The sequence below is a fragment of the Lactuca serriola genome, chromosome 2 (genome assembly GCF_051521515.1).
Source record: "Lactuca serriola cultivar US96UC23 chromosome 2, Lser_US96UC23_V15, whole genome shotgun sequence".
NCBI lineage: Eukaryota > Viridiplantae > Streptophyta > Magnoliopsida > Asterales > Asteraceae > Lactuca > Lactuca serriola.
The window spans coordinates 145,911,610-145,983,698 of NC_136409.1; the positions used below are offsets into that span (position 1 = coordinate 145,911,610).

General features: G+C 38.8%; 1 non-coding gene across 1 annotated transcript; it reads right to left on the minus strand.

The window, feature by feature from the left end:
- Positions 1-38,094: 38,094 nt before the first annotated feature.
- On the minus strand, positions 38,095-38,201 carry LOC145090912 (small nucleolar RNA R71). Its single transcript, XR_013701834.1, has one exon. It is a non-coding gene; the product is annotated as a small nucleolar RNA R71 (small nucleolar RNA).
- Positions 38,202-72,089: the final 33,888 nt, after the last annotated feature.

Below are 72,089 nucleotides of genomic sequence, written 5' to 3' on the forward strand. Positions count from 1 at the left end.
ATTTCTGTTGCTTGTTTTACACAGAACAGGTCATATCTCAACAAGCGCTTCACTCTCACTTCTTATGAGATCATCAACAACAGGAAGCCAAATGTGAAGTTTTTCCATGTGTTCGGTTCACGGTGTTTTATCTTCAATTCTAAAGAACACCACAACAAGTTCGATGTCAAAGCCGACAAAGGAATATTTCTGGGCTATTCTCTCACTTCTAAAGCATACAGGGTTTTAAACAAGCGTTCGAGGAGAATAAAAGAAACTTACTACGTGACTTTTGATGATAGCTATGTCAAAAAGCTAAAGGCCAACGAAGACACAGCTGGGAAAATCTTTCCTCAAACTGGCCAAGTCACAGCCTCGATCGCTAATCTATTCGAGCAGTTCATGGAGCTATTCGATGAACCAGAGAAGGCCATTCTCTCTGAAGCCAGTGCTGCAGACAACAAGGTAGGTCACATGAAACAAATTGTTGAAGACGCTGCAAGGAGAATGAATGAAGGAGGATCAAGCTCTGACGAGCCTCAATCACCCAATGCTTCAGTCGAGGGGGAGGATTCACCATCATCATCCCAACTGAGCTCACAAGTTGAGGGGGAGCTAAGGTCTCAAACTACAACCGAAAGCACTTCGCCAACCGAAAATGCCTCACCATCCGAAGGTGCATCAACGCCTGAAAGCTCAACACCACAAGAAACCCTTGTAGCTCAAGATTCTCAAGACATTCCTGTAAGATCATCTATCGAGGGGGAGCATGCTGATATGTCTTACGACTATGAAAGCCAGTACGAACCAGAAGAAATGATAAACGCTGAATTAGATCCAACCTTTGATCCTAACTACCCTCCTCTCACCAAATGGACAAGAGATCATCCTGTCTCTCAAGTTGTTGGTGATGTATCTGAAAAGGTTCTGACTCGATCACAACTTAAGGCAAAACAGACTTCCTTGTTCTCTAAAGTCGAATTCTGCATGTTTAACTCATTCGTATCAAAAGTTAAACCAAAGACAGTTAACAGTGCTCTTGATCACTCCGATTGGGTTCAAGCTATGCAAGACGAACTGAATGAATTTGAAAGGAACAAAGTTTGGCGACTTATTCCAACTCCTCCAGATGCCTCGGTTGTTGGTCTCAAATGGGTCTTTACGAACAAAATGGACAAGGAAGGGAACGTTATAAGGAACAAAGCACGTCTGGTAGTGAAAGGATACTGTCAGGAGGAAGGCATTGACTATGAAGAAACTTTCGCTCCTGTAGCTAGGCTGGAATCAGTAAGAATATTTCTAGCCTATGCTGCCCACAAAAACTTTGAGGTCTACCAAATGGACGTCAAGTGTGCATTTCTCAATGGAGAACTCGAAGAAACTGTGTATGTGGAGCAACCTCCTGAATTCGTGAATGAAAAATATCCTAATCATTGTTACATTTTGGATAAAGCCGTGTATGGACTGAAACAAGCTCCGAGAGCCTAGTATGAAACGTTGACTAAATTCTTAAAGATGTCCAAATTCAAACAAGGTTTGGTTGATCCAACCTTCTTTCGCAAGAAGGAAGGTAACCACCTTATGATCGTTCAAATTTATGTCGATGATATTATCTTTGGCTCAACGAATCCTAGCCTAACATCTGAATTCAGAAAGCTGATGGAGACTAAATTTGAAATGAGCTCAATGGGTCCTATTAACTTTTTCCTTGGTTTAAATATTAGACAGGGACCCGAAGGCATCTTTATTAATCAGGAAGCTTACACAAAGACTCTCCTAGCAAAATTTGGCATGATGGGAGATTCCAAAGTCAAAGTTCCAATGGCGTTCGGCACCAAGCTCACCCCATCCCTGGACAAACCGGCTGTTGATATTACATTTTATCGTCAGATGATAGGCTCACTGATGTATCTCACTACTAGCAGGCCTGGTATAATGTTTTCTGTTTGTTACTGTGCTAGATTTCAGGCAAACCCACGCGGACCTCACATGCTTGCAGTGAATAACATTCTACGATATCTCAAGCGAACTACCTCTTTAGGTCTATGGTATCCTTCCAACTCAGGCTTCTTTGTTCAAACCTACTCAGATGCAGACCTTGGAGGTTGTGGACTCGACAGAAAAAGCACCACTGGTGGCTGCCAATTCCTTGACGGGAAGTTGGTTAGCTGGCAGTCAAAGAAACAAACGTGCGTGTCTTTGTCTACAGCTGAAGCAGAATATATTGCAGCTGCATCCTGCACCTCTCAAGTGATTTGGATCCAGAGTCATCTCCGAGACTATGGACTCAATATGAAAAATATCCCACTATATTGTGACTCTGAAAGTGCAATTAGGATCTGTCATAACCCAGTGCAACACTCGAAGACCAAGCACATAGCACTGAGGTATGACTTCATCAAAGATCATGTGGAAGATGGAAACGTTGAAATTCACTTTGTTAGAACCACTGATCAACTGGCTGATGTCTTTACCAAAACTCTTCCTGAAGCCTCATTCAACAAAATTCTACAAGGGCTAGGTATGATGGAATCAGATTCAGTACCACAAACTACCTCTCAAACTCAAACGTCAGAAGCGAAATAGACCGAACGTTCGGGTTCGGTTGAATCATCTGCACTCGCTCATCATTTCAAAGGTAGTTTTCTTGGTTGTAAATTTCATGTACAAAGTTGTTTATCTTATTGTCAAAAATATTTCCTTTTTGAAAGTCTAAAATTCCTTGGTTTTCCAAAATTTTTCAAAACCGAAATCAACCGAAGGTTCGGGTTCGGTTTTTCAAAATTTTTCAAAACCGAAACCAACCGAACGCTCGGGTTCGGTTTTTTAAAATTTTTCAAAACCGAAACCAACCGAACGCTCGGGTTCGGTTTCTAAAATTTTTCAAAACCGAAACCAACCGAACGCTCGGGTTCGGTTTCTAAAATTTTTCAAAACCGAAATCAACCGAAGGTTCGGGTTCGGTTTTTCAAAATTTTTCAAAACCGAAACCAATCGAACGCTCGGGTTCGGTTTCTAAAATTTTTCAAAACCGAAACCAACCGAACGCTCGGGTTCGGTTTTTCAAAATTTTTCAAAACCGAAACCAACCGAACACTCGGGTTCGGTTTTTCAAAATTTTCTCAACCGAAACCAACCGAACGCTCAGGTTCGGTTCCAAAATTTCCAAATTTTTTTTTTCTCTTCATGTTTTTCTTCTCTTTTCCAAAGTTTTTTTTTTACTCTTTTTATTTTCTTTCTGAGTCTTATTTTTTTTACTTTCTTATTTTTATTTATTTTTTTTATATATCAAAAACTCCAAAAATATTTTTTTATTTGCTTTTTGTCTTTCATTTTATTTGTGTGTTCGTTCGTTTATGGGGAAATTGTTGAATTAGTTAAGTGTCCCTAGAAGCATGCTGCTGTATGTGCCCAAAGCCTCATCAGATTCTGAATAATAGCCTTAATAACTTGGTATACACAAACCTTGTCTTCCCAATTAGGCTATCACATTTATTCTAATCGAGAGCTACCTAACTCTCTTCTCACATGAGATAAGAGTTTTCTGCTTGGTCCCACTTTTCATAGCAGAGGTACTTTTCTTTCTTACAACATCTCCATTACATTCGTTTCATCAACGTAACCCTTGAGACTCTCAGAAATTACCACTGAGGTTTATGGTTACTCAAAAATTGTGTTTATGATCTTAGTTTCGTGCCACTACGAGCTGAGTGAAACCCAAAATTCAATACCAAATCTGAATTGACGGTGAACAATTAATTTGCTCAAGTTTTCACTAATGAACTGACGGACGTATCCTCATTAAATCTCAAGTTTTTCTTTCGTGTGATTCCTATGAAATTGTTAAACACCAAAACATTTCTTCCCTTGGGATCCAGTTTCATTTTTTGGACATTTTATAATTTCCAAGCCACTTTAAAATCATTTTCTACCTACTTGTTCAACAGACTACACCGGTCTCACAAGTACTTTGTTCACTTTCTATCTTATTTCAAGATTAGGACTGTTGAATCAAAGCTAAAGCCACCCTAAGGAGCCTAATTAAAAGAAGCCTTTCAACACATCTTAATAAGTGTTTGCTCGTTATTCAACGGGAAACCACACTAACACTTTAAGGTCTCTCTTGACTTTGAAGGAAGAGATTCATGCCCGGGATCATTTGTTTCATGTCTTTATTCACATCACATTTATTCCTAAAAAGATTTGCTTTATTTCTTTTCTTTTTACACTCTTAGCACGAAAATCTTTGATTTTCCAAAATTCTGGTACTAATAATTACAGGCTTTTTCTTTGGATCGGTGATTAATTATAAAGATGTGGTCAAAAATTAATCCACGTGGGTGTGTTATTCAAAAGATGTCGTTACACATTAAAGGGATAAGATGAAGCGTTGCTGACTCAGGCGGGAGTTTTATTGATTTGATTTCAAACGGCGGAACAGGGAAAGCGTGCGAATTTCAAGCGTCAAATCTCTAACTGACGTCGCAGACGCGTGTGCGAATTTGAAACGGTTCCTCTCTGGCAAAGAAAGGCGCGTGTGAATTTGAAACGGGTTATCAGAAACAGCGCTTGATGGGAGGCGTGTACCAGGGAATCTGACACTCTCTCTCATGCGTGATCATCGCTTACCTTAACTGTCACGCATCAGTCAAATTCCGGGAAAACTCTTCGTATTTCGATAGAAGATTTGGGCAGATTTTTCTCTCTCCTTAAACCCACTATAAAAAGCGACATCCTCTCCCATTTACCTCTTTACTGCATCAAAATTCCCAAGAGAGCAAAAATTCCCTGAAACCCTTACTTTTCATCATCTTCTTCCCAACTTCAACAATGGCAGAATCATCCTCCGTTCACGCTACTTCCCACATCCTTCCTATTCGCCCTCAACAGTGTCTGGTAATCGATTTAACCCCTCAGACATACAACTCCTACATGTTCCCAATCATCGAGTGCCTGAATTATTCGCCAATAGCACCTGCACTTTCAAGGGTGGAATTAGTGCCCATGCAGCTCTTATCGCAGATTTATGCGACTGCATATTATGATAAAGCGGTCGATTGGATCTTCTTCGAGGTTTCTGATCACAAAGCCTCTATTTCCGAGCAACGATTTGGCTCATTGCTAGGGTTTGCAGCTGACCCTTCAAGGGTTAATCCGGAGACAATTCCGTTGGGGCATCTCTTCAACATGTTCTATAATATGGGGTACACGGAGGTGCTAACTTCCGTCGCAAAGTTCAAAAAGTCATGTTTGCCGCCATAGTGGAACAGAATGTTCACTGTACTTTTCAAGGGTCTTTCAGAACGGAGCTCAGGTTCAGATGGCTCCAGTCGACTCTTCCTGTCCATTCTGTATGGAGTTTACAACGGCGTCAACGTCGACTATGGGTTGGTTCTCTGGCAACAACTCATCCAGAGTTTATCTTCTTCTTCACGACATTCTGAGGTGTCGTATGCAAGGTTTTGGACCCTCATCACTAAGTAGGTGATGGATAAGAACGATGTCCCCACTGTTGCCGGTGCATCGATGTCTTCGATTGGTACATTCCATACCACGAAGATCATCCTCTCAGATGCATCGAAATTCCCTTTCAATGGTTCCATTCCGGAGACCATGTACGCTGATGTTCCAGCTGACAGCAGGATCATCTGGACCTACAAGGAGTTCAAGTAGTCTGGTCCGAGGGATCTCACGCCGGAGATGCTCAAGTCTATTCATGATGCCGATAAGCCTGTTTCGAGAGGCAAAAAGGCAGACAAAGGGAAGAAAGTGGCGAAAAGGGCTAAAGGCCCTTCTCCTAAAAAGAGGAAAGATACTAAAGCTACTCAGTCCCCGCAGCAGAAGAGGCGAAAGACTCAACCAAAGCGAAAGCTCATTATCGCTTCCTCTTCAGGTGAGTCGGAGGGTGAGAGTTCGGATTCGGACGACTCTCCAAGAGGCAACACACCTCCAAGGGGCAACACACCACCCAGATCACCTACCCCTGACATGCAAATCCATACCTCTCCCCTTCCCTCTCCTACTCAAACAATTCCGACTTCCATTCCCACCATAAACCCCACTACCCATATTCCCAAAACCTCATTCCCTATACCACCACCATTTTCACCGATGCAACAACAACAGCTACTGCAAGGGTTACAACCAACGTATCTGATACGGGGGTTCATACCGATGCAACCAAACCACCGCCAGCAACCGAACCCATACACACAACCGAAACCCAACAACCACCCGAACCTACCCCCACTCAAACACCACCCGAACCTACCCCAACTCAAACTCAACCTGAACCTACCCATACCACAACACCACCAGCTTCTCCACCACCACCATCTCCCGGTCATGCCTCTGACCGAGATAACCCTTTCCTTGGCGGAGAGAACATGACATTTGATTCGGTCTATTACAGTCCGTTTCAGGTGCAAAGCGACGATGATGAGGATGCTCCGGTAACAAAGAAGCACCTTAAGGAGCTGCATGAGAAGGTCGACTTGCTCATTGCTTCCTCCTCCAACTCTCAATCATCTCTCTCTGAAGCTGCTCTTCAGAAGATTGTTGATGCCTTCTCCAGGGCTCAGCAAGATTCAGTCGCTTCTGCCACCGCCGCCATAGAAGTCTCGACGAAAGCTTGTGAGGCTGCGACCGAAAAAGTCGATAAACTATTCTCAGACACCTCTACCCTGTTACAATCTTTACAGGAGAGTGCCCATGCTACCAAGACAACGTTGGAACCAATTGTTCAACAGTTGGCCACGTTTGTCTCCACGGAGCTGAAGTCATTTGCTACACTTCGCCAATCGCTCAGTGATGACAATTCAGCCCTCCGTACTTCCATTGACGAGCGCCTATCTAAACTCCAAGAGGATCTGGCCGCCAAAAACTCGTTGATGGATGTTCTAGCAAGGAAGACCACTGCCCTCAAGGTCAAGAGTGCTCAGCTTTCCAACTCTCAGCAACAAATTGACGCTCTTCGATCCAAACGGGAGGTCATCAAGACGTGTGTTTCGGATGTACACTCAGCTATATCCAACATCCTTGAAGCGCACGATCCGATCCTGAACCACTCTGTGAGGCATACCCTTGCAGAGAAACTTGCTCCTGCCCTGGATCTGCTAAGTAAAATCGAAGGGCTACCCAGTTTCGTGTCCAATCCGAAACAAGGGGGAGAAAAGGAGTCCGGATCGCAACCACCTCATTCCTCAAAAGCTGCTCACACAACCGAACCTCCTCCTACAGGTCAAGCCTCTGGTTCGGGTGTGACGGATAAAGGAAAGAAGATAGCTGAGGAAGAAGAGGAAGATGATCAAGAAACCATTGCCGACTTGCTTAAACGCAAAAGTCGTCGCAATGTTGAAGATGATAACGTTCGTGTGGCGAGAGAAGCTGATGAAGCTGAACGTAAAAAGAAAGAAGCCCACGACCTCCTCGAGAGTAGGAAAACTCTTTTTCCTGCCTTGACTCGAGAGAGAATGATAAAGGAGGCAATCGATAATCCGAGCATCTTATGGCTTGAACCGGTAATCTCCTTTGACTGCTACAACTCTGTCGACTCTCAGTTCGACATGCCCTTAACCCGAAAGGCGTTCATCTTTCACGCCTTCGCCAACGTTGCCGAGGTCCCTCATCCTCATCCGGAGGTTGATCGGGAATTGATTGAGTTCTATCTGAAGGCCGCTCAACCCCAGTACCAAACCTGGAGCGCTCAGAAGATCATCAACGTTCGGGTTCTGAAGCCATATACTGAAGGGAGATTTATCAACGTTCGGTTCAAAGTGCTCAGGGGATCTGCAAAAACCGAACATGCCATATCCTTAGCAGATTTACCGAACCTCAACCCCCATGAATGGATTGTTCTGCACAACATCCTTCTGACAAATGAAGCTGAATATGGTCCGATCATTGACCATCTCAAAAGGATGTTGGTGTGCTATATCATGGAGGTCGCCCTGATGGATCAGGAGATTGCAACTGTCTTCAAGAAGAAACCGAAGATCTCTCCTGTTGGCTCGGCCAATGATCTAAACCAGATGAAGATGGGAAAGATTGACCCAAGGCGAAACTCGGTCATGTTCACTAGGAGTGAAGGACAGAAATGTCTCTTTGCCTTAGCGGATAAACATCTTTATACCACTGCTTGTCTTGAGCATGTGCTGGGGATCATCCACAGGTGTAAAGAAAATATAGCGAATGATATCAAATACTTTGACGACATGATTCAGTGGGACATCCGATTCAGACAGACGATCCTCGCCCTTATCTCGTGTCTGTTTGAGACTATAAAGAAAAAGGTTCCTGCTGCTGCTAGCCCAAGTAAGAAGACAAAGTGATCTCGCTCCAATTTGACGCAAAGGGGGAGATTGTTGGGTCGCGTAGCATTTTTGAAGTATTGCGTCTATTGGGCTCGGTTTATAGTCCAAGTTTTGTACTCCGGTTTGGGCCTGTCCAACCGTGAGCTGATAGGGTTTAGTATATAATAATGTGCTTGCATGCATATTAGGTTAACGATCTAGAAGACGACAGCGATTACAATTGATCTTAGTATATTTTCTTCATCGTTCTTGTAAACCCTTTAATCCTCTACAGTACAAGTTCTTTATCGAGCTCTTCTGAGGATTGTTTATTAATCATTCGACATCTTTGATCCATTATTGTGTTCTTGCTGTTTACTCGTTTATTTCTTTACCTGTTTTATAGATCTAATCGATCTTCAAGTTAGTTTTTAACTTATCACATAAATCGCCTTAACGAGATCTCACGTCAACACTGATTAACCCGCTCGAAAGAAACTCAATCTTCATCTAACCACTCCTCAGAAAGCAGACGCTACCCGACCTTCAAACCAATGCCAGGTTCCCACTAATAACTCTCATGGAAGATAACCAATGAAATTCCCAAAACAATAACCCATAACCAAACCACAACCCGCAAAACGATGAATACCGCATTGAAAACCACCCAAAGATACCAGCACATAAACAATACACCACAATAAACACAAGATAACAAGACATCAAGAAAGAAACATACCCGCAGCTGCATCTGGTACTGCCCTGACCTCCTCTGCTACAAGCTGAAAAGCACGACCCTGAGCCCTTGGGGGCTCCGCTCCACCCTGACCTCCACCTGTGTTCCTCAAAGTGGCCGATGCTGGAGCCTGCACCGGTCCTGCAACAAGATGTGGACAGTTGACCGTCAAATGTCCAATCTGATGACAATGATAACAAATCCTCAAATCCCGAACCGGCGCTGACTGCCGACAATCCCTCGCATAGTGCCCCTCCTTTCCGCACTTGCGGCATGCACCACCGGACCTACAAACTCCGGTGTGACCCCTCCCATACTTCCCACAAGTGTGGCTGCTCAGATCTCCCAGTCTAGAATCAACGGTCTTGGACCGTTTCGGCGCCGGCTGCGACTGCACCGGAGCCTGCCTCAGCTCATGCAACTGCAACTCAATCTCTAACTCGCGCCGCCTGGCGGCCTCCTGCAACTCCAACAATGTCCCGCACCTCTGCACAGACACAAACTATCTGATGTCCCTCTTGAGCATACTCAGATATCAGGACATCTGAGCCTGCTCTGAAGCGAACTCATGTCAAAACATCGCCCTCTCAGTGAACATCCTGGTGATCTCAGTCACCGTCTCCGAACCCTGCTTCAGCTCAAGGAACTCCTGAGCCAATCTCTCCCTCTCCACTTGTGGAACATAACGAGTGCTGAACATTTCTCTGAACTGATCCCATGAAACCGCAGCCCTCGGCGCATCCGAATATGACCCCGTGGTGAATCTCCACCAATCCTTCGCCCCGAGCCTCAACAGGTTCAGAGCACACCTCACCCTCTGATAAGCAGGGCATGAACACGTGAAGAAACACCCCTCCACGTTTGATAACCATCTCATAGCGACGATCGGGTCCTGAACTCCATCGAAGGTTGGAGGCTTCGTATTATCGAAGTCCCGATATTGAAAACCCCGACCAGCTCCTCCCCCTGCCGCTGCTACAGCCGCTGTAGCCGCCGCGACAGCCGTCTCTGCGAGAGCCGCATAGCGCTCATCAAAATACTCAACCATGGCAGTCTTGATCGACCCAAACAACTCCGACAACTCAGCCCAGAACAACTCAGCAATCTCATCATGCAGGATCTCACGAATCCTCGCATCCAACTCGCTCGTGCTCATCTGACCGATAACCTCGGGTGGCACCGATCCGCCTGGAACTCTCTCTCCAGCTCCCGATCCTGATCCGGATCCACTCTCATCATGCCTCAGAATCTCCATACTGAAAAACACCACACAAAACCTACCCATATTTGTATGAAGTACTACCACAACACCCTAGAGATACATGAATAACAACGCTCAACCCTCACCACTAGAGGAACACTGAAAATCTCCCATATGGAACCCTAGGCTACAGGCATCACAAATCAGGCAACATTATCATGAAATCCTGAAGATCCCTAGCCTATCACTAGCATGCTGTTCCATCAAAGCTCAAAAAAACAAATAGCATGCATGGTATTTTGGGGTTACCTACTGGCTCCGGCTGATCGTACCTCCCTGTCCTCCCTTACTCATTTTGAAAACCACTTTAAATACTCTTTTGAAAACTCTCCTCGATTTGAGACTGGAGTCACACGAATGTTCCTCCAATTCACTCACACCAAGGCTCTGATACCAACTTGTAACGACCGAAAAATACAACCAATTTTAAATTTTTCAAAAACAGCTCGATTCCATTAAATCTTTACAAAAAGGTTTTCATTACAAAACATTTAACGTATTCCCAGAATCACATTACTACAAAATCATGAGGAGCGGTACGATCACGCCTTCGCCTTGCCACAGTCTCCTGAATAACCTGAAAAACATAAAACCACAACTGTAAGCCCGAAAGCTTAGTGAGATATCCCCAAAATACCAACCACTTATACCATACACGCATAACATGCCACAACATATCTGATCACAGAACAGCCATGCACTTCGGGTCTACTGTGTGATTGGTCCGCCGCACCGGCCTACAGTCCACCTGGTCCACCCTCTAAGTCTATCCACATACATCGAGTCTACAGTGTGATTGGTCTGCCCGCTCCCAGGCCTTCAATCCACCTGGTCCACTCTCTGAGTCTACAGTATGACTGGTCCGCCCACACCGGGCCTTCAGTCTGTCTGGTCCATTCTCCGAGCCTTCGGCACGTCTGGTCCGCCCTCTTGGGGCCTACAGCCTATCCGGACCGCTCGCTGGGCCTTCGGAACAACCGGTCTGCCCTGGGTATCTTGGCCTACAACACAAAGCAGGACCCGCCTCAACCCAACTCTAGTCCAAACAACCATGTGCACATATACATACAATCATATAGAAATTCACAGTCAACTAGTAGATCAAACAGATCACATAACATATCATCATCCTAACTAGGATACCGACCTAACAGGTCACTAGCATAGCATCTCCCTATCTCTCAGGATACCGATCTCAATCAGGTCTCTAACATATACCATCCTAACTCTCAGGATGCAAACATATCACAACAACAACATAACAACAACTACCCAGATCTCATTCCGATAAGGGCCGCCATTGGTGCCATAGACCCTGTTGATATAGTGAGGATAACTCACCTCGAAACTGTCGGCTGAAAGGATAAGATCCCGCTACTCCAACCTCCGACACAAACTCCTCCACTGAACACCAACACACTCAACTCAATAAGTACCCTTAATTACCAAAATACCCATGAACGACAATTGGTCAACCCTTGGACAAGGTCAAAGTAAACCCCTGACTGACCCTACTCGCCGATTCAACCCGATGACTCGCCGAGTCCCCATACTCAAAACCTTCCTCAATCCGTGACCTAACTGGCCGAGTCACCCCGAGACTCGTCGAGTCCAACAACTCTGAGTCAACTCGCTCACAACTCACCGAGTCATCCCTTGACTCGCCGATTCTCGAATCAACCAGAAAATATTGGGACTCTTCGACAAGACTCGCCGAGTCCAAGAACAGACTCGCCCAGTCTAAGGCTGTCTTTAACCTACTCACCGAGTTGTTCATACAACTCGCCGAGTTCTAGGCCATCTTCATCCAACTCGCCGAGTTATTCTTCCAACTCGTCGAGTTCCAGCTCATCTTCAAGTAACTCATCGAGTCTACCCATGTGACTCGCCGAGTACCACCGGTCTGAATCCATACAGAAGCATTCCAGGCCATGCAATTGATCCAAAACATAGATCTAGCCTCCTACAACCCATCCATCACGTAAAGTGGCAAAATTTACGTGAATCTAAAGAGATCTAGGCCCTTTACACTTTAGGGCTAGCGTTTGGGACATGATAGCTTCACTACACACTCAAACACAAGGACATTCAGGCATTCCAACCCTTCTCCATTCCAGATCTAAGGTAGCAACCTCAGATCTAACCTGTAAACTCCAAAACATACCAAGATAAGCTCCACACAGACCCTAAAATGAAGAATCTAGACAATAGCAGCTCAAACAATGGAATAATACCTCAAAAGGAAGCTCCAAGAGGAGATTATCCCGAATCCTTGCAAGGCCCTTTGATCCAAGCGTCTTCTTCTCTAAGATCTCTTCAACAACCACCTCTCCAAGCTCCAATTTGCTCAACAATGGGGTTTCTCCACGAAATTAGGGTTTCTGGAACTCAAGGGATGATAAGGAGGCTGGGGAGGAAACATAATGTTCTTTATATGGGGCTCAACCCTGAGAATTAGGGTTTTCTCCAATCAGCGCCTACTCGCCGAGTCCATCTCACTGACTCGCCGAGTCGGCTACTTAACACGCGACCAAGTCGCGACTCTACTCGCCGAGTCCACCCATGGACTCGCCGAGTCGCTCTTTCCCAATTTACTCTTTTAGCCCTTCAACTCTACTCTTGATATTTCGGGATGTTACATGTGCTTTCGTTAGCAAGAAAATGACTGGTTTCCCTCGAATTGGATTGAGATTTAGAGGGTACATTTCTCCCTTTCGTTTCGATATCAGCAGAATATTATTGAATTCTTTTCAACAGTTTCTGAGCCTTCATCATCAAAGGAGACCTTCGATCTGGTGCCAACCAACAGCTGTGAGACACTGATGAGGTTGTTCTGCAATCCTTCAATGTATGCTACCTTTCTTATCGATAATTCACCATTTGTAATGATACCATAGCCTTTGATTATATCAAACGAATTATTGCCATATTTCACCGTTCCACCATCCTAGAGGGACCGAAACTCCCTCAGTTTTTCCCTTCTTCCTGTCATGTGACGCGAGCAGCCACTGTCAAATGTACCATTCTTCGTCGAACAGCTCATCAAGAATAACCTGCAAAATATCAAGCAGATTTAGGAACCCAAAGCTTCTTGGGTCCTTGTGAGCTTTTTACAAGACAGGGAATAGTAAGAGAAACATCAACCAGATAAGTTATTTTTATTAGTGTTGTTTCATTTTTTCTTTTTATGGTAAACACTTTGATTTTATTTGACTTGGACTCATTTGATTTAGACATAGGATTTGTGGTTTTGACGTCTGCATGCTTTTGGGTCTCTTTCGGGCGTCTTTTGTCTTCTGGAAGGAGATTTCCTTTCCCTTTTGAATCTTTTGTTGAGTGAGAACGAGAATAAGAAGAAGGATATTTAGAAGCAAAGTTAGACCTTTGGTTATTGCTCTTCCTTGGTTGAGAATGGAAACTGCTTTCCCTTCGGTTCTTCTAACAAGTGGACTTGGGACTGAACCCATCATTTCGGTTGCTTATATGTTGAGGACCGAAAACTTCCTTTCGCCTATCATTGCCACGGGGACCAAAATTATCCTTTCGGTCTGTTTTACTTTGTGGACCTAACATATTCGTTCCGTTGTTTATCTTCTGATGTCCGAAACTTTCCTTTCGGTTGTTGTGACTTTGTGAACCGAACCTATGCTTTTGGTTGTTTTCATGGTATTAGCCAAAATCCTTGTTTCGGTTGTTCTTGCCATGTAACGGAGACTGATTTCATGAAGTGGAATTGGTTCTTGTTTCTCCTTGCAACTGATTTGTCTTTTCACACCCAACATAATGAGGATTCTGGGATCGCCAAAATAGTTTCCTCTTTGTGAGATTCTTCTTGTTTCTCAAGTTATGTTTGTGCTTTCGTTCTGCCACTTGTTTTAAATTTTTGTGAATGTTGGCCTTTTTCTTCGGTACTTGAGCATGACTTTCACTCTTTATCGAACATGTCTCACTTGATGACATTACCAATTTGCCTGAAGATGTTTTGGTACCACTTGTGCTTGGCACACCAAATCATGTAGGTTCATTAAGTGGTTCTGCCACATACCTACTCTTCATTCTCCATGATGTTTTCTGAGATAAACCTTCTGTTTCATCGGCGTTATCAATCGGTGTTGACCAGAAAAAGTCATCACATCCATCAATATTATCTTCGTTAACTAACGCTGTGAGTTCGGCTGTTTGATGTCCAGTTACTCCAGTAACTTTATAGAATTGATTAGGAGTAGTTTGGACCTTTTGAAATACAACTGCTTTTTCTTTAAGAACTTTGGTATTTTCTTTTGATATACGAACTAACTCAACTGAATTTTCAGAGATGAGATTTTTGTGGTTTTCAGGTTCACTCTTGACAAATTCTGAGCAGTCAACCTCATCTTGTATAGAGATTTCACTCATGTCATCGTTCTCATTAAGTTCAGACACATTTTCAACATCAATTTTATTTTCTGAACTCAACTTGGCATTCAACAAATCAAATTTCTGTACAGTTTCGGTTCTCAGTTTTAGTTTGTAGTTTTCATCTAAAAGATTTTTGAGCATGTCCTTTTGGTATTTTGACTTTATGTAGGACTCTATTTTATCAAGACTAATTTTGTAGGTAGAAGATATTTTATCAGAAGATACAACATTTTCACAGTTGTAAGCATCGGCATCGACTTCATCCTCCTTTAGGTCAAGGAAGGCTAAAAGCATGCGATGTATCTTCTTTCCTATTTCACAATCAAGATGTAACTGAGTGATATTAAAATATAGTCTTTTAGCAATCAAACAAAAAACATTTCGTTGTTTTAAAAGCTTAATATTGTCTCGTTGCAAATAGATAGATTCATCCTTAGATCTTATTAATTCCTTTTCCTTTTTCTCAATCGAGATTCGCCTCTCCTCACTCTTCAACGATACCCTGCTAATTTGATCAGTCTGGTTAGAGTTTGTGACACGAGTTTGGGCAAGCCAACTACTTAAACTAAAAAAATTAGATTTTAATCCATTTACTTCCTTTTCATAGTTTGTAATGGGTATTTTCAGAGAAATTAGAATACTTTGTACCTTCTTGATCAACTCATCACATTCGTTGATCTGTGCACTAACAGGTTTCACAGTGAAACATCTGTCCTCTGACTCCTTCTTGTTATCCAGTCCATCATCTGTTATGTATCCTCACATCTGTGACACACCAGCCGTCACCATCAAACAGCTTCCCTCAACGATTTCTTCTTTCAGCAGCAGAGCCTTGCCATGAGTGGGTTGATGGGTTTTGGTCATAAGACATCCTATGTGCTCATACAAACCCTAATGCTTGGATCTAGGTTTCTCTATTGTACATGCTTGATTGTTATGTAGTAATAACAATCCCAATTCCTCCTTGAATTGACTTTGGAAGGCTTAGAGTCACAAGTGTCACTCCTCTAATGGCTTACAAACACCAAGAGCAAATGGAGAAGGTATAAAGAGAGAGGAGAACTGTTAGAATTCGTCCCTAGGACTTCTTGAGAAGGGTTAGCCGAATTCATAAGCCTTAGGGGTTTATATAGGTGTAAAGATTAGGGTTTTAGTCCTTATCCTTATCTAGTTGCTTACCCACCAAGCAACCATAAGATAAGTCTTAGAAACCCTTATCCTAGTCGAATTCTAAGGGATTTACACCTCAAATTCGTTCACCATATATATAAGATAATCCTTACCTTATTTTGTAACTATCACATAATTACAATTCAGCCCCTCTAGTTTAATTAATTACACTTGATCACAAAATTAATTCTTAATTAATTATTGACCAATATTAATTAAACAAAGATGATTTCTCCTTTAATATATTATTCTTATAACATATTAATAAATCATAATAACCTCTCTCTCTTTATTTATTTCTCCAATCAAGTTGCTTTGGTGAAGGCAACCCAAAAGGACCATGCACCATCGGGTCAAGTACATACCAAAATAGTTATGGATTTAGACACTAATCCAACAGTCTCCCACTTGGATAAGTCTAATAACTATTCTGCGTATGACTTCGGATCCCGATCTGCAATCGTAGCTTTCCAAAGCCGCTGTCAACTCTAATCATATGAAATACGCGTGTCCTTATATAAGGGATCATATATTCCTCCATTCTAGATATCATATGAGATATGATTTCAAATCATTCTCTTTGTACTATATCTCGATTCCCGATTTATGACGACTGACTAATTGAACAAATCAAATTAGCCCTAGCCCGGCCGAGCATTTATGTTTGTCATCACTAAACCATCGAGGGGCCCAAAGATATCGCTTTTATCGTACTTTGAATAAAAGGAACGGATAAACTTTGATACAATGCTCGCTTGCACTCACGCACCGAATCACACACAACAATATGTTTTATAACACCAAGTTACTAGTGCGTTTACATATTATCAATGTGCAACCGATTCGCAAGATACAACTCACACATCTCGGTTTCAAGAATATAAGATGTTATCGTCTCACTAATCACTCGTGATACAATTTCATGGAGTGATCCAAGTGAGCATGAGTTTAATCCAATGCTCAAATCATATTCATAAGCACTCATGAACGTTGCAGCAAACATTTTCTTATGTCTAATACTTTTCTAGACAATCCACACACCAATTCACGACAGTCTTCATTCATATCTACTTCCAACATATGAACGACTGTGGCCCGTTTGAATAATTCGATTATTCTTAATAAACTCAATTATTCTGGAAGTCAAAACATGCAAATGTGAAACACAAGAATAATACTAATCCCATATGGCCTCAAACCTTTGAGTATAAATAAAACGCCTTTTATTTATCACCATATTGATTACTCATTATTTGTCGTTCCGGGTAATCAACTTCTTACTTGAATTACAACACTTGTCCCATGCTCCTAGCATGCACACAATGTTTACCTATGGTTCTTACTTTGTGAAATAGATCACATTGAACACATTTCAAATCATTCTCATTTCACAACTCCAAATCCTTTTCATAAGTGAAAGAATATCAAATTCTTGCTACTTATAGAATATGCTATATTCTAACATTTTATGCAATGATCTCTTTTGTAATGTCACTACACCAAAGTCACAAAGACTATTGCCAATGATATTACAAAGTCTTCTATCGGAGATTGTTACAAGACAATTCCATAGATGTGATGTCTCTCACTTAAAGTACTTTCTTTGAACATCCTTTTGCATAGAAGTTTCTAATCTAGTCATAGATTTCTCAATAATCAATTCCTAATATGGACACACTTCCATATGTTCCATATGACAACTCATTCTTAATAGAATCTTATCTGTTCGTAATGATGTCGATATGGTCCATCCAATATGGAAACATTTCCATATTTTCCAATACTATACTTCCAACTACTCACAAGCGACCAATCCTCGTCGAACTTGGATTGTCCTTTGATAGTTGTTTAATTATTTTAGTCTAAACCGATTCTAGTCCTTTTTCCCTCTAAATGTGCTCGACATTTGGAAAATTTTAGAATGGTCAAACATTAAAGCATTTGCAATCGATCCTATACCTGAAGCGTATGGGACACGACGCATAATGTTTTATTTGCTATGTTCTCAAAATTCGAATTGTGAAGAGGGATGTCGTAATCATAATCGAAATTTGAAGAACACACTTTGTACCTTTGACTAAATTTTATTAACATTTCTCAACCTAAACCTTTAGATTTGAAATGAAGCATAATATTCTCTCCCTTAATTATAGCAAAACAATTCTTCAACTATTGCGACTTTGCAAAGTATGACTCTTGTTTTCTATAATTAATATTGCTAACCTTGCAATAATTTCCTTAATAATCATACAATCATAACTTTTATGCTCCCACTATCTTGATGATTATTATAAAACATAACACTTATGCTCCCACTAGCTTCGACATGTATTCATAAACATCTCAACTTCCAGAAAGACAATACTTATTGAATTTCTTAAGTTCATGTTTCTAATACTTAGTGCTTTGATAATCCTTTATCAATGCTTCTTGAACTTATACACCTTTGCCTTCGATAGTTCATATGTGTGTCTAAACAATTAAGACTAATTGCCAAACCTCACAATTCAAATTATGGAAAGGGATGCCGTAACCATGATTGAATTTGAGAATGCAATTTTACAATCACTATCTTCTTAAAATCTCTCTTAGTGAAAGTATTTCTTCACAATCATTTTCATGAAGGAGGAAATCTTATGACACTTAGATTTGAGCGGTGTATGTGTTCCTATCCATGTGAATTTGTTAAAACTAAAGTTTACGACAAATTCAAACTCATATGGACCGAACTTTCTTAATCTTGATTTCTTGCCTTATGGTAGCACAGCTGCCCACCATGTCTTCCAATTAGTTAAGCAGCTCACCTTTTCTTATCAATGTACCTTTCATTGATTAAGGTGCTTTGCCTTTTATGCGTTCAAAATGAGAACTCATAGAACTCTCATGCATAATTAACTCGATTGGATTGGCACAGAATCAAAATAATGTCATCATGATAGGTTGTAAACCTTAACTCGTGTGCTAGTGATGATCGATAAGATTTATTTGATTTGTTCTTGAGACCTTTCAAGACCATTAAGACTCCCGACTCCTTGACATATAAGGTTCTCTTGTCAATAACCATTTCTTGACAAACAAATATTCAAGAGTTAGTGTAGTTTTTATCAAAACTCCTCATAAATTGGTCCTAGTTGATCTTTGTCTTATCTAAGACATCACAACTTACCACATTTAATGAATGTTTTAAACCTTCTTAATAATTTTCACTCATTGTCGCAATCTTAACTCTAAGACTTGTTTTGGAACGAAGTATGATTGACTTCTTGATTTGACCATTTCTTCAATCTTTGATTCCTCTTCTTGGACATACAATTGTACCAAGACTCACTTAGAGGATCAATTGAGATATGGTTCTTAATCATTAAGACCTATCATAAAGCATAAAAGGTACTCTCCCTACTTCTTAGAATGGAGAAACTTTTATCTTTCTGCCTACTTGATTCTTGTTATTTGTTCTACTATTGATTTAAACCTTTTCAATCAATTCAGAATTACACTTAATCTTATAAGTATAATCATATTTACTAAACCTTTAGTAAATCATGATGAATATCTCGTTACTCTTATGGTGGACTTTGATCACACAACTTTGTGTACTCGATCTCCTAGTCCTTCACTTGACACTTTGTCAATGAATTAGTCTAATTTCCAAATACGAAATTTCTCATTCATCGTGCATCCACGTTGCATGATTCCAAGTTTCTGTCCAATTGAAACTTTGGCGATGAGAAACTCTCCCTATTTGGTAAATTCTCGACTTTCCATAACATAATAAGAACCAAATCCATTATTGCTAATAATAGAAACATTTTAACATAAATTTTTCATACTCGCCAATGCAAGGATAAATAAATAAAATTTAAAGTCAAAATTTATTTTATTGCGGAAAAATTTGTCCTTACAATGCAACTCATTGAAAAACTTATGCTAATACATCTTTCTTAGCAATCTAATTCTAACTCTAAGTAGTAGCTCAAGAATCTAATCTTCGAGAATTGCGATCGAAATCCATTCCTTCACGGTTAGATTCTGCTCACTTCTTCCCTTAAGCTTCCTTTCTTTTCTTCGATCCTACAAAACATCAATTGTAATCTTATCGCATTATGTATTGAGAATCTAGAATAGGAGCTTAAAAGAGTTAGTCATTGGATTTTACATATATTAGAGCCATACATTTCGACTCTCCCATCTCTTAGATCTCTTAGGTAAATAGGGCAGCTTCGTCTCCAATGCCCCTTCTCTTGGCAATAAAAGCAAATCGACTCTTTTGGAACAGGACATGCAACTACTTCAGACATCGCCTTTCTCTTATGATCAAACTTTTTGATCATAGCATGTCTTTTGTTGCCATTGTCTATATCCATAGAGGTCTCCAAGGCAGATTCACAAATCAACTTTGCTTTTCTATTGCGCCAAATCATTGCAGATTCAGCAGCAATAAGCATATAGGTGAGATCTATAAGGGTTACGTCGTAGTTCATCATATAGTACTCTCTTACGAACTCACTATATGAGTTGGGAAGTGACTGAATAACTCAATCAACAGCCATTTCTTCACTGACAACGGAGCCCAACATTCTTAACTTATCAATGTGTGACTTCATCCCTAGGACGTGTGCACACACGGACTTTCCTTCTTTATGTTTACTTGCCAAAAGGGCTTGAGTGATCTTGAACTTTTCAAGCCTTTGAACTTGTGGGTTAGGGAGAATAATTGGAGGAGGAGGAGGAAGTGAAGCATGATCTCTTGTTCCTCGATCGAATCGTGGAATATCATCTTCATGTTGAATGCTTGTTCCACGGGATTTGAGAAGACCATAGTTGTCAAACTTTGACGTCTACAATACGGGAGAAAACGAATTCAAGTTAGTTGATTGATTGAGTCCTTAGTAAATCACCCAAATGAGATACTAAGGCTAGGACCCAACACAATATTCTACAACTCGGGAGACGGATGTCGTAACCCTAATTGCAGAATATTTGAAGGTAAGTGAATGACAATTCACTAATTTCCACCATGAAAAATGAAAAAGAAATTTAAGTTTTAAATCTATGAAAACTCCTAGATCCTTTGAGATACATTGAACTTTCAATGGCATGTTTATATCTCGATATGCCCCTCTTGTTTGTGACTGGGATGCCGAGGATCACAAAGCGGGTGTGAATAACCATGCAAACTACATGGTGCCCTCACATGTTATAGTCACCTATTCGATGTGCCGGTAAACCACACACGCTCCACCGAACTATGACAAACATTGAGTCACCCTTCGCTACCTTTGCTTAGAACCATTTAGTGTGCGGGTAAACCACACACGCTCCACTAACGTCTTCGCAAGGGCACAAAGTGTAATTTCATGGAATTGCATCAATTCACTTTGCCTAAGTAACTAAGATTGGGAATTTGAAAAACATTTAGTTACTTTTGTACTTCATTATACTTATAATGGAAGGTTTCGTTCTATCCTACCCGTTCGGCTAACGACCCTCCACTAGTCAAGAGTGCGGTGGGTAAGAGTGGATACCCATTCAATCGCCATTTTATAGGCAATTTCCTTAAACACCCCTTATAGACCAGCTTCGTGAATGAGGCCTACTAACGGCAAGACTGACTTTTAGTTATACATATATATAATGTTAGACTTTTAATGTTATATATAGTATAGGGTGTATTTTATAACTTTTAAAATACTATGTGGTCTAATTTAACAATTATACTTTTAATTCAATTAAATTGTAAACCTAAACTTTTATGGATTTATTAAATCTCTATTAATTTTACACCTTAATTAATTAATAAACCATAAGGGTGTGATTTGAACTTTTTCAAAGCTATACTAGTTTTAGAATTTAACATTCCTAATTAAACTTTTAATCAACTTTTAAATTCCAAAACTTGAGGGCAAGTTTTGAAACATTTCAACACATTAGGGTTTAGAATTTAAATATACATCAAAATTAAACAATTAATCAAAATTTAAATTCCAAAACATGAGGGCAAATTTTGAAACCTTTTTCAAAACATTAGGGTTTTAACTATTTAAATTTCAAAACAACAAAACTTTTGGGTTCAAATTTAAAATATAAAACCTAAAGGGATTAATTTGAAACTATTCCAAACTTTGTCAAGAATATTCTAGATCACATAATTCAAATAAGGCAATTAACTATAATTGGTGGTTATCTAATTAGATCTAGTTCAAATTCTTGCAAGATAATGATCAAATAATTTCCATATATCAAATAAGGTAACAATTATCTAATTAGATGACCAAAATCTTTTATTTTGACAAGGATAATCATAAGGGATCAACAAAATTCGAATTTTATTAAGTTTAAACAATTATGGCAATTATCCTAAGTCATAATAGGTAAAAATCCCGAAAATACGCCTATCTGACGAGTTGACTCGTCGAGTCAGCCTTGGACTCGTCGAGTCTGCATGGACTCGGCGAGTTCAGCCATGGACTCGGCGAGTCCAACCTCCAGAATCCAAAAAATCGAATTTTCCAATTATATCAAGCATCAATACAATAGAAACCAATCTAGGCTCTGATACCACTGATGGGTTTTGGTCATAAGACATCCTATGTGCTCATACAAACCCTAATGCTTGGATCTAGGTTTCTCTATTGTACATGCTTGATTCTTATGTAGTAATAACAATCCCAATTCCTCCTTGAATTGACTTTGGAAGGCTTAGAGTCACAAGTGTCACTCCTCTAATGGCTTACAAACACCAAGAGCAAATGGAGAAGGTATAAAGAGAGAGGAGAGGTGTTAGAATTCGTCCCTAGGACTTCTTGGGAAGGGTTAGCCAAATTCATAAGCCTTAGGGGGTTTATATAGGTGTAAAGATTAGGGTTTTAGTCCTTATCCTTATCGAGTTGCTTGCCCACCAAGCAACCATAAGATAAGTCTTAGAAACCCTTATCCTAGTCGAATTCTAAGGGATTTACACCTCAAATTCGTTCACCATATATATAAGATAATCCTTACCTTATTTTGTAACTATCACATAATTACAATTCAGCCCCTCTAGTTTAATTAAGTACAATTGATCACAAAATTAATTCTTAATTAATTATTGACCAATATTGATTAAACAAATATGATTTCTCCTTTAATATATTATTCTTATAACATATTAATAAATCATAATAACCTCTCTCTCTTTATTTATTTCTCCAATCAAGTTGCTTTGGTGAAGGCAACCCAAAAGGACCATGCACCATCAGGTCAAGTACATACCAAAATAGTTATGGACTTAGACACTAATCCAACATGGGTTTCCTTACTTCTTCGTCCTCTAAATCCATGGACCACACCTGAACTCCACCAAACTCATCATTATCACCTGTACCCTGCACAAATAAGCATTCATGGTATTATTGTTAGTTGTTTACTTCTTTTTCTTGATCTCCTCCAATCGTCTCAGGAGGTCCGCTTCTTCATCGTCTTCATGAACCCTTTCTGATGTCTTCTTCAGCATGCAATCTTTGGCAAAATGATTATTTCCTCCACAATAATGGCAATCAAAACTTGAGTCACCTCCCATCATTGTTTCCTTCTTCGATTCATCAATCTTAGAAACCATATTCGGTTCCCCCTTCATCTTTTCAGAACTATAACTTCCCTGCTAGTTTCGGTTCCTATTCGCGGGGAACTTTCTTTAGATAAACTTTCATGGATTTGACACCATCAAAGTGTATTCTTCACCAGTTAGATCTTAGTCAGCAAGATCCAACTCTTCTTCTTCTTCAACTGCACTTTTTCCTTTGGAGATTAGAGCTAACGAACCCAAGTTGGAAACCACATTTGTTTCCTTTGATACAACACTCTCATGAGACTTCAGAATTCCCACCAGCTTCGCCAGAGAATACGATTTGAATTGTTCATGTGCCTTCACAGTAGACACAACTGCCATCCACACGGGTCAAAGACCATTCCTGAAGGTAACCTACTGCTCAATAACTTTCCTTTCAATCCCATGCTTTATCATCTTACTAAGAAGATGATTAAATCGATCAAAAGCCTGAATAAGTTTCTCTCCGGGCTTCTATTTTGTCACAACCTAGAAATTTTTGTGCCTTGTAGACTACAACAATTAAGCCAAAGTGTGAATCAAAGACTCAAGAGCATGTATGATGCATACTCTATGACAATAAAATTTCAATCAAACACATCATACAAGCACTACAAATAGTCAACAAACAATTGGAAACCCTAGAAGTCCTTGTTTAAGTCCATTTTGGACTAGGACTTCCTTATTGGGCCCAATGGACCAATAAGCTTCCAATTTGACCATATTGGGCTTAGAACTCTTAAATGGGCTCTAATTGGACCCACTTTCATTCATTTTACCATTTTGGGCCATATTGGGCCTAGAATGAAGTAAATCATTTAAATGAACCAAATTGGGCCATGAGGCACCCTAGAAGTCCAATGGGCCAAAAAAACAATCAACATGGGCCCATGATTTGGATTTAAGCACCAAATGCCCAAGTCTCCATCTCTCCACTCTATCTCTTGTGGGATAACCAAGCATATATCACATGTATCCATGCATAACCCTTAACTTCTCTCTCTCTCTCTTCTTCTATTACTCTCGGCCAAGAGTATCACACACACACATAATCATTCACTTAAGCACTCTCAAGAACACCCCACAAATCCCTACACCTTCCTTCAAAAATTTCGAGATTCAAGGGCTTTGCAAGGAGGATTCTTCACAAAAATCATCATCTTAGGTAAGTTGATGCTTGGATCCACACTCTAGACTCCTTGTTCTATCAAAAATCTCTTCTTAACTCATGTGGAATCGTGATCTTACATCTTAGAACCCCCTAAATTCGAAGATCTTCCAAGAAAGGTTGCTAGGGCCGAAAAAGCAACAAACTCTTCTCTTTTCTTCCTCAAATCGAAACCACAACTCAAGGTGAACTTCATACCCCTATTTTTCTGTTTTATAAGTTTTTTGTGAGGGAGAATACAAGCAAATGTGTAAGATCTATGAGTTTCATATATGTCTTATGTGATTTTATCCATGTATGTATGGTTTTTATGTGTTATGTGATGATTATACTAGGTAATAATAGCTAAAAACCGAGATATACAACATGAAGAATGAAATAAACATAGCTTATACCATTCTACACTAATCAAGTCAATAAAAATGACTTATTTAGTTAGAATGAACATTTTTGGACACAAAACCCATATTTTGGCCCAAAATGTCAAAAATACAAAACTAAGGGGCCCAAAACGAAAAAACAGAATTTATGGAGGTTGAAACAAGTACAAACAGTCTTTATGATAATTTTCTGAATAAAACCACTTTGGAGAGGCTTAAAATGTAAATTTTAAACCTAATGGGCTAAAATTGGGCTTTTCGGCCCAATAAGCCCTAAATTGCGAAAATCCGAAAAATAGAGGGGCTGAAACTGCACGTTTACGAAAAATAGAGGATTACTAGTGCAATAAAACTATTTCAAGGATCTAAAATGTTTTCAAATTAAAAAGGGACTAAAAATGTAAACATTTTTCCTTTTTGGGCCAAAAATTGTAAAAAGTGTGAAGACGGGGGTTTCAACCGAGAAAATGTCATTTTGAGGGACCTAATCTGTTTTTCTAGTAAATTGGTGCTAAAAATGTCTTTCCAATAAGTTTTGATTACTAATGTGTCAAGAAAAATAGTTAAGGACTAAACTGGAAATTCTTTTATACACAAAGGGTTAAAAGTGTAAATTATATCCTAGGAAGGGCTTCAGAAGATAAACTCACATTCTTAAACCAATAGATCCCTTAAAATAAAAGTATGAGTACTACGTCTACCGGCGAAATGTGATAATAAACACCCTCAATACCAAAAATCGTTACCAAACAAGTCGATTCGGTCTCGAATCAATAATGAATCAAAAATCAATATACTACGACACTACGATACACACGCGGTAATATGCGAGAAGTCAATACACATTCTTTGGGCTCAAAAGTTTCAAATCGTGCTTGTTGGGCCTAGCTAGCCCAATGACATGATCTTTAGGCCCGAAGGGAACACACTTACATGATATTGGGTCTTATATGACCTAATTCCTTGTAAAAGGACTTTCAATAGCCTTATTGTGCTGTTGGGCCCCAAGGGTCCTTTCGTACTGCTAGCAACGTCGAGAAGTCAAATGCGAGCTGGACCTAGTGCCTTTCGCATTCACGATATCCTTGAACGACCTATGGAATTAACGGATGCTTCATACCCTCTTTCCTCCTCGGTCGTGGGGCTATGCGAGGTCAGGGTGGTTGGATTAAGTGAGTAGTACGGACGACGCCTAAGGGATCGTTTGTAAAGTTGTAAACTAGTCATTTTCATTAATACGTGACTATAACAACTCACAACCCATAATTAATCCAATGACACCTGGAACTATAGAATACAACGTCATATCGGAATAATACTAACTAAGCCACGTAAATTGATGTATTAGGAAAACATCGGGTTTTCCTAGGGAATTCGACACTTTCACCTATGTGACACATACAATGTCGAACAATTATTCACACTTACAGAAATCAACAAGCATACTTACGGATCTTCATGCTTTTTCTTACTTATAATAATCTTTTCAGAAAATATCGGATTTTCTGGTGTTTTTCAAAATAACACAAATCATTACTTTTAAAATATTACTTATGAACTCACCAACATTTCATATGTTGACGTTTTTCCAAAATACTTGTATTCTCAGGTAACAGGTAAATCGAAGAAAATGTATCCAGTGATACCATGATGTTTTGTTTAATTAATATTGAACGGTTTATGTTTTGAAAATGTAATGTTGCAAAACAATGTATTGAATGTAAACACTGATGGTTGTAATATTTCAATGCATGGTGATGAATGATGTTATGATTCATGTATATTCATTGTGATGGTATTCAATTAAGTCACAATAGCCCTCGGACGTTTCCGCCATCTGGTTCGGGGGTGTGACATATTTGAAATCACCAAATTCAGAAAGTAATAGAGTTTGAATTGAATGCTCCAGATCTTCATCAATAGAATATAATTCCTTTAGCCTATCCCATATCTCCTTCGCTGTAGCGCATGAACTCACCAATCAAAACGTGTCCGATTGTAAAGCAAACCTAATCATTCTTAAAGCTTTAATGTTGTGCTGAAACTTCTCTTTCTCGTCTTGAAGAATGTCTTTCACATCATTAACGAGTTGAATGTACTCCTTTTTAGTTTTGACAATTTTTAAAGTGCTTGAGTGAGCAAAAGGACCATCTGTGATTGTTTCCCAAATCAAATACCCATTATCTTCTAAACCAATTACACAATCTTCAAAGTGATGCGTCCAGACTTCATAATCCTGGGTATACAGGATTGGAATTCTTGTTGTCGATCCAATACTATTAGAGATATTGATCGGATTTGATTGTGAATCATCCATGGACATTGTGAGAATGTTTGATTGATAATGTTTAAGATCAGACTTGTAATTTATCATTAGGGCAAGATCAAAAATTAATGAGATACGCCAATGAGTAATGACGGGTCAATTAATATCAATCAATGCAGAAACCCCTAATAACTTCTTCAACAGAAAAGATGTGTATGAATTACACAGACTCCTGCTCTGATATAAATTGATGATATATAATCTCTAGATCGTTTTGATCTTTTACATGTTAATCAATGAACAACAAACAACTATATCAAAACAAGAAAATGAACACGAGATAGAATCAATACAACGATGATGATTCAAATGTAGTCACGCCTCAGTACAACTCGATTAAGAACTTCCACTGTAGAGGCGAGCTAGGGTCTACAACGCTATGATGAATAAAAATTTAAAAAGCTATTTCCTAAGGATGCATGCATGCACCTTAAATACTAAAACCCTAGAATAATATAAAACACAGTTGGACAGGCCTAAACCAGTTACAAAACTAGGCTAACAACAAACGAGCCCAAGACGCAATATCTAGATCCCAACACGTATCCTATTAATACTTATAGGGGTAATACTGATTAGTTACTTCTATAGTCACATAGTGCATACCAGTTATATATAATCAGAGATAGAATACACCTTCGAATAAATGACCCAACTCTAAGTCCACAACCAAACAAGGAACATGAAGTAAAGCGATAGTCACTGTTAGATCCCATTTTATGCATCTTATAGGGTAGTTTTGATTATCATTTAGGATCATATTTTTTACATTTGCATTTCATTTTTTTAAATAATGTTCATCTCATGTCTTTCGTTAGAATTCTCGTACTGCTCATGTTTTTATGACAATTTCAGATAGTTCCAGTGGAGTGGTGCTTTGGGAGTAGTTGGATGTGAGTTTGGAGCTTAAAATGGAGCTTGGAACTTATGGAGTATGTTGAGGAATGATTGGAAGATACTTTGATCAAGAAACATCTGATCGAATTGATCACACGAAGATAGAATATACAATCTAAAGTTAAAGGATGTTGTTGGTAGCTTTGAACCCCTGTCAGTAGTTTGACCATATCTCATGAACCGTAACTCCGATTGACGCGATTCAAAATGATCTGGAAGTAGACAAAATTTCGGACGTCTTAGGCACAACATGCGATCGCAGGTTGCCTTTATGCGATTGCATGGGTCCTTTAAGCCATAGCAGGTTAGGTCGCAGCATGGATTCGTGGTTTTTTAGTGCCAAAAATTCATCCGGAAGTGAAAAACGAAAACCTGCGATTGCAAGTGTTGGGTTTTGAGCATTCTAACACTCCTAAGTGTACATGCAACCCTAAATACCTTGGATCTATGTTTTCTCTATTATACATGCAAATAAGAACTTCCAAGGTATTATCCTAATCTAGCATACAAAAACTATCAATATAACAAGATAGAATACATACCTCTTTGATGTAGAATGTCTTCATGAAGCTTGAGTGCCTAGTGCCCCAAGTGTGACACCTCAAATGGAATCACAATCATCAAAACACTTAGAATAGCTTGAGAGAATTCTACACTTCATGAAATCGGCTAGCCCTATCTAGAATAATACTAGTGGCCGATTTTGCCAAGAATAATATCTTTATATAGTGTTACAATTAGGGTAAACTCTTAATTGTCATGGCTTTCCATTTCCTTGGATCCATGGGTACAAATACACCATGGAGCATCCATGGACCATCCTATGGGTTTTAGCCCAACTTGATTATCCATGGAGCATTAGCCCACTATACAAGTATGGATGATTTACACAATCAACCCATATATTTAATTAGTCTTCTTTTGATCACTTAATTAATCCTAGATTAATTCTTGATCAATACTAATTAAATAATCTTATTATTCTTATTATTAATATACTAGAACTTATAATATATTAATAACCATAAGTGTCTTATTTCTCTCATCCAAGTGCATGATGGTATGCAACCCAAATGGACCATGCCGGGTCGGGTCAAGTCTTACCAATTATAGTTATGGACTTAGACATTAATCCAACAGTCTCCCACTTGGATAAGTCTAAAACTATTATTGCGTATGACTTCAGGAACCAACTGGCAATCGTAGCTCTCAAAAGCTTCTGTCGAACTCTGACCCTGTCGATGAACTCTGACCTTTGTCAGTGACTTGTCCATTAGATAAGGGATCATATATTCCTCCATTCTAGATATCATATGGATTGAGACATGGATTATAATCATTCTCTCTGTCCATTTGTTGTTTCCCGATTTCCGATTTATGACGACTGACTAATTGAACAAATCAAATCAGTCCTGGCCCGGCCGAGCACTTCCATTTGTCATCATCAAATCATCGAGGGGCCCACATATATCGCTTTTATCCCGAAGGTAAAAGGAATGGATAAACTTCGACTCATATGGCTTGTTCTACTACTTGTTGAATCATACACAAAGACACGTTTTATAGCACCGAGTTACCAAATGCGATTTCGTGCAATCAATGTACTATCAACTCATAGTAACAACTCATATCTCTAGGTTTGAAGAATATAGGATATTATCGTCTCATGATCACTCGTGATAAAATCCATGAAGTGATTCCAATGAGCGCGGGTTGAATCCAATACTCAGAACTTATGAGCACTCAGGATTGTTGTAGCCTTGTCCAACACCTTAGACCTCTACAACCCATCATGACAGTCTTAATTCATATCTACTTCCAAAATATGACCGACTGTGGATGGTTTGAATAACTTAGTCATTCCGGAAGAATAACCTAGTTTATTCGAGAAGTCAAAAAAACATGCAAAGTGAAACACAATAATAATTGAATCCAATATGGTCTCAGAACTTATGAATATAAATAAAACACCTTTTATTTATCACCATATGATTACACATTATTCATTGTATACTGTTTCAGCTATTAACTTTAATCTTGAATTTAAAACAATAGTTGTCCCATGCTCCAAGCATGTACACTATGTTTTTCTCAAACACTAGTCATGCCATACACCAAGTATGCATACTATGTTTGTCTATGACCTTTACTTTGTGAACTAGATCAATTGAACATAACTTCAATGATTCTCTTTTCACACTCCCAAATCCTTACTGCAAATGCAAGAATTCCAAATTCATGCCAATTACTAAAATCTGTTAGATTCTAAACTTATATGCATTGATCCTCTTGTAATGATTATGCAAAAAATCACAAAGACTTGGCAACAATCATTACAGAGTATTCCAAAGGAGATCAACTCCTTGGAAACATCCTTCTTGCATTAAGTTTCCTTAATCTTATACAGATTGAAATCTCTAACTTTGAAACATTTCCAGATTCCATTTTGACTATCACTTCTGAACAAGAGTTGCCTCCTTACAGATTATGTCAATATGGTCCTTCCAGAATTATCACTATACTTCCAACTGTCCTTGAGCAACCAATCTTTGGTAAACCTTAGATTGTTCTCGACAATTGTTTAATCCTTTTAGTCATATCCAGTTCTAAACCTTTTCCCTTCTTAATGCCCCAGGCATTTGGAAAATTTTAGAAAGGATGAATATAGCACATGTAATCGATCCTATATCCGAAGCATATGGGACACGATTCATGATGTCTCACATAAAGACTAAACCAGTCTTTTGCTATAACATTTCCATTTCTATTTGCCAAGTTCTCATAATTCAGATTATGAAAAGGGATGCCGTAATCATAATCGAATTTTAGAACGCAAATAATGGACCCATATACAGAATTTCCTTATGTTGAGCCATTCCAACATGAAATTCATATATATTTCCTTGACTAAATGATTAAAGCCTCACGATTCAAGCTTATAGATTTGAGGTGAAGTATAATTTCCTCTCCCTTAATTATAGCAAAACAACTCTTTCCCAATTCAAACTTTTGTTTTCTATAATTAATATTGCTAACTTGCAATACTTATCATAATTATCATGCTCCCACTAACATGACGATTATTAGCATAACACTTATGCTCCCACTAGCTTTGACATGTACTCAGAAATCAGCTGGACTTCTAGAAATCAATACTTCATTGACTTTCTTACCAAAGTTCAGATTTCTGATACTAGATTGTTTTGATAAGACCTTATCAAAATCATACACCTTCCCTTAGATAGCACACTTGTGTATCTAAACAATTATGAAGAGGGATGCCGTAATCATAATGTTTAGACCTTTTTGCCACTTCACACAAGTCCATGTTAGTGTGCCGGTTAACCACACGCGCTCCACTAACGACTTTGAGAATGCAAATATCACAATTGCTATCTAGCTAAAATCTACTTAGTGAAAGTGTTTCCTCACCATCATTTTCATGAATCGGAGAGAAACCTTATGACACTTAGATTTTTAATGGTGTATGTGTTCTTATCCATGTGAATTGTCAAAACCATAATCACAAGACAAAGATAATGACAAATCCAAACTCATATGGATTGAACTCAATCTTAATTTCTTGCCACCTGGCAGTGCAAGGGCCTGCCATTGCTTCCAAGTTGTTGTGCAACAAATTGAGAACTCAAAGAACTCTTATGCAAAGCCAACTTTAACTGGAATGGGCACAGAATATGTCAACACAATAGATTATAAACCTCAAATTGTGTGCTAGAGAAGAACTTTAGGTTTTATTCTTGATTAGTTCTTGAGACCTTCAAGACCTTTAAGACTCCCACTGTCCTCTTGACATATAAGACTCCCTTGTCAAACATCCAAGAGATAGTGCGGATTCTAATCAAGAAAAACACTTCACAACATTGGTCTTAGTTGGTCTTTGTTTTATCCAAAACATCACAACTTACCAATTTCAAATGTACAAGAGTAGAAAACTTTTACTCTTACATTTGACAAGTGTTTTAACCTTCTTTTGAGACATGTCACTCAAGTTACAATCTTGGAGTATGACTCTAAGACTTATATTGGAACAAAGTATGACTCATCTTCTTGATTTAACCATTTCAACAATTCAAGATCCCTCTTCTTAGTCATAAGAATGCACTAAGACTTCCTTAGAGAACTAATTGTGCTATGGTTTCTTAATCATTAAGATGATCACAAAACTGATACTAAAGTACTCTCCCATCTTTTCAGATTTGAGAAACTTTTATCCTTCTGCCATTTTGATTCTTCTTATTCGCTCTGTCATACATTGGAACCTTTTTCCCAATGTCTCAGAGTTACACTTAAGCTTGTAAGTATAATCATATTTACTGAACTTTAGTAAACTATGACGAATAGTCTTATCAATCTTTTGTGGTGGACTTGACCAGTGCACAAGATTATGTACTCGATCCCTTAGTCCATTACTTGACTCACACATCCATGTGACCGAGTAATTAGTCTTAATTTTCCAATACTTGAAAGTTCTCATTCATCATGCTATACAACTTGCATGATTCCAAGTTCCGGTCCAATTGAAACTTGGGTGATGAGAATCTTTCCTTATTTGGTAAATTTAGACATTACCACAAATGAAAGAATCAATTTCATATTTCCACTCTTGCTATTAATGGAATCATATAAGCAACAATTTTTCCTCAAATGCCATTGTAAGGATATTTTAAAATAAATAAAATCAAAAATTTTTCTTTTATTCTAAAACTTTGCGGAAAAACTTATCCTTACAATCCATATGAAAACTTGTTGTTATCAATTCCTAAGCAATATCTCATAACTCCTAAGAAATAGCTCAAGAATCCGATCTTCAAGCTACGCGATAGATATCCATCTACACGATCAGATTCAGCATATTCTTTCTTTAAGTTTCTTCACTTTTTCTTTGATTCTTAAACATCACCATGTGACCCAGTCACATATGTATCAGGAATCTCAGAATAGAAACTTAACAGAGTTAGATAGTGGACTTTACCTGAAGTAGAGTCAAACTTATTGACTTTAACATCCTTAGGTAAATTTGGCAGCTTCGTGACCAATGCCCCTTCCTTTGGCAATATAAACATATGGACCCTTTGATAATGGTACACGGGACTATCACAGACTTAGCTTTCTCTTTACCATTTGGTCAACCGAGTTGACTATGGCCGATCCCTTTCCACCGGGAAGAGAGAGCTTTACTAGATATCCAATGTCATCATTGTCAATGTCCATAAAGTTTTAAGGAAGTTGATCTTAACAAATAGATAAGATCATTAAGGGTCTTGTCATAGTCTATTTCATATGTGTTCCAAAAGAACTCACTATGTGACTTAGAAAGTGATTGAACCACCAACTTTCTCAAGACTTTGACACCCAACTCTCCCGGCTTGTCAATATGTGACTACATCTCCAAGATGTGACCACACCTAGACCTTTCCTTGCCAATAGGGCTTGAGTGACCTTAAACTTTTCAAGAACTTGTGGGTTGGGGAGAATAATTGGAGGAGGTGAAAGAAGTATGATATCCATGGGACATCATCTTCATTAGGAAACCTTGTTTCAAGAGATTTGGGAAGATCATAGGTGTCTAAACCAGACAACTTTTGGGAGATATTCAAGATAGTTGATTTTAAGTCCTTAATATGACACCCAATATGAAATATTAAGGCTAGGACCCAACAAACTATTTTATAACTTAGAAGAGGTATGCCGTAATCCAAGCTATAAAATATTTGAAGGTAGGTGAATGACGATTCACCAATTTCCACCAAGATAAACGAAATGTATTATTAGGTTTTAATTGGTTTTGAAACTCCTAGATCTTTGAGATTCATTGAACTATTCAAAGGCATGTTTCAATCTCGAGTGTGCCCTTCAGGTTTTGTGACTGGGATGCCGAGGATCACAAAACAAGGTGTGAAGTAACCATGCAAAACACTTGGTACCCTTAATAAATTACCCCTCAATCGATGTGCCGGTTAACCACACACGCTCCATCGATACTATGATAAATATTAAGTCACCCTTTACCTACCTTGTTAAGTCCAAGTTAGTGTGCCGGTTAACCACACACGCTCCACTAACGACTTAGACAAAGTGTAAAGTGTAATTTCATGGATTAGCTCCTTATTCACATTTTTCCTAAGTAACTAAGATTGGGTATTATTAAGAGTTTAGTTACTTAGTATTATCATTAATACTTTTAATGAAGGGAGAATTCTAGTCCTGTCAAACCCGTTCGGCTAACGACCCTCCACCGGTCAAGCAAGCGGTGGGTGAGAGTGGACACCCATTAAGTTGCCATTTTATAGGCAACAACCTTATACCCACCTTATAGACCGGCTTCGTGAATGAGGCGTACTAGCGGTAAGACTGACTTTACTCTTATACATATATATATATATATATATTATTAACTTATAATATTATAAAGTATAAGGGTTGAATTTTAACTCTTTAAAATTCTAAGGGCTAACTTGGAATTAAAGTATTCATAAGGAAAACTTTTCAAATTCCAAAACTTGAGGGCAAGTTTTGAAACTATTCAAAACTAATTAATTCCATAACTTATGTGTTTAAAGTAGTTTTAATCCAAAAACTCTTCAAGTTCCATAACTTGAGGACAAGTTATGGAAGACTTTTAACTAATAAAAGAATTAACTTTTCTTTATTTTATAACTTATGAAATTAATTAAGGTTACACTTTATTTATTTGTTTATTAATGAAGTGACTCTTGAACCTCCATAACTTAAGGACAAGACTCTTCATCTTTTGTAACCTTTGCCAACTTTTATGAGTTTTATGAAACTTAAATGTGACTTTTCATATAACTTGAAGACAAGTTACACAAACACATTTTATACTCAACTCTTAGATTAAAATGGATTGAAAACAACTATTTCACTCAACATTTCTATTAATCTTAGCAACTCATAAGAACAAGATAATTCAAATCAAACTTTTTTCATGTAATTAGTCTAAACCTTAAACTAATACAAAACATGAGTCTATTGACAATTATCTTTGAAAATGGATTAGCATGAACATTACCACATCAAAAACAAGTTTATAAGTTCAAAAACAACTTAGGGTAATGTTCCTAGTCCATTTCTAGCCAAAAACCTCGAATATATGCTGTCTGGGGCTCCTACTCGGCGAGTGGCATCAACCAACTCGGCGAGTTGGATGCATTTTGCCTTGGACTCGGCGAGTCCATTCATGGACTCGGCGAGTCTGCTAGGCAGACAGCAACAAAACTCGATTTTTTAGCTTCTATTGCAGGTATAACAAGAAAACAAGCCTAGGCTCTGATACCACTGTTGGGTTTTGAGCATTCTAACACTCCTAAGTGTACATGCAACCCTAAATACCTTGGATCTATGTTTTCTCTATTATACATGCAAATAAGAACTTCCAAGGTATTATCCTAATCTAGCATACAAAAACTATCAATATAACAAGATAGAATACATACCTCTTTGATGTAGAATGTCTTCATGAAGCTTGAGTGCCTAGTGCCCCAAGTGTGACACCTCAAATGGAATCACAATCATCAAAACACTTAGAATAGCTTGAGAGAATTCTACACTTCACGAAATCGGCTAGCCCTATCTAGAATAATACTAGTGGCCGATTTTGCCAAGAATAATATCTTTATATAGTGTTACAATTAGGGTAAACTCTTAATTGTCATTGCTTTCCATTTCCTTGGATCCATGGGTACAAATACACCATGGAGCATCCATGGACCATCCTATGGGTTTTAGCCCAACTTGATTATCCATGGAGCATTAGCCCACTATACAAGTATGGATGATTTACACAATCAACCCATATATTTAATTAGTCTTCTTTTGATCACTTAATTAATCCTAGATTAATTCTTGATCAATACTAATTAAATAATCTTATTATTCTTATTATTAATATACTAGAACTTATAATATATTAATAACCATAAGTGTCTTATTTCTCTCATCCAAGTGCATGATGGTATGCAACCCAAATGGACCATGCCGGGTCGGGTCAAGTCTTACCAATTATAGTTATGGACTTAGACATTAATCCAACAGCAAGTTGTGTACATGTGATCACAGGTTGGCCAAAAAGTGCCAAAATAGCATCCAACTTCATTAATAAGGCACGATATGCGTTTTCTTCAAAACCTGTGATCGCAGGTTGTCTACATGTGAATGCATGTGCGTCGTTTTTGTTGCTGGACGTATAAATAGACCCTTATAGCATTCCAGTAACCTAAGTTGGCGATCCCAGAGGTACCAGACGATGAAAATACGATTTTGGAAGCGTTTCTTCTCTGATTTCAACAATTTCTAAAGATTTGAAGATTGTGGATCATCTCCTTCAAGTAGATTAGTAAGATTAGTTGTTTGATGTCTCTTTTCATTTGTTTTTAACAGATTTTAGCCATGTCTGGCTAAAACCCTAGTTTTCAGTTCTGCAACGACAAGTACCTTTCATGTGATTGATCATTAGATCTAGTTTTTGATTTGTGTTTCTATCTAGATTCTTTAGTTTTGCTCTTAATGAATGTTTGATTTTGATTCTTGTTAGTCTGATCACCTAGCTAGGGTTTTATCAATCTAGTTAATCAATTAATAGAGTCCGTAATTGTTCTAATAAGTTGGTAAAAAGTAACAAGTATCCTATTGGTTCCGTTTTGGAATTTAACTCTGATATAAACTGTAAAAATCATATCTTTACGCTTCCAAGCTTGTGAGAAGTATTGGGTATTGCTGGGAAATTTACAAAAAAGTTAATGCAACTTTTCTGATCTTAATTAAGAGCTTGTTTAATTAGACAGTAAAAATTTAGGGTTAATTAAAAGAGCTTGTTTTGATTAACTAATTTAGGTAAAAGAGAAATCTCAAATAACCAGGTCAATATTGATTGCATGATTAGGAAAGTCGCAGCAGAGCTGAAACCGTTTTTAATATTTGTTTTCTTTTAGTTTAATATTACTGCATTTTTAGTTTTTAGTTTTTAGTTTTTAATTAAAACCCCCTTTTATATTTTCTGTTTCTTGACTAAATTGTGCCTGATGCAAAAAGGCATTGACCATTAGGCTGTGTCCCTGAGGATTCGAACCTATTTCCCTATGCTATACTTTTAGTGCAACCAGCAGTGATAATTTATTTGCTTAATACGCACGTGATAGCGTGTCAACAAATTGGCACCGTTGCCGGGGACACGGTGCTTTCTAATAATTTTATGCCAAGAAATTTTCGTTAAGGTACACCGTTAGTTTTTTTATCCAGAAATTGAGTGAACTGCAAGGAAACTGAAGAAAGAACCAAAAAGGAGAAAACAATTAAGTGGTTCATCATCATCATCCATACCTCCAGAAACCTCCATGCCACAAGGCACTCCCTTGTGGAACGAATTTGACCCATTTTTTCCCACAGTAACCCCATCTTCTCCTAAAAACAGCCCTTATAAAACATATTCCCCACCCTCTTATATCTAATCTGAAACCACAGACTCTTCAGAAATCGAATCTGAAGGATCAACCATGAGTGGAGACGAAGCAGAAAAGACCCTTAGAGAGTGGGCCACTCAAGAGGTCAACCATCAGCCTCTTTGCATTACATTTCTAGAAGCCCAGAACTTCAAACTCAAATCTGGGTTGATTCATCTTCTTCCCACGTTCCACGGACTGGAAAACGAAGACCCACATAAATTTCTCAAGGAATTTAATGTTGTTGGTTCAGGAATAAAGCCACATGCAGTTACTGAAAGATGAGATCAAACTAAGGGCATTCCCCTTTTCACTTCAAGATTCAGTAATGGAATAGTTACACGAACTCCCATCCGGTTCCATCACCACTTGGACCGAGCTTGCGAAACTGTTTTTAGAAAAATACTTTCCAAAAACACGATTTTCCAGTCTCAAAAGAGAAATCCTTGGGATCAAACAAGGAAGATGAGAAGCTTTATATACCTAATGGGAGAGATTCAAGAAGTTGTTGGTTCGTTGCCCCCAACATGGAATTAGTGAATACCAGCTCAATAATTGTTTTTGTGAAGGTCTGACACCCATGGAAAGACACCTTATAAATGCTTCCAGTGGTGGTTATTTGGGTGATATGACACCAACTGAAATCAGAGAGCTGATCGAAAAGCTAGCAATTGAGTCTAAACATTCTGGAAAAGAAGATGAGTGGTATCCAGATCAGCCAATGGGTGTCAAGAAAGTCAGTAATGTTCATCTGGAAGCTCAGATTATGGAGCTCACGAAGGCAGTGTTGCTATTGACTAAAGAAAAAGTTGCTGCGAAGAAACCATGTGGAATATTCTTGAAGACGGAACATCCAACTGATATGTGTCCAATTTCGCTAGAGGATGTTGCTCCAGTCAAAGCTGTTGGAGGATACAGACAACATAAGACTTATAATCAACCTCCAAATTTTTATCAGAACAATTATCAGCAAAGGCAACAATTTCAGCCACCACCGGGTTTTCAGGAAACAAACTTTCAGCAGAATTCTCATTACAAGCCCAATTTTCAGAATCGTCAACAACAACATTTTCAGAATTGAAATTTTCAGAATCAGAACACAAATAAGCAACCCAGTAGTTCCAACGTGGCCCTAGAAGATATAGTGAATAGTCTAGCCATGAGCACCCAAGCCTTCTTGAACGAAAATAGAGCCAATATCAAAAATCTGGAGCAACAGGTGTCTAAACTTGCCACTTCTATGGGTCGACTGGAATCTCAAGGAAAATTACCAGGGCGTACAGAAAACAATCCAAAGCACAATGGGAGTGCTATTTCTTTGAGAAGCGGAAAGACATATGAAGGATCAAGCTTATATGAACCAAAAAATAAGGTTGAGGAAGAATTTGAAGAAGTTATGGTTGAAGCTGAAGATGTGGAAGAGACGGAAAAAGGAATTGAAGATGAAGAGTATAAAGAGGTTTTGGTTGAAGAAGAAGTTGAAAAAGACAAAGAAAAAAAAACTGCAACACTACCCAAGCCAGTTCTGATAGAATACAAGCCGCTACCTCTCTTCCCATCGCGACTGAGGACCACAAAGCACGAAAGAGATGATGAAGATATTATGGAAATTCTTCACAAGGTTGAGGTAAACATCCCACTTTTAGATATTATCCAACATATCCTTCGCTATGCTAAATTTTTGAAAATTTTATGCAACTCAAAGAAAAAAAAATGAAATTTAATGAGATTGTAAAAGCTGGCGAAAATATCTCCACTATTTTACAAAAAGGCTTACCTCCAAAGTGCAAGGATCCGGGGATTTTCTCAGTTCCTTGTAAATTGGGGAACCTTGACTTTCGAAAAGCCATGCTTGATCTTGGAGCTTCAGTCAATGTCCTTCCCTATTTTGTTTTTGAAAACTTAAAAATTGAAACTTTGCAAAATACCGGGACAATTATACAATTGGCTAACCACTCAACGGTACACCCAAAAGGTGTACTAGAGGATGTTCTCGTTCAAGTGGATAATTTGATTTGTGTCACTGATTTTCACATTTTGGCGTGGGAAACTTGGACACTTATGATGCAAACTCAATTATTTTAGGAAGGCCTTTTATGAAAACTGCTAAAACCAATATTGATGTTTTTGCTGGTACTTCTTCTATAGAGTTTGTGTTAGAACAAAGTTCTATCAGGATCGATTGATTCTAAGTACGCAAACAAGAAAGTACGTAACGTGAACAAGAATATGGCTTGAATATGTTGAATGATTAATGCTTCAACACCTCAGAAGAGCTCGATTAAAAACTTCGACTGTAGAGGTGTTTAGGGTTACAAAACTCAAGCGTAATTAATAAGTCGTGTAAAACATAATGCATACATGCATGCATATATATAGTATAACCCTAAGAGATAATCACGGATGGGTAGGCCCAATCCGGATATATACAAAAATCCCTAAGACACAACACAATAAGCCCCAACAATCTCCCCCTTTGTGTCTTTGGGACCGAGACTTCAACTTTGTTTAGGAACCGAGGGCTTCTTCACCGTTTTGAACACTCTCGGTATGATAGCTAACAGATGGTACTGAAAGGTGATATACCACCGAAGCATATCAGTAAAAATTTTCTTATTAGCATCCGAGTTTTGCTTGCGGTCACACCCCAAAATCGAGAACGGTGGAATACGTTATGGGGTGGAGGACGTCATGTACAATATCATAACAACTGCATAATAGTAAAAACTAGCGACAACAACCATTGCATTTATACAGTAAGTTTAATTACAAAGGTGTACTGTAATGTTCAATAGACACCAAAAGTATAAAAAAATAAAAGATGGGTCTTGTATGTGCTCCATCTTCTCTAAAAGCTGCACCAGTACCTGTCTATCTTTGACCTAAGGATACAAGTTATTTTGAAAATGAGTATGAACATAAAGCTGGTGAGTTCATAAGAATTTAGTGTCGTTGTTTGTGTAAAAGAGAGTTTTACGAAAATGTAATATAAAAACTGAAACTAATGTTTGGGAGTAGTAGAAATCCCTAGAAAATCCTATATTTTTCAGAAAGATACATTTTTAATTGAAATCCTTTGAGTGTGTAGAAGTATTATCATTGAAAACCTTTAGTTATAAAAGTATAGTAATGAATCTCATTTGAGTAACATAGATGAATAAAAGTTATGCCTGCTGACAGTAGTAGTGGTGAAAACTTCAATTAGTAATAGATATTTACTTACTTCGGGATGTTAGCTTAGACATAAGTCTTAGTGTATTAATTTTGATAAAGGGGTAACCCCTCATGTAACCAGACTTAATGATAATAGAGAACCCGATGACCTTCCCGGTCATGCGTAGCGTAGTGATGTAGTGCCACCCCTAGGCCTAGTCGGCTCGGACTGTAGTTAACATTCGGGATGTAATAGTGTCCGCCCCATATAGATCTATACATGTAGTGTTGCCTTCCTTCCGGAAAGCCCTGATCACCTGGTGTAAGTGCGGTAGAGTGTCTTATAGAGGGATAGTGTGTTATACTTTGGATTCGTGTATTCTCTTGTATTATAGTATAGTAGCCTTTTTGTATAGTTCATAGAGTGTTCTCTTATATGTGTATTAACTTGTAATAATAGTAGTTATAGTGAGTATAGTAGTAGTAGAGGTAACGAGTAGTAGTCTTAACTATACCTATTATAGTTAACTACAGTGTATGGTTTCGTGCCTTTGAATAATAAAGGTATTGTATATGATGAAGACTTTCATATCTAACGTAAATATATATAATATATAACTAAGAAATCAACGATAGTCGAACGGACAACAGATTCCCTAAGACCACATCAAACAAGAATAGGAAATAAGGCGAGCTATCGGTCCTATGTCCTTCAAGTCTTACTTATATAAATATATTAGTGTAGATATATTTTAAATGAAAATTAGTTTAAACACGGTTTTGAAAGTAGTTTATCAACAACTAAATCTTAAAAATGCATTTGATAATTAATTAAAACACTTTTATTGGTAAGTAGCTAAAAGTGTGGAAACATCCCTTTTTGATGATAAATTGTGAATCACATATGATTTGATACTAAAACTTGTAGCATTATACTTGTATCCCCCCCTAAAACATGTAAAAACATTTAAAAAGGTTCATTAAGGGGTATGAACTCACCTGCAATAAGTGGATCGGGTGGAAGTGTCGGATGAGCGTTCGGTGTCAAGTGAAGACTTGTACAACCTTTAAGACCCTAGTAACATATGAAGACATATGTTCACAAGTAATTAGTGATTTAAACTCTAATTAAACACATTTCGGCATCCTAATGTGATTAAAAGTTCTATGGTTGAGTGCTAGAAGGCTAATGGGTTGCTAGGATGGAGTTTTAGACCTCACTATGGAGTTTACTCCTGACAAACCCATCCTTGATGAGTTTATGGCTGGGAGACCACATCCCCCATGGTTCTAGAAGGGATTCTAAGGAAATATACAAAGCTATAGGGGTGTTTAAAGTTAAAGGAGGGTACTCCCTTGGAGTTTACGGTCCAAGGAGCACTCCTTGGGAGTTTACGGCCATAAACCACATGGTTTACGGTAGTAAACTCTTGGACACCTTCCATACATTAATTTCGAGGTCCTAGGCTCATTCCTAACAAGTTCTAGTGAGGGTATAAGGCTTTTTAGGGGGGTAAAGCTTCATTTGGCATGTTTTAGGGGAGTTTACGGTCTAAGCATATGCTTGGGCCGTAAACTCTTGTTTGCCCTTCAAATGATGTTGTTTGGGTGTTCCAAGTCCGAAATGGTAAGTCCCCAAGTCATATTTAAGCCTAAATGTGGTTTGCAAGTGTTTTGCGCTTGATTTGCATACTTAGAGGGTATTTACAGTCTAAGCATATGCTTGGAACGTAAACCCTCTTTCAAGCCCTCAAGCTTGAGGATTTATGGTTCAAACACTTCAAGGTCTAACCCAAAACTAGTTTCTAAGCCTAAAGGAGAGATTTAGGGCATTTTGGCACCATTTTTAGGTGTTTACGGCCTAAGGCGGTCTTAGGCCGTAAACTCCTTGATTTCAGCCTTCATGCATAATTCTTGAGCCATAACAATAAGAAATGATGTTTAGAACAAGTTAGGGTAAGGGAACTTACGTTTTGGAGGCGGAAACTTGCGGTTTTGTGGTGAAATCGGACTTGAGGAGAGAGAGTAGAGAGAGGAAGTGGGTCTAGTGTTGTAAAAGGGTTCTAAGGAGTGTCCACCCCCCCTTATATAGGGCTTGGGTGTTGTACCCGGTATACGACTACCCGATACTTATGTTTAACGAGGTTTAAACTTTCTACCCGGTTAAATGGTCGTAATTAAAATAAACGTTTTCCAATAAAATGGAAAGATAATTTACGTGTTTTTATTTATTTTATTACGACGATATTAACATAAAATGAAAATAAAATAAAACATTTATTTATTTGTCGACCCCAAATTAACGAAAATTTTATAAAATAGAATATTCTATTAACGGAAACGGGTTATATTGACGGAATAAATTTTGGGTTGTCACATCATCCCCTCGTTAAGGAAATTCCGTCCCGAAATTTAGAGTTCAAACAGCTAAGTTATTACAGTACTACTAAGCAAAGAGATGGGGATATTTGAGTTTCATTTGATCCTCGCGCTCCCAAGTGAACTCTGGTCCTCGTTTGGCATTCCATCGAACCTTCACAATTGGGATGTGGCTTTGCTTTGTTCGTTTGACCTCCCGGTCCATAATCTCCGCAGGTTCTTCCACGAAGTTGAGGATCTCATTGACTTCGATCTCGTCAAGTGGGATAACGAGAGTCTCATCAGACAGGCATTTCTTCAAGTTTGAGACATGGAAGGTAGGATGTATGTTACTTAGCTCGTGGGGTAGGTTGAGTTTGTAAGCTACGAGGCCGATTCTAGCGAGAATCTTGAAAGGCCCTATGTACCTTGGGTTTAGCTTTCCATGCTTTCCAAAGCGTATCGTGCCCTTCTAGGGTGAGACTTTCAACAGGACTCGGTCTCCCACCTGGAATTCCAAAGGTTTTATTCTTTTGTCTGTGTAGCTTTTTTGTCGATCCTTAGCGGCTTTTAATCGTTCGCGAATCTGTACAATCTTCTCGGTCGTTTCTCGAATGATCTCCGGACTCGTGAGAGTGCTGTCAGGAACTCGTCCTTTAGCTAACTGAGTGTCACCCACCGCAGCCCAGCACAGAGGGGATCTGCACTTCCGACCGTAGAGGGCTTCAAATGGAGCTGCCTTGATGCTCGTATGATAACTATTGTTGTAGGAAAACTCCACAAGGGGTAAGTGTGTATCCCACGCTTTGCCAAAGTCAATCACACAGGCTCGTAGCATATCCTCTAAGGTTTGGATCATCCTCTCACTTTATCCGTCAGTTTGCGGATGGTAGGCTGTACTCATGTCCAGCCTCGTCCCTAATGCTTTTTGCAGTGATTGCCAAAATCTCGAAGTAAACCTACTATCTCTATCAGAGATAATATATACAGGGACACCATGAAGTCGTACTATCTCCTTAATGTATGTTCTTGTGAGTTTCTCCATCTTGTCTGTTTCTTTGATGGGTAGAAAGTGTGCGGCCTTGGTCAATTTGTCGACGATGACCCATATGGTATCCAACCCACCCGTTGTCTTGGGTAGCTTAGTTATGAAATCCATGATGATCCGCTCCCACTTCCACTCCGGTATCTCCGGTTGTTGGAGAAGACCTGATGGCTTCTAGTTTTCGACCTTGACCTTTGCGCAAGCAAGGCACTTACTCACGAAGGTAGCAATCTCTTCTTTCATGTTAGGCCACCAGTATAGATTTTTGAGATCCAGATACATCTTATCTGAACCTAGGTGAATGGAGTATCGAGTGTTGTGTGCTTCCTTCATGACCAAGTCTCTGAAACCACCGTGGCGCAGAGTGCAGATTCGGTCCATGAGATAATAGGCTCCGTCACCCTTGACCTCCAAGTTCTTGTCCATTCCCTGCAGGGATTCTCCTGCCACATTCTCAGGCTTTAAGGCTTCGAGCTGAGCCTCCTTAATCTGTGCGGATAGATGCGAATGGATAGTCATTGTTAACGACTTGACCCTTCGACCAGAATACTCTTTTCTACTTAGGGTGTCTGCTACTACATTGGCTTTCCCAGGGTGATAACGAATCTCACAGTCGTAATCGTTGAGTACTTAGACCCACCGTCGTGGTCTCATGTTGAGCTCCTTCTGGTTCAGTATGTGATGGAGGCTTTTATGATCAGTGTATATTATGCTCTTCATTCCATACAGGTAATGTCTCCAGATCTTTAGAGCGAATAAAAATGCCCCTAACTCGAGGTCGTGAGTGGTGTAGTTAACCTCATGTGTCTTCAGCTGCCTTGAGGAATAGGCGATGACCTTACCCCGTTGCATCAAGACACAACCGAGCCCTCGATTCGATGCATCGCAGTATACCACAAAATCTTCTGTCCCTTCGGAAAGGGATAATACCGGTGCGGTGCACAGAGCTCGCTTCAGGGTCTGGAATGCCTTTTCCTGTTTCTCTTCCCAGTCAAATGTTACGCCCTTCTGTGTCAACATGGTAAGAGGTTTCGCAATCCGAGAGAAGTTCTGAATGAATATGCGGTAGTAGCCAGCGAGGCCTATAAATTGACGAATTTCTGTAGGCGTCTTCGGTGCTGATCAGTTCTCGATAGCTTTAATTTTGGATGGGTCCACGTGAATTCCTTCCTCACTAACCACGTGTCCTAAGAATTCAACTCCTCGGATCCAAAATTCCCACTTAGAGAACTTTGCTTATAACTTCTCCGATCGTAGGGTTTCTAAGACTCGTTGTAGATGATTCCTGTGTTCTTCCTCACTCCGAGAGTAGACGAGTATGTCATCATTAAAGACGATGACGAATTGATCTAAGTATGGACGACACACCCTATTCATCAAGTCCATGAACACTGCGGGTGCGTTAGTCAGTCCAAAGGGCATCACTACGAATTTGTGGTGCCCGTAACGAGTTCGGAAGGCTATCTTCGGAACATCCTCCTCAAGCACTCGTAACTGGTGATACCCGGACCTAAGATCAATCTTGGAAAAGTAACTCGCCCCTTGTAGTTGGTCGAATAGGTTGTCTATACGGGGAAGAGGGTAACAATTTTTGACCGTGAGTTTGTTGAGTTCCCTATAATCGATGCACATACGGAACGATCCATCCTTCTTCTTCACGAACAAGACCGGATCTCCCTGTGGTGAGAAGCTCGGTCTTATAAAGCCCTTGCTGAGCAGCTCGTTAAGTTGGCCGGATAGTTCTTGCATCTCTAGAGGCGCTAAACGATAGGGCAACTTAGCTACGAGGGTAGCTCCTAGGACTAGGTTGATTCTGAACTCAACCTGACGTTTGGGAGGTAAACCTGGTAGCTCTTCTGGAAAGACATCAGGGAAATCGCATACAACAGGGATGTCTTTTGGATCTCTCGCTTTCTTGCTTGTGTCGACGACGTGTACAAGGAAGGCGTGATATTCCTTACGCAAGTATTTATGGGCTTGAATACTTGAGATGATACGAAGGCTCGTACCGGGTTTTTCTCTATAGACCAACATAGTTTTGTGATTCGGTGGATTCAGGCGAATGGATTTGTCGAAGCATAGAATATCAGCGCGATGAAGAGTCAACCAGTCCATGCCAACAATGACATCGAAACTCTTGATCGAAACTGGTATGAGATCGATTGGGAATGAATGATCGTCTAACATGAGGGTACAACCTATGTAAATTTTGTTAGAGCTTTCAGTCTTTCCGTTAGCCATTTCTACGACGAATGTTTCTTTTAGTGGTTGCGGGGATTGCTTAAGTAAACGTTTAAAGTTTTGGTTTATGAAGCTTCTTTCTGCACCACTATCGAATAAGACATAGGCATAAGAGTTGTTAAGAAGGAACGTACCCGTGACTACTGTGGGATCCGCTACTGCTTCGTTGTGGCCGATAGCGTGTTGTCTTCCTGTTCCTCCCGCATTCCCAGCCTGCGGACAATTTTTCTTGAAATAGCCAGCTTCACCGCAGCCATAGTAGTTCTGGCTCACTTCCAAACTGGGGACTTGAGAGATAGGTTTGGGTTGGGATCTAAAAATACGGACGGTATGCCCTTTCCAGCTGCAGATGGTGCATTGCAATTCACGGCAGGAGCCGTTGTGATTGAAGGGGCACGTGTGGCACTTGGGCAGGTTCCCAACATAAGTTTTTGCTGGTATCAGGGTAGCAGGAGTGGTGGCAGCATGGACAACCACGATTTGTTAGTCCTTAGAGGAGGTTTAAGTTTTCTTGCCCTTCTTCTAATCCCAACGCTTCCTCTTTTTGTCAGTTGATTTGGGTGGTGCAGTGGCAGTTGTGATTGCTGTTGCTGGAGTGGAAAGAGTTTCATGATCAAGCAACCTATGGGCCAACTCCTTGGCGCTGTCAAAGGTTGCAAGATGGGAAGATAGAACATTTCCTTTGGATCTCTCACTTTCTTGCTTGTGTCGACGATGTGTACAAGGAAGGCGTGATATTCCTTACGCAAGTATGTATGGGCTTGAATACTTGAGATGATACGAAGGCTCGTACCGGGTTTGTCTCTATAGATCAACAGAGTTTTGTGATTCGGTGGATTCAGGCGAATGGATTTGTCGAAGCATAGAATATCAGCGCGATGAAGAGTCAACCAGTCCATGCCAACAATGATATCGAAACTCTTGATCGAAACTGGTATGAGATCGATTGGGAATGAATGATCGTCTAACATGAGTGTACAACCTTTGTAAATTTTGTTAGAGCTTTCAGTCTTTCCGTTAGCCATTTCTACGACGAATGTTTCTTTTAGTGGTTGTGGGGATTGCTTAAGTAAATGTTTAAAGTTTTGGTTTATGAAGCTTCTTTCTGCACCACTATCGAATAAGACATAGGCATAAGAGTTGTTAAGAAGGAACGTACCCGTGACTACTGCGGGATCCGCTACTGCTTCGTTGTGGCCGATAGCGAGTAGTCTTCCTGTTCCTCCCGCATTCCCAGCCTTCGGACAATTTTTCTTGAAATGGCCAGCTTCACCGCAGCCATAGCAGTTCTGGCTCACTTCCGAACGGGGGACTTGAGAGATAGGTTTGGGTTGGGATCTGAAAAACCGGATGGTATGCCCTTTCAAGCTGCAGATGGTGCATTGCAATTCACGGCAGGGGTCGTTGTGATGGAAGGGGCACGTGTGGCACTTGGGCAGGTTCCCAACATAAGTTTTTGCTGGTATCGGGGTAGCAGGAGTGGTGGCAGCACGGACAACCACGATTTGTTGGTCCTTAGAGGAGGTTTAAGTTTTCTTGCCCTTCTTCTAATCCCAACGCTTCCTCTTTTTGTCAGTTGATTTGGGTGGTGCAGTGGCAGTTGTGATTGCTGTTGCTAGAGTGGAAGGACTTTCATGACCAATCAACCTATGGGCCAACTCCTTGGCGCTGTCAAAGGTTGCAAGATGGGAAGATAGAACATTTCCTTTGGATCTCTCACTTTCTTGCTTGTGTCGACGACGTGTACAAGGAAGGCGTGATATTCCTTACGCAAGTATTTATGGGCTTGAATACTTGAGATGATACGAAGGCTCGTACCGGGTTTGTCTCTGTAGATCAATAGAGTTTTGTGATTTGGTGGATTCAAGCGAATGGATTTGTCGAAGCATAGAATATCTGCGCGATGAAGAGTCAACCAGTCCATGCCAACAATGACATCGAAACTCTTGATCAAAACTGGTATGAGATCGATTGGGAATGAATGATCGTCTAACATGAGGGTACAACCTATGTAAATTTTGTAGAGCTTTCGGTCTTTCCGTTAGCCATTTCTACGACGAATGTTTCTTTTAGTAGTTGCGGGGATTGCTTAAGTAAATGTTTAAAGTTTTGGTTTATGAAGCTTCTTTCTGCACCACTATCGAATAAGATGTAGGCATAAGAGTTGTTAAGAAGGAACGTACCCGTGACTACTGCGGGATCCGCTACTGCTTCGTTGTGGCCGATAGCGAGTAGTCTTCCTGTTCCTCCCGCATTCCCAGCCTTCGGACAATTTTTCTTGAAATGGCCAGCTTCACCGCAGCCATAGCAGTTCTGGATCACTTCCGAACTAGGGACTTGAGAGATAGGTTTGGGTTGGGATCTGAAAAACCGGACGGTATGCCCTTTCCAGCTGCAAATGGTGCATTGCAATTCACGGCAGGGGCCGTTGTGATGGAAGGGGCACGTGGGGCACTTGGGCAGGTTCCCAACATAAGTTTTTGCTGGTATCGGGGTAGCAGGAGTGGTGGCAGCATGGACAACCACGATTTGTTGGTCCTTAGAGGAGGTTTAAGTTTTCTTGCCCTTCTTCTAATCCCAACGCTTCCTCTTTTTGTCAGTTGATTTGGGTGGTGCAGTGGCAGTTGTGATTGCTGTTGCTGGAGTGGAAGGAGTTTCATGATCAATCAACCTATGGGCCAACTCCTTGGCGCTGTCAAAGGTTGCAAGATGGGAAGATAGAACATTTCCTTGATACGAGGGCACTAAACCCCAGATGTATCATTCAATTTTCTTGCTCTCAGAAGGAATCATGTTAGGGCACATAGCTACCAGGTCGCAGAACCTGGCCGTATAAGCCACTATGTATGTTCCCTTTATCTTGAGGTTCCAAAGTTCCTCTTCAAACTTCTGAACCTCCCCTCTAGAGCAGTACTCCTTTCTCAATAGGTCCTTCAGTGTATCCCATCCCATGGCATTGGCTGCTACTAGAGAGATTGAACTGATGTGGCCATTCCACCATGTCAGGGCCCTTTCAGTGAAGGTGGCAGCAACGAACTTGATTTTTCTTTCTTCGAGGCATGAGCACATTTCGAAAACAGCTTCGGGTCTTTCGATCCATCGGGACAGAGCATGGATTCCTCCGGTCCCATTGAAAAATGTGGGCTTACATTTCATGAAGTCTTTATAAGTACACCCCTATGTACGAGAGGGGATTTCACCATGTCTGGAGTTGGTGGCCATTTCGGCTCCACTAGCATCGCCAGAATTCATTTTGGCCATGGATGCCATCACAGCTATGGGCACAGCTGTTTGAAACAACACTGGATCGAATTGCGGAGGAGGAGGTGGTGGAGGTGGAGTTTGAGTCGCTGGTCTGCCTCTGTTTGGGTGCTTGCGTGGAGGCATCATTCACTGAAAGTTAATAGGGATGATGACAATAGTAAGAGTGAATTGCAAATATGATAAGAGTGTTTCATGGACTAAATGAACATAGTCCAAAAATCAGAGAGAGAGTCATAGCAATAGGGTAGTTAACTGCCAATTTACTGGTATTAGTGATGTAATACAAGTTCAGAAAAGGTGACCTAACAGTAGGTCTTACATCAAACCATAAGGAAAATGTTGGGAGTCTAGAGGCCTAATTAGAGTACTTTCAAAGTTAGGAATGTTTACACACAAGTGCTCTACTGAGCATAGAAAAGAAAAGGCTAGTCCTTAAACAAAAGAGCGAGATGTTTCGACATCTTCTACTGGCGACGGGTCCCCATTGGGCGAACCCTCAGATCAGCTAGTTGGCGCATAACTTCCTGAAGATGTCGTTCATGAGCCCTCTGATGTGCTCGTAGTTCCCTAACTTCAGCTCGGGATGCAGCTAACTGTTGCTGCAGAGCCTCGTTGGTCCTCCTCGTCCCATCCATAGCTTCTTCAAGTTGGCGGATGCGAACAGTGTTGAGATTTGAATCGGCATCCACTTCTACAACTCGGCCAATGGTTGCTTGACCTTGCTCGACGTTCTTGGCAATCATTCGGACCATGATAGGCAGAACTTGGTCTGCTGATCCTCCCTCGCTTATGTTGTAGAAGCTTCGCTCTCCATTATAAGGTAAGGGTTGACCCTGCTCCTCGCTCCATCGGTTTAAGGTTATTGGCCACATGGGAGTGGGACCTTGAAATGCTGGATGGGGGTTGGGGTTTGGAGCTACAGGGGGTAGGTTGTTAACTTCTTGCTCGGAGCTGGAGCTATCCGAGAAGCCTTCTGCATGGTGATCATCCAAAGGGATCGGGTGATCATCTTCTGCCTCCTCATCGAGCCATCCTCCGTTGCCTTGGTTTGGATAATACGGATCGTCGGGGTAGTGGAAGCCAGCCATGCTATCTACGCGAGAATGGGGAGAGAAAGGTTAATAGACGTACTTATCTAGGATACTTATGAGATGGATCGTTATTGGTCGACCCAATACTTGCGTAGTGCATACCAATTACATGTAACCGAAGCAAGATAGTCCTTCGAATAAGCAACCCTAACTTCAAATCCCCAATCAAACAAGAACAGGAAATGAAGCAAAGGTCACAGATTCGGAGTCTATTATGCCCTAGTCACATGTAACCGTGGTGTATCCACTTAGCAACTATTGTCCTACCAGTAACGACCCTTTTAGTTATCACATATGTAGTTAGTAGAGTGCAGAATACTCCTATAGTATTCTTGTTCTAACGTTCTTGTGGTAGTGTTGGTAGGTTCTTAGACTATTTGCAACACCACAATCACTCTTAGGCACATGCTAGTAACTCCTGGAAAATATAGTTGATCAGGCTACATCCATCCAGATGTGACTATATGTCTCTAAGCTTAATTGTGTTGTTCAACAATCTTAATACTTTTGTTCTATTCTAGTATGATACCGACCCTTTCGTAGTGGTGAGTGTATATATATATATATATATATATATATATATATATATATACATATATATATATATACTTAATTAAATATTTTAGTATTTAGAAGTATATATTCTTGGTAAGAGTGTTTTAGTCCTGAAGTGTTTATAGTTCGTATATCTTTTATAGGTTGATATACTTGATTTACTATAAACAATGCACTGATACCAATCTGTCACACCCCAAAACCGAGAATGGTGGAATACGTTCTGGGGTGGAGGACGTCATGTACAGTATCATAACAATTGCATAATAGTAAGATCAAGCGACAACAACCATTGCATTTAAATAGTAAATTTAATTACAAACGTGTTTTGTAAAAGTTTAATGGACACCAAAAGTATAACAAAATAAAAGATGGGTCTTGTATGTGCTCCATCTTCTCCAAAAGCTGCACCTGTACGTGTCTATTTTTGACGTGAGGATACAAGTTATTTTGAAAACGAGTATCAGCATAAAGCTGGTGAGTTCATAAGAATTTAGTGTCGTTGTTTGTGTAAAAGAGAGTTTTACGAACATGTAATATAAAAACTGAAACTAATGTTTGGGACTAGTAGAAATCCCTAGAAAATCCTATATTTTCCAGAAAGATACATTTGTAAGTTAAATCCTTTGAGTGTGTAGAAGTATTATCATTGAAAACCTTCAGTTATAAAAGTACAGTAATGAATCTCATTTGAGTAACATAGATGAAGAAAATTTATGCCTGCTGACAGTAGTAGTGGTGAAAACTTCAATTAGTAATAAATATTTACTTAATTCGGGATGTTATCTTAGACTTAAGTCTTAGTGTATTAATTTGGATAAAGGGGTAACCCCACATGTAACCAGACTGAATGATAATAGAGAACCCAATGACCTTCCCGGTCATGTGTAGTGTAATGATGTAGTGCCACCCCTGGGCCTAGTCGGCTTGGACTGTAGTTAACAGTCGGGATGTAATAGTGTCCGCCCCGTATAGATCTATACATGTAGTGTTTCCTTCCTTCCGGAAAGCCCTGGTCACAAGGTGGTAGCGCGGTAGAGTGTCTTATAGAGGGATAGTGTGTTATACTCTGGATTCGTGTATTCTCTTGTATTATAGTATAGTTCATAGAGTGTTCTCTTATAAGTGTATTAACTTGTAATAATAGCAGTTATAGTGAGTATAGTAGTAGTAGAGGTAACGAGCAGTAGTCTTAACTATACCTATTATAGTTAACTAGAGTGTATGGTTTCGTGCGTTTGAATAACAAAGGTATTGTATATGATGGAGACTTTCATATCTAACACAAATATATATGATATATAACTAAGAATCAACGGCAGTTGGACGCACAACAGATACCCTAAGACCACATCAAAGAAGAACATGAAATAAGGCGAGCTATCGGTCCTATGTCCTTCAAGTCTAACTTATATAAATATATTAGTGTAGATATATTTTAAAAGAAAAGTAGTTTAAACACAGTTTTGAAAATAGTTTATCAACAATTAAATCTTAAAAATGCATTTGATAATTAATTAAAACAGTTTTATTGGTAAGTAGCTAAAAGTGTGGAAAAATCCCTTTTTGATGATAAATTGTGAATCACATATGATTTGATAATAAAACTTGTAGCATTATACTTGTATCCCCCCCCTTAAAAAATGTAAAAACATTTAAAAAGGTTCATTAAGGGGTATGAACTCACCTGCAATCAGTAGATCGGGTGGAAGTGTCGGATGAGCGTTTGGTGTCAAGTGAAGACTTGTACACCCTTTAAGACCCTAGTAACATATGAAGACATATGTTTACAAGTAATTAGTGATTTAAAATCTAATTAAACACATTTTGGCAACCTAATGTGATTAAAAGTTCTATGGTTGAGTGCTAGAAGGCTAATGGGTTGCTAGGAAGGAGTTTTAGACCTCACTATGGAGTTTACTCCTGCAAACCCATCCTTGATGAGTTTACGGCTAAGAGACCACATCCCCCATCAGTTTATGGACGTAAACTCATGGGAGGAGTGTAAGTGAGTGTTTTCAAGCCTCTTATGGTTCTAGAAGGGATTCTAAGGAAATATACAAAGCTATAGGGGTAATTAAGGTTAAACGAGGGTACTCCCTTGGAGTTTACGGTCCAAGGACCACTCCTTGGGAGTTTACGGTAGTAAACTCTTGGACACCTTCCATACTTTGATTTCGAGGTCCTAGGCTCATTCCTAACAAGTTCTAGTGAGGGTATAAGGCTTTTTCGGGGGTTAAAGCTTCATTTGGCATGTTTTAGGGGAGTTTACGGTCTAAGCATATGCTTGGGCCGTAAACTCTTTTTTTCCCTTCAAATGATGTTGTTTGGGTGTTCCAAGTGGGAAATGGTAAGTCCCCAAGTCATATTTTAAGCCTAAATGTGGTTTGGAAGTGTTTTGGGCTTGATTTGCATACTTAGAGGGTGTTTACGGTCTAAGCATATGCTTGGACCGTAAACCCTCTTTCAAGCCCTCAAGCTTGAGGATTTATGGTTCAAACACTTCAAGGTCTAACCCAAAACTAGTTTCTAAGCCTAAAGGAGAGATTTAGGGCATTTTGGCTCCATTTTTAGGTGTTTACGGCCTAAGGAGGTTCTTAGATCGTAAACTCCTTGATTTCAGCCTTGTTGCATAATTCTTGAGCCATAACATTAAGAAATGATGTTTAGAACAAGTTAGGGTATGGGAACTTATGTTTTGGAAGCGGAAACTTGTGGTTTTGAGGTGAGATCGGACTTGAGGAGAGAGAGTAGAGAGAGGAAGTGGGTCTAGTGTGGTAAAAGGGTTCTAAGGAGTGTCCACCCACCCTTATATAGGGATTGGGTGTTGTACCCGGTATACGACTACCCGATACTTATGTTTAACGAGGTTTAAACTTTTTACCCGGTTAAATGGTCGTAATTAAAATAAACTTTTTCCAATAAAATGGAAAGATAATTTACGTGTTTTTATTTATTTTATTACGACGATATTAACATAAAATGAAAATAAAATAAAACATTTATTTATTTTTCGACCCCAAATTAAGGAAACTTTTATAAAATAGAATATTCTATTAACGGAAACGGGTTATAATGACGGAATAAATTTTGGGTTGTCACACTTGCACCGATGTATCAGATTGATAATGTGCTCCAAGCAGTCAGTAGAAAACAGATGTTTATATACCAAATCGAACAAGAACTTATGATTGTCACCCTTCGTAAACATCACAGTTAAATGAGTTGAGTCAATTTGCCTAATCTTCATCTTGTTCACATCACCAGGCTTTTGAGTAGGCTTGACTGTCGGCTTCTTGTTCATTACCTTTGTTATCTCCCGATCCAATGTTGCAACTTCATGGATATAGGATCCCTACATTCTTTTTAAATATTCTAGAATCGATTCATACTCCTTGGAATTATTAAGCAGAATGTTGAATAGCAAAATCCAATCGTGTCGATTGAGATTGGGAAGATCAGCCAGAGATATCAAAGAGACAGAGTTTGTAGTCCCTCGTGTAACATTGAAATGGACATTTACAAACTTGTTAGCTGGAGTCGGCTTCAATACCTGGACAATTACAATCTTTTGTACACTCCATGTCAGATATTGAGGTTGACTATACTTTAAGTACCACTCGATAAGCTCTCGGTCAACCTTTGGACTTGGAAAGGGAACCTCAACAGTTGAGTCAAAACAGTGAAAAGTAAATGCCTTCCTTGTAATCGACATATCAAATTGTGAGTCCTTGGAATTGTCGCAGTCAAACGAAGCAATCAGTTCTAACCAGTAGATACTCGGTGATTTAATTGCTTGACTGATCAACACATCCCGAGTCCATTTAGGAAATAGAGCCTTCTTACATTGTAAGATATCCTCCGTTTCTTTGTTTCGTCGCTCTGTTTCCTCAGCCTCCTTCGTGATCTTCAAATTTTCATCGAACTCTTTATCCATTTTCTTTCTTTTCAGGGCATCATCAATAGTCTCATCTGTATCATCACTTTCGCTGTCATTTACAATCTGGTTCAGCTTTTCTATTGGGCCAGAACCTGAAGCTACATTATCCTTCAATTTTTTTATGATGACTTCTTTCTAAGATCCCTCTCCCCCTTGTTTTGGAGTAATAAAAGGCTCCGAAACACCTTTCATTTCATGAAGAATAGCAAGGGCAGGAAGCATTTTGCTTGGGAGATTATTACGGATGGTGAGAGTAAGAATTGGATCATGAGCACCATGTATATTGGTCAACATGTCCTTAACATCATTTGCACAACTACGAAAAACGGCTCTTTCAGTTTTCAACAGCGAAATTTCCTTCTCTGCGTGAGCAAGTTGGACTTGCTGAACTGCAATCGTAGAGGCTTGTCGTGCAATTTCTTCTTTTAGAGCACCCTCTTTTGCAATATCTGCATGCAGGGAGTCCAGTTTGGAGGAAACCGAACTAATGAGAGAGGCATTATCAGCTTTCATAAAGGAACGAACTTCTTCAAACTTTGTTTGTTCTTCCTTTAAAGATTGGGAAATGGAGGCAACCGATTCACGAATTGTAGCAGCATTCGTATCCGCATGCCCTTTCAAAAAATCTAAAAAGATCTGTGTGGTGCGAATAACTTCAGTAACATCAGCAGAAGCTTTCTTGCACACTAAAGTCGATTCTTTGACAACATCGGTTGATTTATCCATATCTTTTCTATATTGCTCTATAGTTGTCTCCACAAAAGCTTTAAGAACAACCCCTCCATAGGCTTTAGTATCAGCAAGCAATGTATCCAACTTTTCATGAATATTGCCTAAGTGTTGGCGATGGATAGGAGCTTCAGTATCTTCATCAGATTGTAACCGATAGGGACTAAAGTATGTGGAGTCATACTCATCATTGTCTCCTCCTAGAGTAGCACCAAAATCACTTGATTGGGTTGGCGAGAGAGCTATAGTGATGACAGGGGTTTCGGATACAGTAGGTGCCCCCGTATGAGATACGTTGACCCTACCTGTTTGTTCAGGGATAGTAGTGGTTGTGACTGGGGTAATGATTGGAGTAGATAAAGGTGTTGTGGAAATAGAAACAGAAGAAACTGGTGGAGGTGGTAGAAAAGTTTTTGTTATAGAAGTGGGAACAACCGAAACTGGAACATTCGGTGTCGGTGTTGGAGGTGGTTGTTTCAGAGGTGTTTGTTTTGGGGTTGTTTGTTTTGGGGAAGGGGGTGGAGTAGGAATTTTAACATCTTCTGGTTTAGGAGGTGATTGTTTTGCTGATAGAGGTGGAGTTGGAATCTTAACTTGTTGAGTTGGGGTAAGAGAACGAGGTGGAGTATTACCTCTTGGAGACACATGAGGAGATTCGGCTTCTTTGTCATCTTCATTGTCAAATTGTGGAGAATTTGGACCCTTAGGTTTTCGTGCCATTTGTTTAATCTTCTTTGGCTTAGAAGAACTCTCTGTCTCTGACTTTTGCTTCTTGCTTTTGGAAGACTTAGAAGTTTTATGCTCGATTGTCTCCTTCTTTGTAGTCACTCTTTTGCCGCAGTTACTCGACTTGTCAAGAGCATCCAAAGCAGCTTGTTGTTCGGTAGTGAGAACTCTCTGTTTGAAGTGGTAGAAGACAATGAATCGTGCAATCCCTTTATATACTGTTGGTAGCAGAGAGAAAATCATGACGATTGTGACGTTATCTCTAAAAAGTAGCCTAAAAAAGCGCAATTTGACAGGGTGGATGTTCCAAGGTAGGCATCAGTGCGTGTGCGTATAGCAACCGTTCAAATTCATGCGCACAAAAAGATTTCAACAATCTGCATTTGAATTAGAATGTACCATCGGAACCAAAATTGCCCTTGATGCACTTGATGATAAATATACTCAAAAATATCATCAATAGAATGAGGAAAATTAAAAAAAAAAATCATGCATTAGAGTGACAAAAGATAAAATAATAAAGCAAATGTGTATGGGTTGTGAGTAATGTCTGACAATCAGACGAAAAACAGAGGATTTCGGGCAAGAATCGCTTCCTTCGAAGTCAAGAGAGACTCAAAGTGCTTGTGTAGATTCCCGAGAATACGATCAAGTGTTTTTTTAATAAATATTGAAAGGCTTCTTTTCATGACATAGGCTTATGGTGGCTTATCTTCAACCGAACATCAATACTTAAAATAAGACCGAGTGTCGGAGGAAGTACTTGTGAGACCGATGTGGTCTGTTGAACAAGTAGGCAGGTGTTAGTTTGTGATGACAAAAGAGTGTATAGAAATCCCAAAAAAAAAAAAAATTGGATCTTTATGGGAAGAATAGTCTTGGTAATAGACAAATTCATAAAAGACCTCGCAAATAAAAGAGATTTCATTCGGTACCAAGTAAGTTCTTGAATATAAAAATTCACCGTTAATTCATTAGTGGTGTTGAATTTTGGGTTTCACTCAGCACGTGGTATACGTATCTAAGATCATAAACACAGATGTTTTGCAACCATAAACCTCAGTGGTAAGAACCGAGAGTCTCAAGGGTTACAATTATGAACCGATAGTAGATGGAGAATGGTTTGAGGATAGTGAAAGAAATTAAGTTACCTTCTGCTATATAGGAGGACAATGCAGAGAAACTCTTAACTCATATGAGAAGAGTAAGGTAGCTCTAGACCGAGTAAATAAGAATTGCCTGTTTGGGAAGAAACGATAGGATTCGATCGAATCATTAAGGCCTTGCTCTAGGTCGTAGAGGCTTGAGTCAACATGCAGCAGCATGCATCTAGGGACACTTAACTAGTTCATAAAATACACATCATACATGTACCAGCTCCATTTTCTGTTCTACGTGTATCCTTGGGATTGAAATGAGGCACGAACAAACAAATATACCACACACAAAAAAAAAAATATTTTTGAATTTTTGAAGTTTCTGAAAAAGAATAAAAACAGAAAAAGAAAATATTTTTGAATTTTTGAAGTTTTCTGAAAAAGAATAAAAATAGAAAAAGAAAAAGGTTTAAATAAACATTAAACAATTTAAAGAAAAGAAAAGAAACAGAAACAAAATACAACCGAAACCTTATCTTAGTGGAATGAAGCGAAATAGACCGAGCGACCGGTGCATTTTGGTTCCCAAAAAAAATTTTAAGGAGCCGAAATAGACCGAGAGGTCGGTGCATTTTGGTTCCAAAAAAAGAAATTAAGGAGCCCAAATAGACCGAGCGGTTGCTCCATTTCTCTTGTCTAAGTTTTAGTGATAAGATTGAGGATTCGGTACCGAGTCTGCTTTCATCATACCAAAGCCTTGTAAGATTCTGTTAAAGAGTGCTTCAGGTAACGCCTTAGTGAATATATCGGCCAATTGATCACTAGATCGAACAAAGTGTGCTTCTATATTCCCATCTTCAACATGATCTTTAATGAAGTGGTATCTAAGTGCAATATGCTTAGTCTTTGAATGTTGCACCGGATTGTGACAAATCCTTATTGCACTTTCTGAGTCGCAATAAAGAGGTATCTTCTTCATACTTAGCCCATAGTCTCTCAGTTGACTTTGAATCCAGATTACTTGAGAAATGCAAGAGGCTGTAGCAATATACTCAGCTTCGGCTGTAGATAATGACACACAAGTTTGCTTCTTGGACTGCCAGCTAAAAAGTTTTCCATCAAGAAATTGGCATCCACCTATGGTGCTCTTTCTGTCCAGTCGACATCCTCCTAGATCAGCATCAGAATAAGATTCAATGAAGAATCCAGATCTTGCAGGGTACCAGAGACCGAGAGAAGAGGTTCGCTTTAGGTAACGGAATATGTTCTTCACAGCAACCATGTGAGGTTCTCTTGGATTAGCTTGAAACCTGGCACAATAACACACATAAAACATAATGTCTGGTCTACTAGCCGTTAAAGACATAAGTGAACCTATCATTTGACGATATTTTGTTATGTCAACAGCAGGTTTTTCTAGAGATGGCGTTAGTTTAGTGCCAAATACCATTGGAACCTTTACTTTTGAGTCGCCCATCATTCCGAATTTTGTTAGTAAGGTCTTCGTATAAGCCTCCTGGTTGATGAATATACCTTTTGTTCCCTGTCTAATGTTTAAACCAAGAAAGAAATAAATTGGACCCATTGCGCTCATTTCAAATTTAGTCTCTATCAACTTTCTGAATTCAACTGTTAAACTAGGATTCGTAGAGTCGAAGATGATATCATCAACATAAATTTGAACAATAATTAGATGTTCGCCTTCTTTCTTTCGAAAGAAGGTAGGGTCAACCGAACCTTGCTTAAATTTTGACATTTTTAGAAAATGAGTTAAGGTTTCATACCAGGTTCTCGGTGCTTGCTTTAATCCATACACTGCTTTATCTAGCACATAGCACTAATCGGGAAATTTCTCGTTTACAAACCCAGGCAGTTGTTCAACATAGACTATTTCTTCTAATTCTCCATTCAAGAAGGCACATTTAACATCCATTTGGAAAACTTCGAAGTTTTTATGAACTGCATATGCCAAGAAGATCCTTACTGATTCCAACCTAGCTATCGAAGCGAAGGTTCCTTCATAATCTATCCCTAATTCTTAACAATATCCTTTTACGACCAATTGAGCCTTGTTGCGAATGACATTCCCTTCTTTATCCAACTTATTTTTGAGAACCCACTTCAATCCAACAACAGACGCATCCTTTGGTGTAGGTATCAACCTCCAAACTCAGTTTCGTTCAAATTCATGAAGCTGATCTTGCATTGCTTGGACCCAATCTGAATGATCAAGTGCAGCATTTACATTTTTTGGTTCGATCTTTGAAACGAATGAATTAAACATACAGAATTTAACTTTAGAGAATCATGCAGTTTGTTTCGCCTTTATTTGAGACCGTGTGAGAACATTTTCAGATGTTTCACCAATTATTTATTCTTTGGGATGGTATCTGGTCCATTTCACTAATGGAGGATAATTTGGGTCATATACTGGATCTAATTCAGCATTCATTTCTACTTTAGCTTCAGATATATCACCTTCGCCTTCATCAGTTGTGCTTTCGGCCTCTTTCTCCCCCTCGACTGATGAAGTATAACCTGTGTCTTCACTCAAGGTTGTATTCCCTGTGGGAGTAGAGTCCTCCTCCTCGTTTGTACTGTCAATAGGTGAATTTTGAGCTGAACTTTCCTCTTTTTCTGAGCCTTTATGAGATGAAGACGAAACTGAATCCTCCCCCTCGAAAGATGCTTTGTTTGTTTCTGTGGTTGTTGATCTTTCCCCGTGTAATGGTGGATTGCCCTTAGCAGTTGGAGGTTCATTTTCCATCTCTTTAGCAACTTTATCTATGACTTTCTAAAGATTTTCAACTTTCTTATATGTGGCTTTCGCTTTTGAGGTTGCTGCCTTTTATGGTTCATCAAACAGGCGCATGTATTCTTCAAACAAGTTGGCTATAGGAACCGAGACTTGTCCTGATTCTGGAAAAATGTCTCCCAGATCACTTTCTTTTCTTTTGGCTTTCTTCATATAACTGTCGTCAAAGGTGACATAATAAGTTTCTTCAATTCGTTTTGAGCGTTTATTCAATACTCTATGCGCTTTTGACGTTAGTGAGTAACCCAGAAAGATTCCTTCATCGGCTTTGACATCAAACTTATTTCGGTTCTCTTTCGAGTTGAAAATGAAACACCTTGAACCAAAAATGTGGAAGAACTTGACATTCGGATTTCTGTTGTTCAGTATCTCATATGGAGTAATTGAGAATCTCTTGTTTAATAGGGACCGATTTTGAGTATAGCACGTAGATGCAACAGCATCAGCCCATAAGTATAATGGAAGTGAAGCGAAACTGAGCATGGTTTTGGCTGCTTCACACAAAGAACGATTTCGTCTTTCAACAATCCCATTATGTTGTGGTGTATAAGGTGCCGAAAAGTTATGAGTTATTCCCTTATCAGCCAGAAAACTATCAAAATCATTATTCTTGAATTCCAGACCATTGTCGGTTATGATATTCCTTACTATTTTCCTCAGCTGTACTTCTATTTTCTTAATGAATGTTTTCAGCTTGGGAGTTGCATCTGATTTCTGTTTAAGAAAGAAAACCCAGGTTAAGCACGAAAAGTCATCTACAATTACATGAATATACTTACTTCCACCAAAGCTTTCAATAGCCGAAGGTCCATATAATTCGATGTGCAAGAGTTCAAGATCTTCAACTATCTTCGTGTTGATTCGTGTAGGGTGGCTCTTTCTGCTTTGTTTCCCCATTTCACATGTTGCACACAGATGGTCCTTTTCAAATTTGAGAAGAGGAAGTCCTTGAACATGATCAGCAAGCACCAATTTATTAATGTCTTTAAAGTTTAGGTGTGATAGTCGTCTATGCCACAACCATCTATCATCTGTATTTGCCTTTGTCAACAAACATATTGCCGGTTTTCCTTGTATGGGATTGAGATTTAATGGGTACATATCTCCTTTACGTTCAAATTTCAACATAACCTTATTGGATTGTTTCTCGATTATCTTAGAGCCCTCATCATCGAATGATACTTTTAAACCTGTGCCCACAACTAATTGTGACACAATAATGAGGTTGTGCTACAAACCTTCTACGTAAGCCACTTTTCGAATCTGAAATCACCATTTATTTTCATGCCATATCCCTTGATTGTTCCGAAGGAGTTATTCCCATATTTCACACAGCCACCATTTTTCAGCGAACGAAATTCTCTTAGTTCTTCCTTTCTTCCTGTCATGTGATGTGAGTAGCCACTGTCTATGTACCATTCTTCGTCGAACTGCTCGTCACTCATTACCTGCAAATTTAAGCAGATTTAGGAACCCAAAGTTGCTTGGGTCCTTGTGAGTTTTTCACAAAAAGGGGAATTGCAGTAGAAATATCAATGAAGTATGTTCTTTTTACTAATGTGGTTTGATCTTTTCTTTTAATTGTATATACCTTAATTTTTGTTTTATCTTGTTTAAATTTGAATTCGTTGGTTAGTTTGCTTGATGGCCTTTGACTCCTAGGATTAGTTGATGATTGCTTATTATTGCTCCTATTATCAGTAGTTAGCTTTTCTTTTCCTTTGGCAGTAGCATTGCCTTGAGGTTTGTTGTAGCCAAAAATAGTCTGAGGACCGAAACTGGGTTTAAAAATGTTAGGGGACCAAAACATGACTTAGGACCGAAACTAGATTGAGGACCGAAAGTGGACTTTCGGTTCTTAGACTTGGAATAGTAAGAACTTGGGCTGAATTTGTCTTTTACTTTTTCATTTCCTTTGTCCTCTGAGATCTTCTTTGGAGGAACATAGTTAGAATTTCGTGAATTCCAGTAACTCTTTCGCTCATTCAAATTCTTAGCATATCTTTGATTTCTTAAACGTTTTTGCTCAGCCGGTTCCTTCTGGAATTTGTGCATATTGAAGCTTGCCTTTTGCTTCTCTCTTTGGGTTTGGGTTGTTTTGACTGGAGCTTTTGGTTCTTCTCTCTGTTCTATAGGAATGTCCTTGGTTCCACTCGTGCTTGGTTTGTCAGAACCCGAGGGTTTATTTAAGGGTTCAGCTACGTATCTTCCTTTAACTCTCCAGGAGGTCTACTCGGATAAGCCTACTGTTTCGTCTGCATTATCTCTGGGAGCAGACCAGAAGAAATCTTTTCACCCTTCTGCATTATCCTTTTCCACCAAGACTCTGAGTTCTGCTATTTGTATAGGAGTAACTTCTTTAGTTGCATATACTTGATTCGGCACAGTTTAAACCTTTTGATAGACCACAACTTTTTCTTTGAGCTTCTTTTCCTTATCCTTTGTTAGACAAGCAAATTCAACCGAATCTTCTGAGATTAATGGTTTCTCATTCTCAGTTTCTCTCTTTGTAAACTCAAAGCAATCAACTACATCTTCTACATATATCTCACTCATCTCATCCAATTCAGATGCGTTATCTAAGTCTATTTTACTTTCAGAAGTTAGTTTGGCATTGGATTGATCAAATGAGTGAATGGTGTCCGATTTGATTTTCAATTTATCATTTTCATCTAAAATGTCTTTTAACATACATTTGTGTTCTTTTGAATCTATGAAGGTTTCTATTTTTTCCAGACCACTTTTGTATGACATGGACGTCTCTTCTGATGATACTTCTGATTCGCATTCTGCTATCACCTCATCTTCCTTAAATTCAAGAAATGGCAAAATCATCTTATGAATTTTCTTTCCTATCTCACAACTTAAATGCAATTAATTGAGCTATATTAGTGTATAAACGCTTAGCAATTCAACAAAAAACATTTCTCTGTTTCAAAATTTTCAAATTGTCTTTGCGAAAATAAAAACATTCATCCCTAACTTTAACTAATTCATCCTCCTTCAACTCGATCCACATCCTTCTCTCCTCACTCATTGAAGACACCCTATTGAGTTGGTCAGTTAGGTTAGAATTCGCTAAGCGAGTTTGCACGAGACTACCACTTAAGTTAGAGAATTTAAATTTTAATTCATTTAATTCTTCTTCTTAATTTGTTAATGGAATTCTAAGTGATTCGAGGATGGATTGTACCTTTTTGATCAACCGATCGCAGTCGTTAATCTGCTCACTGACAGGCTTTGTCACGAAGCATTTGTCTTTATTCAGTTTCGGTTCTTCATCTGCACTTTCGGTCGATGATCTAGCGGTGACCATTAAGAACTTTTCGGCCGAACCTGCTTCCTTTGCTACAGAAGCCCTTCCATGAGTGGGCTTTCTTACTTCTTCATCCTCAGAGTCGGTTGACCATACTTCCACGCCACCGAACTCATCTTCATCAACTTTATCCTGCACAATTAAAGCATTCATCGTACCTTTTGCACCGTTAGTTGTCTTCTTATTCTTGATCTCTTCCAGCTTGCGCGTGTAATATGCCTCATCATCTTCCCTGTCTCTCTTCTCAGCCAAATTCCTTAACATACAATCCATGGCAAAGTGGTTCTTGCCATGGTAGTAGTTGTAGTCGTATCCTGAGTCTCCTGCAAGTTTGCTCTCATTCTTGTCTTCATTCTTTTGAGAGGTGATCTTCGCTTCATCCTTCGCCTTCTTGGAACTATAACTTCCTTTCCAGTTTCGGTTCTTGTTGAGAGGAAATTTTCTTCTAGCGAACTTCTTTGGATTGGCGACCAACATAGCATATTCTTCGCTTATAAGGTCATATTTAGACACATCCGACTCTTCTTCTTCTTCTGCAACACCCTTTCCTTTTAATATAAGAGCCATTGATCCCATACCAGAGACCACTTTCGATTCTTTGGTTACTTCACTTTCATGGGACTGAAGGATTCCCACAAGTTTTGCAAGCGAGTAAGATTTCAACTGCTCATGCGCTTTTACGGTAGAGACCACAGCTATCCATTCGGTACTTAGTCCGTTCATGAATGTCACCTTTTGCTCAATTAACTTTCTTCCTATTCCATGCATGACCATTCTGCTGATAAGATGATTGAACTGATCGAACATCTGTACGAGTTTCTCCTCTGGTTTCTATATGAAAGCTCCAAATTCTGATAGTAACAAGGTTTGAGTTGAGTGTTCCAGATCTTCATCAGTTGATTAGAGTTCTTTTAACCTATCCCAGATTTTTTTAGCCGTCATGCATGAACCAACTAACCGAAAGGTGTCAGATTGCAAGGCGAATCTTATCATTCACACGGCTTTCACATTACATAGCAACTTGTCTTTCTCATCCTGTGGCATCTTATGTTCATCTGCCACCAACTTGTTGTACTCCTGTTGAGTCTTGATAGTAGTGTTCGTTCCCGAATGAACAAACGGTCCAAGAGTGATGGCTTCCCAGATGAGATAGCCCTGATCTTTAGAACCGATCACGTAGTCTTCAAAGTGAAGTGCCCACACTTCATAGTCTTAAGTATAGAGTATAGGTATCCTAGTTGTAAATCCAATGTTGTTTGAGATGTTGATGGGATTTGTTTGCGAATCATCGTGAGACATGTTGAGTTTTTAGAATCAGACCTGTAAACTCAAGACTAGGTTTTTATGTATAACAAAGTTTCCTTCGAAACGAAGAAGATGAGTTGTTATTTATACGATAAAAGCGGAAACCCTAAGGAATTCTGAATACAGAAGGAAAGTGTATTAATCACACAGACTCCTGCTCTGATACCAATTGTTAGAACAAAGTTCTATCAGGATCGATTGATTCTAAGTACGCAAACAAGAAAGTACGTAAAGTGAACAAGAATATGGCTTGAATAAGTTGAATGATTAATGCTTCAACACCTCAGAAGAGCTCGATTAAGAACTACGACTGTAGAGGTGTGTAGGGTTACAAAACTCAAGCGTAATTAATAAGACGTGTAAAACATAATGCATACATGCATGCATATATATAGTCTAACCCTAAGAGATAATCACGGATGGAGAGGTCCAATCCGGATATATACAAAAATCCCTAAGACGCAACACAATAAGCCCCAACAATTTGATGGTGATATTGTGAAATTTAAAATAAATGATGCTGAAACTCCAATTGCTAAATTTTCTATTAATTATTTGGGTATCAGTAGTCCTTTTTCTGAGGACTGTTGTGGTTTTTCTAATGGTTTTGTGAAAGATATATTTTTAAATAGGAAACTAGATAATTATACATTAAAGGAGATGAGCAAAGATAAGCTTGGGGAAGATAAGAAAAAGGTGATTTCTGACACGGAGCTGAAAAAGAAGAATCAGAAAAAGAAGAAGTTGGGTGCTGTCAAGAAGAATGGAAAAAGAAAACGACTCAACAATCTAAAATTTAAGTCATCTAATAAAAATCTGGAATTTTTCCCGATCGATGTGCAAGTACTAGATCCCAAAATTTTGCCATATCTGAAGGGATCTAGAGTGACAAGAAAAAGAGTAGAGCTTCAGATAAGTCCCAACCACACCAGTTAATTAATCTCTGGTTCGGCAAAGCCAAGCCAACGACTTTAAAAACGGGCGGCTTTCCTGGAGGCAACCCGATGAGTAGTTTTTAGTTTTTACGCTTTCAATAAAGAGATGGTCGTAGTTCCAAGCAAGCTTGGGGAAATCAGAGGATCAACAGAGTTGTTGAAATGCAGATTTTTCGCCACATCTTCATCAAAATTAGCTTTCTGCAACCTTATCAGGTACATTCTTTCCAAGCTGTAACCCTTTGCTTTTATATTCTTTATTGAGCTGTTCAGTCCTCTCTGAACATTGAGGACAATGCATCATTTTAAGCTTGGGGAGGGGATTAGTATGAAAAAATTTGCATTTTTTTTAAATTTTAGTTTTTCAGTTTTCTATTTAAATTTTTTCAAATTTTATTTTTCTTTTTGCATTTTATTCTATTGCATTAACATATAAATATAAAAAAATCCAAAAATATTTTCCTTTTTATTTTTTCTGCATTCATAAAAACAAAGAAAACTCAAAAATATTTTATATCTAGTTATTTTTATTTTTATTTTAAGAATATAAAAAAATAAAAAAAAAATCAAAAACAAAATGAAAATTTGATATGGGATGATGATATTATTTACATCCGATAGCTCTGTTAAGATGAAGTGTGATAGTTACCGAAAATAACGATCTCATTCCAATCAATTTTATGAATTACCTTTTCAAGTGTTTTAAATGTTTTCAATACGAACCAACATATGAGCTAGATAATTTTTACAATGGAAGTGTGGGATGGAAAACGAAAAGTGTTTTGAAAATAATTTCCTTAGATGCATTAAAAAGAAGCTAAATTGGATAATCCTTATCATTCCTTCAAGTACTGAACCTTATAGTTTCTATGCCTTTTGAGGTTTGGAGGGAACTCTCGTTATACCCACAAAATAGTTATCATTTTTGAAGTATTGAAGATATGGTGGGCCTCAAAGTAAAATTCATGCCCAGTATATATATATATATATATATATATATATATATATATATATATATATATATATATATATATATGTTAGAAATGGTACATCAAGCAACTTGAAGAAATTTGCAATTCAAAGCCTAATCCAAGTCAAGTTCAAGTTGAAATCAAGAACTAAACAATTTAAATCTAAAGAGTTGATTAAGACGAAGATGATGTGTGTATAATGAGATTAATCCCTTGATAGTGGAATCATAGGGGTAAGCTTGGATTTTTTTTGTCCATAATGGAGCTTACCGTGTTTACTGTACGAGTTCGGAAAAAAAGGAGGGATTGGTCAAGCTAAGTTTTTATAAATGAATTTTCGTGAAATGATTTTTAGAAATACACTATTTTCACAAATTCAATTCGTTGTAAAAGTTATTTGCTCAAGCTTGGTTTAACTTATTAAATATGATATCTGAATCGTTCATTTAAAGTATTGAGACTGTTGTCTAGGTAGTGATTTCATTAGAGCTTCCTCGTTGTGAAATCTGATCATGTAAACAAAAAAAAGAGTGAAGTGTTTTGATAAATTTTAAAATTTTAGTTTCCTTATCTTGATTTAGTGTTTATTATAAGTTTTTTTTATGTCATCTACATCTTTCTATTTGTTTATATTGTTTTATCTTTATCTTACTTGAGGGCAAGCAAGGTTTAAGCTCGGGGAGATAGTCATAGATTCTGAGTCTATAGAATCTTTAATTATATATAACCTTAGCGCATCCACTCAATAATTATAGATGTACTAATAAGGGTCTTTAGTTTTCACATAGGTTAATTATAGTACAACAAAATACTCCTATAGTATCTTAATGTTTGTTTTATGTTCTAATGTTTCTTTGTAGATAGAGTTGGTAAGGTTTTAGACTTGTTGCAACATCACAATCATTCCTAGGCATATGGTAATCACTTCTCGGATGGACATAGTTGATCAAGCTATGTCAATCCCAAACCTGATTATATATCCCCAAGCCTACTTGTACTATTCAACAATCACAATACTTTTGCTTTGATCTAGTATAATACTGATCTTAGTATGAATGCATGTATGTATACTTTTAGTAAAATACTTGTTATATTTAAAAAGTATAACTCTTGGTTAGAGTGTTTTAATCCCTTTGTATTTATAGTTGTATGTCTTTTATGGGTTTATATACTTAGTTCACTATAAACAATGTTCTCCCCCAAACCGAATTGGCAGAAACATTCGGGGGTGGAGGACATCATGTACAGTATTATCACAATGCATAATAGTAAAACAAGCAACAACATTCATTGAATTAATAATATAGCTAAATACATGTGTGCTCTTTGTAAAGTTTAAATGACACCAAAAATGTATAATCAAAATAAAAACGAGTCTGGAATCCGCTCCGTCTTCTCAAAAGCTGAACGAGTGTACCTGTCTACTGGTACCCTGAGAATACAAGTTATTTTGAAAGAGAGTGTCAACATATAAATGTTGGTGAGTTCATAAGTATTTAGTGTAGTTTGTTTGCATTTGTATCGTGTAAATGTTTGGATTAGTGTCGTGAAAATGTTTGTATTTGTATCGTGTAAATGTTTGTATTAGTATCGTGAAATTGTTTGTATTTGTATAGTGAAAATGGTTGTATACTTCCCAAAAAGCCCTATATTTTCTCCTTTTATATGAAATGTAGTCTTCTACTCAAGACCTGACTATTGGTATATTTGTTCTCTCGTAAAAATGTAATGTTTGTACTTGAAATAGTATGAAATGTATGTTTGTACTTCCTAACTTTATAACAGTATGTTTTCCACATTAGTGGCTATCTTTTCTTCAAAAAAATAATAAGCAGTCCTTTTGTGAGATTATCACTGTATAAAGACTTGGAAAAATGAAGATGGGTAGTTGTACTAAGTTAAAATACTCTACTGATAGTTTTACTGCCTTGTAACCGAGTTGGTTAATTAAGGTTAAAATGTGATAGTGGTGATAACCATACTTGATCTACCTAGTGTAAAACATGATACTCTTCGGACGTCGAAAATGATATGACATTTGTCACCTGCAGACCTGTAGGTCCCACTATAGCTAGTATCAAAGTGTGGGATGGTCAATCCTGTATAGATCTATACACAAACTCACGCTCTCCCTCCAGGAGACTCTGGTTACAAAGCATGACACAACAAATGTATTGTTGTGCCATGAAGTAGTATTTAACATGTATAATCATAAGTTAATTGACAGTCGGACTAGTGAATCCTACCCTAAGCCCACAACCAAACAAGGAACAGGAGTCAAGGTCGTTAACATTCCTAAGTCCATTAAAGCATACTTATACACATATATATAAATGAATATGGATTTGAAAGTAAAGGAGTTTGAAAGTAGTTTCAAAAGGGTTTTGAAAATGATGTGTTGCAATGTTTGAAAAGTGGTATAGTTCCTTTGTTTGCAAGTGTTCCAATGTAGATAATAACACAATTCTATTGTGTTTCAACTTGTATCCCCCCTTAGAAAGCAATTAAAACATGTAAAAGGTTGATTGTAGGGGTATGAACTCACATGCAGTGAGTGACTCAAATTAAAGATTGATATAGGATGCTTGGTATCACTAGTGAAGTCCCGAGCACAAATGGATCCTATTTAGCGTATGATAGCATATATATATATATATATATATATATATATATATATATATATATATATATATATATATATACAATTAGTGCCTTTAATAGCAAACATGTAAAGGAAACAACCTTAGGAAGTAGGAAACACTTAAAAAGAAGTGTTAGAATCGAAAATGGAAGGCTGATGAGGGGTTCACGGTCACTAGAAGTGTTCACGGCCTAAAAACACTTGATATGTTCACGGCCCAAATGATGAAGGTTTGAAGGGTTCACGGCCAAGATGAAAGGTTAATGGCCCTTGGGTGGTTCACGGCCTAAGAAGATCTTTAAGATCTTGAAGCAAAGTGATGAATCAAGAGGTGGAAACAAAGGCTTCAAGTAACAACAACAAGAGGGCTGAGTTTCTTACACTTTTGAGGCCTTAGAAGAGATCACGATTGATGATAGCTGAGAGAGAAAGGAGAGAGTTCCCGGCTGGAAGAGAGAAAGTGATGAGAAATATTAGTAAAACTCATATATATGTCATGAGTTCACGGACAAAGAAGGGTTCACGAACGTGAACCTCCCTTGATGAGGTTCCTGACTCAAATGCAGTCCATTGATTTCAAGCTAACACTTCCTAACACACAACCCATAAGTATACAAGGCTTAGAAACTCATAGAACAACCCTTAACATAGTAAAATATAACAGAAACCAGTCTGAACTTTTGATTGATTTGATTGACTTACAAGATAGAATTTTTGGGTTGTCACATCATCCCCTTGTTAAAGGGAATTTCGTCCCGAAATTAACACTAAGAAATACACATAGAATAAGGGAAAAGATGAGGATACTTAAGTTTCATTTGATCCTCCCACTCCTAAGAGAATTCAGGTCCCTGCTTTGCATTTGAGCGGACCTTCACTATAGGAATACGACTTTGTTTGTTATGCTTGACTTCCCGAACCATGACCTCTACGGGTTCTTTCACGAAGTGGAAGTTCTCATTTAGTTCGATTTCTTCGAGAGGTATAACAAGTGTCTCATACGACAGGCACTTCATTAGGTTTAATACATGGAGGTAGGGTGTACATTGCTAAGTGCTTAAGGTAGACGAAGTGTGTAAGCTACCGGGGCGATTCTAGCGAGAATTTCAAAAGGCCCAATGTACCTTGGATTCAGGTTACCACGGTTGCCGAAGCATATCATGCCCTTCCAAGGTGAGACTTTCAATAGAACAAAGTCACCGACCTGGAATTCCAAGGGTTTTCGTCGTTTCTCCCCGTAGCTTTTTTGTCAACCTCGCGAGTCTTTCGGTCGCTCGCGAATTTGAATAATATTTTATGTCGTCTTTCGGATGATTCTGGGCCTATTAGAGTGTTGTTAGGGACTTTCCCTTTAGCTAATTAAGTGTCACCCACTTCAGCCCAACACAGAGGGGATCTACACTTCTGGCCATAGAGGGCTTCAAATGGAGCAACCTTTATGCTTGTGTGATAACTGCTATTGTAAGAGAATTTGAAAAGGGGTAAATGAGTATCCCATGCCTTCCCAAAATCAATCACACAGGCTCGCAAAATATCTTCTAGAGTTTGAATAGTCCTCTCACTTTGTATGTCGGTTTCTGGATGGTAGGTTGTGCTCATGTCCAATCTAGTTAATAGTGCCTTCTGTAATGATTTCCAGAACCTCAGGGTGAATCTGTAACATCCCATTTTAAATAAAACAATTAAGATAACAAACCTGGGACCTTGAGAAGTAATTTTTTTATTCTTTTGTGTTATTATAGCCCAAAATTGAATAATAATTAGTGGGGTGCTGGTTTCGGGAAGCCAAATGACGAGATTTGAATCTCTGGGGTTAAAATGGAAGTTTCGGATTTAATTTGAAAATATTTTGGAAGTCATGGTGTGTTTGGTAATTAATGGACTTAAATTGAGAGGAATTGAAGGCTTAGGGGGCTGATTGGTAATTTTGGGACTTGAATTGTAAGGATTTTCGGAAGGAGGGGTTAAATGGTACGGGGTATTTAACTGTGCTATTCCCGTCACCCACTAACCATAACCCTAAACACGTCCAGCCGCCACCACCTTATACCCCCCCCCCTCGTCTCCGACGCCGTCATCACCTAAACTCCACCTTGTTCTGATCAGCAGTGGCCACAAGCAACCACAAGACGGTCGCCTTCTTCTCCTTTTCTTTCTCCAGTTTCTTTCTCGAGATCGATCGTCACCAATAGTGCCGCTGTATCGCCATCATGTCACGTATTCCTGTTTCTCCATCGGAG